Source organism: Hylaeus anthracinus, unplaced genomic scaffold, assembly GCF_026225885.1.
Source record: "Hylaeus anthracinus isolate JK02 unplaced genomic scaffold, UHH_iyHylAnth1.0_haploid 27453, whole genome shotgun sequence".
NCBI lineage: Eukaryota > Metazoa > Arthropoda > Insecta > Hymenoptera > Colletidae > Hylaeus > Hylaeus anthracinus.
The window spans coordinates 1-59,454 of NW_026535243.1; the positions used below are offsets into that span (position 1 = coordinate 1).

The 59,454-nt window shown below is 45.2% G+C and overlaps 1 protein-coding gene across 2 annotated transcripts; it reads right to left on the reverse strand.

Moving 5' to 3' along the window:
• Positions 1-25,705, reverse strand: LOC128893410 (homeobox protein Hmx-like). 2 transcript variants are annotated; one of them, XM_054154321.1, is made up of 4 exons: positions 23,942-25,705; positions 8,710-9,056; positions 2,008-2,744; positions 1-119 (listed from the first exon to the last, which is right to left on the reverse strand). In XM_054154321.1, exons 1-4 carry the CDS (start codon positions 24,523-24,525, stop codon positions 108-110), a joined length of 1,680 nt encoding a protein of 559 aa, XP_054010296.1. In that variant the 5' UTR covers positions 24,526-25,705; the 3' UTR covers positions 1-107. The 2 variants fall into 2 exon arrangements, with proteins under 2 accessions (XP_054010296.1, XP_054010295.1); XM_054154320.1 differs by lacking the exon at positions 1-119 and having other exon boundaries at positions 1,698-2,744.
• Positions 25,706-59,454: the final 33,749 nt, after the last annotated feature.

Genomic DNA, 59,454 nt, shown 5'->3' on the forward strand with positions numbered 1-59,454 from the left:
AAAACTTTTTGTGTTTCGTTCTCTTTCTCGTTTTCGTTTTCGTTTTTCGCTTTTGCAACGTCCCCGATTTACAAGTGACACGTCCACTTCGATCGTAGAAATAATCTTCACGCACGAATCTAAAAAAACAAAAAACACAGAAAATAGAAAATAAATAGAGGAGGTGTTTTTTTTTTTTAGAGAGAGAATTTAGGACAGTGCCGTGCTTGTCCCGCGGCTCTTCGACAAAATATTCTTCGGAATCGTTCCACGAGCGGTTTCTTATCGACGAGTGATAGACTAGATACAATACTTATATTACAACGTTTCCTTCGACTTGCCGGAAGTCGACGGTCGCGTGGGATCGCGGCAAGGCCCAAACCTCGCTGGAGAACGCACGTCTCTCTGCCACATTCCGCGAACGTGGCCAAATTAATGCGATACTATAGAAAAATTACGACTTTTTTCATTGACTGTTCGATTATTTCATCAATGTACATTGTAACGATCGTATTAATTTATTGGATGGCGTTGAATAAAATGCTCGCTAATAAACAAAAATTACTCGCGTTGAGCAGCTTTTGAGCATGAATCGTTTTGCAGTGTTTTCCTAGTAAAAACAGTTGTAAAATTCACGAGTTGATTTCTTGTTTTTGATTCTAGAAACAATTGTAAATAAAATTAGTAGTCTCTTTGTTTCAAGAATCAAGAACAGAAAAACAGTTTCTGAATGTTGGTAATTCACTATAGGCTATTCAAGATAAGTTCCTGCAATCGGGGTCAAAGTTTCTTTAAATTTGATTGTCGATCGTATTAATTTGTCCACGTCGGTGAAACCACGATGTGAAAAACACGGAATTTTCAAACGTGAAATTGAAAGATTTGACGCGACGAACCTGGAGAATCGGATCGGCAGATGGGCCTGGGGTTGGACGAATTTTTGATACCTTTACTCGTAGAGTTCTTTCGAATCAAAATTGATTTTAATTCGTTTTCCTCAACGAGTTTCCTCATTTTATATAAATAGTAATCGAAGAAGAAATTGTATACTTCTGATCTTTCTTAATTTTGTAAATTCTGTATAAAATCTTTGAGATTCTTGGAAATTCTGTAGGATTGCTATTTTTTAAAAGCCTTGAGAATTTGAAGAACTCTAGTTTTAATTACTTCTTTCATCTACTTACGGTTGTAATCCATTGAAGTATGATACACTCTACTCGAAGTTAAAAAAGCTGGTCGCTGAAGGCCATTTCCACAAGTACGAATGACGTCACACGGTATCACTTTTTGTGCAACATAGCTACCCTTAGATTTCCATAGATACAATGAACCTTCGACTTTCATTTATTTTAATTACAATATAATTCTTGATGAACTTGTTTGACTCACGTTTGAAACGATAAATTTTATATACAAAATCGACGCACTGTTCTGTTTCAATCACATTCGAATTTAAAAGTGAAACGTTAACATCTCCTGCTTGTCTCTAAATGACCTTCAACGAGCACATTATATGGCGTCAAGTATCATTTTTTTAAATTCTCTTTACGAAAATAAAATCATGCAACCATTATTATTAGCTTCGGTGAAACTCTAAAGCGTTATCTACGAAATTGTTCGCAACCAAAGATGAACAAAGGTCAAGATGGAGGATACACATCGAAATTAACAAAAATCTTCATCGACACCTGCCGACCTTCCCTAGAAAACTGCTACTAAACATCCCCGCGATTCTCCATCGAGTAAGGTTTCGAAAAATGTCTACCCCAAAGCAACCGAAAAAAGACAACCCGATCGAACCAACCCAATCGTCCAGTGAGCATCCCCGACGGTCCAAGAACGTCAAATGCCAGTGTTTCAACCTGACAACGCGATCGTGGCGATTCGCGAGAGAGACATCGTGCTGTCAGCGACGGTTGGTTGCGGCGGGCCGACGGTCTCGTGAGCCGGACGGTGTTATTGCGAGGAGGATTGGGGTGGTTGTCCGTTAGGCGGCGGGGGCGGGGGGGGCGGCGGTTGTGGGTGTACCTGGTGGGGCAGGAGTGTGTGCGCCTGCACGTGACCCGGATGATGATGGTGGTGCTGATGGTGATGGGAGTAGAAGATCGGCTGCGCGGTGGTAGGGGGGCAGGAGGTGCCGACGCCGACGCCGACGCCGACCGAGTGGGAGAGCGCCGACGTCGCGACCGACGCTGGCGCAGCGGCCGTCGGCGGTGCGGCCACCGACACCGAGACACCGCCTGACGCCCCGGTGCCGGCTGACGCCTCGTGATACAATATCGGCACCCTGACCAGTCTCTGCGCGGCGTGCGCCATGTTTGCCGCCTCCAGCTCGGCGGCCAGCTGCCTCTTCCACTTGTTACGACGATTCTGGAACCAGATCTTCACTTGGGTTTCCGTCAACCGCAACGACGCCGCCAGACCGGCGCGTTCCGACGACGACAGGTAGCGTTTCATGTCGAACGTGCTCTCCAGCTGGAACACCTGCGACCTGGAGAACACCGTGCGCGTCTTCTTCTTGCGTTTCATGCTGCTCGAGTCGCGTCCGTCCACCCCGACCTGGACGCTGTTCGGATTCCCGCCACCGTTGCCGCCGTTCCCCGTGCCACCGCCGCCGTGCAGGCCCGTCGAGTTCGTTGATTCACCCTCCCCGTCGGCGTCCTGGCAGTCGTCCTGCTCCCCGAGGTCGTCGTGGCCCTCGTCGCCGGATGACGGACTCCGTGTCCGGTGCAGACGGTCCTCCCCGTTCTCGTCGTCCAGGTCGTCTGCGCAGAACAATAATCGAGTCGTTGAGAATTTTAGCGAGACTGATTCGTAGCGATCGGTCGTTTTTGGGGGGATGAGAGGGATAATGAAAACTTATGCTCTTACTATCACAGCGACTTTGAAGACAAATACGACGAGTTATAGTTCAAGGCTACCTAATGGCTGAGAACACTTCAAGATCAAACAATCTTGTTCTTTTAATTCAATTACATATCTTCGTTTATCTTCCACCAGAGACTTCTAAGACATGCGCAGACAAGTACAGTTCAAGGTTACCCAGGGTCATCGAAAATAATTTTGTTTCCAAAAGACAGGTGTAATATTTCAGAAGGTATCATCTTCCCACTTCTAATGTAAGTGTTCGCCAATGGGCACCAGTGTGACCTTGAATAACGATCTTGATGTGGAAAGAGTGACGCGAATGAACCAATTTTCGCGTAAAGCAAGCGCAGCTTAATGGCCGAGACCGTAGAAATTTATATCACGCCCGGTAGCAATACTATCCATTTGGCTCTCTGCATTTGCCACAATGACAATAAACTACCGATCATCGGCTGGATTCGAAGCGTATGTTTCCATTATCGCGTACGCGCGCGCGTGCCGACAAATTGAAGCGTTAATCGATATCGATGAGCAGTCTTCCGCCACCGCAGCTACTAAAAACGAACGCATTATCGTCCTCTCGAGCGACTTCGTATCGGTTCTCGTGTATTTCGAACGATAAAAGCTTAAGTGCTTTCTACGTTTCACGTGAACGGCGCACAGGCGAGTTGTTTCGATATTTTACTCGCGGAAAACACGCCCAATCGCACGGAGAACAATAAGGTCGTTTATATTTGCCCTACCGAACTTGGACTTTAACTAATAATCTGTTTCGATGTAGTTTGGCAATTATTGGTAACGAAAGTTGTTCAACCTAGAGGGGTTAATAATATGTTGGCAACAGTTTCTTGGTGAGTGGTAGCGTAGAGGAGATTTGGGGGTTAATTTTGTTGTTTTAGGTGGGATGACTAATTCTTTATGGAAGAATTCGATGAAGGAATTCTGAGAGGAATTCTGAGAGTAAAAGTATTGAAGCATGTTTATCGTAGAAGTAATAGTTTCTGAGATATAGAGAGTTGTTCGATAAGTGTCGCAAGCCTGTGTTCAGTAACTATCGCGTGGTTACTCCTGCTACTTACAAAACTGGTGCTTTGGGAACCTCTCCACTGACCATATCGAGCTATTAATGAATCATGATACTGTTTTGCCCTGCGATACTTATCGAAGATTCACCGCATTTGGTGCACTAAGATATTTCTAAACTGCTAAGATTGAATAACGATTCTGTAAATATCTCAGGACGTAGAGACTGTAATGGTTTCTTGAACATGAAGGTTGAGCATAATCCTCGAGTTTACAGGCTACCCTAACAGATGTATTGCTACACTAATAATCTGCAACCTAAGCAAATATTGACCTTCAGGAAATGGAAACTACTTAATCGTATTTGCGTTGCGTCAGGCACCGACGAAATAAGGCCAACGTAACTTCTTCTAGACGCATAATGCTCGAACTTCAGAATAAAGTGCATCTTCCAGAATTTACTGAAAAGAAACTATTCAATGAATCGTTTTAAAACTCTTACCAAATATTAATCGAAGAACATTTATCGTGGGGACGGCTATGGTATCGATAGTTTTTTCATGAAATATGCAGTAACAATTGCTAATACAACAATTGCATCGACTGAACGAATTTAAACGATATTACAGCAGAGGCAAGTGGTGAGCCAACAGAGCCATGATTTCGCAAATCGCGCTATTTATTTGGTGTTCGTGATTGTTGCAGATCGTTTGCCGCACCAAATGCGTTAATTAACCGGTCCTTTAAAGCGTTCCTCGTGGTCGCGGATAGGATCGACGACGAGATCCCTCTCTCGATATTGTCGATGAATAAACTCGCTCCAGCGGCGCGGATTCGATTAATCACAGGGCTATTCATCTCCGGCAGCGTTGCATTTAACATGTAGTCGATTGATAGTCTCCTAATTAATATTCTATTTATCCACTTTGACGTAATTGCTTCGGATCGCGCGCGTTCGCGCGAAACTTTTTCATCGATCGGATGGAATATTCGACATTTCCCCTTCCCCCCCCCCCCTCCCGCCCTGGTACTTCGCGCCTTTCGCGCGATTTCGCTAATCCCTTGTAAAATTCACGGTTTCGCTAATTAATGTTAATTTAAAACGCATGTCGGCCAACAGTTCCGATTGCAACGATATTGTCTGCGAAATTCTCGAAATACTCGCCATTGCAAGTTACAATTTTATGGTTTATAATTACAGTTTTCGTTATTCAAGTAATTCGAGGGTTAGAAGCATCTATTCTTATTCGTTTTAATATGAATAATTCGAATGACTTGGTAAAATGAGGATTTGGCGTTTCAACTGATCCTTTTCTGGATAAGTTCGTATAAAATAAAAATCGACCGATTGGACTCAGGTGCAAACTCCCAGCGTGCGACTACTACATATTCTATATAATCTAACAAACACAGTTTCAGATTGCTTTGAAAGATCTCGAATGACAACTTTTCCCAGATTCGTCGAGTTCGATTTACCCTGTCTACAAAATAAACAAAAAATTGATCGTTCGCAACATTTATCCACCAATTATTCCGTTATACCAAAAATTCTGACCAATGGTGAGCCAACCTCATTAAAAATAGGTTACTTAATTTTTTTAAAATTTAGCTCACTAAATCAGAATTCCTCCCAGGGTGAGGTCTAGTTCCGTCTATCTAATATTCGGCCATCGTCTTCTCGTGTAGCAGTCAACTAGCAGTCAGCCAAGTATTTTGGTGAAGTGGCAAGAGTAAAACGATCGGTGGGTAAGGCGATCGACGTTCGTTTGTCGTGGTGGAAGCCGTGGAAGCCATACTGCTCGCCGTCCACGCTCGCGTTTATACACTTACGTATAACGTGTACAGACCCTCGCCTTGCCTTTTTCTCTCCGTTCCGTTCTCTGCTCTTTTACGATCCTCGTCTTGCGACGTTCCATCATCGCCACCTCCCTCAATCTCATCCGAAAACATCCCTCGTTTGGTTTGCCCCGACACGCCGCAAAATCAAACAGGCCGGATCGCTTTCACGACTTCCACCTAAGTCGTTGTTTTGTCTCTTTCAATCGGTAGTTTACCTTTGGAAGCTTTTTCGTTTACGAGGAAATATTTTCGGAGGGGTAGAAGACCGCGTTTGCCCTCTTTGTTTAGGGATGAAGAACTCCTTGATGGCTGATGAAAATATTTGGGAATATTTCCTAATGATAGGGAAGGCGTGATTTAAATGTTGTATATTTATATTACAAGTACATGTTTTGAGAAATATTTCTGCAAATTGAAAAAGAAAAATGGTAGTCTGTAAGAGAATATAATTCTTGTAGCATGTATACTAAATAAAAGAATGTACATACATGTATCTAAATAAAAGAATCGATGTTTGTAACTGTAAATTGAAGATAAATATATCTTTTGAGTGACAGAATGTCTGCAAGGTTGATCACAGAGTGGGAGATAGTCAAGTGTTAGAGTGGGGGAAGCTTTGTGTGCGACCTTGAGTGGCCAATTCAGTCTGTCTCGACTCAAGCTTGCATCTTCGAATTGCTCTGAATAGAAGGCCTTATATTAAAGGAATTTTGTAGCAATTTGAAACAACAACAGCCTAATTTCAATATCTTATTTCTTCTTCTTTTTATTATTATTATTATTATTATTATCATTAGTACTTTCTTATGTATATCTTAACTCATACAGTCCATAACATTACTATATTCATTATTATTTTTAACATTTTAATTTCTTTAAGTAGCTGCTACCGTAATTCGAAGAAGAAATGATATTCGATCCGGTATTTGTTTGCGCATAGTTAATCGAAGTAATTATAACAACGAACCAATCACGTTAATCGTTTGGTGTTTGGATTCATTGCTCGTCGATAGGTACACCAGCACCCAGCCTCGTCTATCTAGTGTATATAGAATATTGTATTCAACCGCGCGATTTTCGGTAACCCGCCGCTCTCCACGGGAATGTTTATGGATCTATTGTGCTCGACTAGCTTAAATATATGATCCTACAATGAGACGTGATTACACGCATACCGAGGACAACGTACAATCCAATCGAGGCATTGGCACAAAAAGAGAGCGAAGATGAATTCTTCTTTAACCCGTTCACTGCCAACCACGAGATGTCTCGTAGTTCAAATTGATTGCAATTACTCGAGGGATAAGTTTATAGCCTTTTGAGCCACGATATTGCAAGAGAAGATCGTAAATTTTCTTTTCAAAACAACGAATTTAATAGTTTGTATTAAATCTTGACGCCCAAGGGAAAACGCTTTAAATTTGCCTGGCAGTGAATTGGCTAATTTGAGCTTGAAATGAAATGAAACTTGCGAATTACTTCATTTTAATTACGATTTAAGGCCTATTTTTCGTCTGCGTCAATATTGTAGAGAATTGTACTCGAGTTGTGAACAGAAATCGTTAAGTTGGACACAAAATAAACAGAAAATGGATATTTTGAATGATAAATTATAATGCCGATGTTTCAGACAATTTAACTTCAAGTTCTCTTCGAGTAATATATCAGAAGTCTATTCTCAAACGCTAAAACGTCCGATAGATCGAATATGTTGTTATCTTCGTCGATCCAGAGGTCTCGACAATTCCATATACCATGAAACACGGTGTAAACTGTGTATCGGCACCCCGGAGGGTTGATAAAAACCCAATCCAATGTAACTAAACCATCGAGTAACCCGGGAATGCTACAACAATAGAATCGCGATTGAAAACAAAATTCGAAAACCAGGAGCCTGGATCAGTGGTGGGATTCAGAGATGTTTTGATGGATCATTCGTGATCGCAGTAAATCTTTCAAATTTAAGGGGAAGGAGAATATTCTACAATTTAAAGCGAAGTAACAAATTGAGATTGATCACTTGGTGAGAAACAAAGCTACGAGGTAAAACGAACGAGGAAGTATGTATTTATTGCATAAGGTCCCTTTTTCTTTTATCGTGAGTAGGCAGGTTTAATCTTTTTTGTCTTTGCAAATAAATACACTCTAATGCTAGGAATTGGTGTTAATAAACACTAGTGTTGAGAATAATTGGTCTCGATTCCCTTCTCATAGATAAATAGAGTTGGTAGAGGACTTAAGCACGAGTCCCTCACTACCGCTTTTCTGTTAATTCACAATTAAAATGATTGTTCACCGCCACAGAAATTGTCACTGTTGACTTCTCTCGAGGTAGTTGGACTGGTATCAGAAATCCTGAAGTATATATTAGAGGGATCGAAAAGTAATCAAAATGTCTTCGACTTGGAAAAATTGTTCAATGAAAAATCGAAGGACTTTATTAAAAGGGAAATCGAGCAACTGCCTTTACGCAGGCAAAAAGTGTCAGAAAATGATGGAAATTAGTTTATTGATTAGTATTTAAGATTTCTTTAATAAATAAATGTTGATAAAATTTTGAATACCTTTCGGTCTCCCTAATAGATACTCGTATACATTTTCTCAGCTGTTTAACCATGCATGCGAAAAACAACTAGAGATTTACTCCAAATCTCAGCTGAGAAAAGAATTGACAGTGATTAGAGGTAGTACCAGACCTAACCCTCAACTATAATCTCACAGCAAATCCTACTGTAATTTTAAATGTGTATTAACACTTAGATCCTCAACTGATTCCTATACCTTGTTAGAGTCAAATTAAAAGTTCTTACCAGAGCTAAACTGTTTCAGCTTCCATTTCCCAAAATTTCGTAATTTTTCAATAAATTAGCCTCTAAAATCGTCAGAAAATTCCTAGCCATTGCATACATATAACCCTCCCAAACAATAACTCGATGGTTTCGAACCGCGGCTCTACCTTAACGGGAATTCAATTCGATTGGTTTCATCCCTGCAACTCACCCCTTTGCGGGAAGGAAGCGGAAGCAGGACTGACGCGGCTCAGCGAGCCCACCACGTCGCTCGGCGACGGATGCTCGAGCGTCTGCAGGCCATGTGTCGGCCTCCATGGAAACGGCCAACCGGCGCCGCTGGGGAGGACGCCGCGGATGCCGTCGGCGTCGACGATGTCCGATTGGCCGGTGACCTGCACAGCGTTGCTCAGCGCCGACGACGCGGCCGCCAGCCGCGAGTGATGCTGATGCTGTTGTTGCTGGTGAAGGTGCTGCAGCGTCGACGGGAAAAACACCCCACCCACGCCTATTCCCACTGGGTAGCGTCCTGCTATCAGTGACGACATCAGGCCCAATCTGAAAGAATACGTGCTCTGTCAGTTTCGTGTGTTCATTGACGCAGGTCGATGCAACTTTAAGAATTAAACACAGGCTTTTTGAATTTGGCACTTTCTGAGGAAAGAAGGGAAATGGTGAAATTCTTGGAGCATAGACACTGTATAATATTGTAGTAATGGGAAAATATGGAGCAGAGGGTTGAAGACATGATCGACAGGTGATGTATTGGTTCCTTGTATTGCCAAGTTTGAAAATGGTACGAGAGTTATTTGAATAATGAAGCCGGAAGTGTTATTTCCTTTTAAGCTCTAATTTCTGTTATTTATGTGATTATTATACTGACATCTGCCTGTAGTGTCTACCCGGAAACATTCACCAATTGATATGGATTTAGTGTAGTTTGTAATATTTACGCGAAACGTCTACTATTTGATAGATTTATTTAAAAACAAAAAAAATGAATTTACAATTCCAATAAATTAATCAAGAAACAACATCGCCGAAAGTGCAGGAGGAAACAGCTGATTCGAGCAGAGCTAAAGCTCCAAGTTCGATCGCCTCGCATGGTTTTACAGATCTACGAAACGGCGCTCCGGTCGTATTTTTCGCGAGTTTTCTGGGCCGTTCGTAGCGCGGGAGTCGTAAAAGTGAAACCGTTAGCGAAAATGTTTGGCTGGAAGCCGTTTAAAGCCTCGCTCTAAATAAAACACCGCTAAAAAACTTGGATTAAAACAGTGGCCACGTTTTTTTTACCAGCGGCGGAACGTTTTCAATGCGAGGCAAGCCCATCGAGTTTACAACTCGAACGGTGACCATGTCCGAGGCGTCGGGCTCGATTCACCCGAACCTGTCTTCTATCCCTCGAAAAACCAGGCGAATGTTTCCCCAAACCCATTTTATCCAGTCCACAGCCGCGCAGAAGTGAATTCGCCCATTCTCCGTCTCTTTCTCCAGAGATCGTTTCGCGAACGTTACACAGGCGTGCCTGCACTTTTCGGCCCTCCTCCTGCCCTTCGTCGCTCTCCACCAGGAAGCCATTAATATACCCCCGGGCTACTTGGCCCTCGAGCTCAAAAGGAATTTCGAGAGTTATGCCTATTAAGAGCGACGCTTGCGTCGCAACAATGACACCCGAGCCCCGCTCGTTTAGCCTCATTATTAAGAGCGAAAATCCGCTTATGGCTGCAGACTCTGCTCCTCGAATCGTACCTGCGCCGCGTGAAACTCTCCTCGAGTCGTACCTGCGAGCGTACGACACGCGCATTGGGTGAACGGAAACGCTCAGCGAGACGCTCTCTTGTAAACGGTGTGGAGAATTCCTAGCGAAGCCTCTGGTAAGGGGGTTGTTAGAGTTGTAATCGATGGCTTGGTGTTTGGAGGGTTTGGAGTGCTTCGACAAGTGTATTCAGAAATGGATTCGGGAGTTCGAGTGGCTGCGAATTGGAGTGTGCAGATAGAGTTGTTTGATATGGGCGTGGAGACCTTATAAGAGACGTACAATTAGCAAATTTCTGTAATAATTCTCAGATAAGAGAAGTTTGATGATACGCTGGTGTGGATAGTAAGTGTGAGAATGCATGTTTGTGATTGTAGCCCTTGGATGCAGCTCTAGCAGATGGAGCTTGTGATAGTGTGTAATGCAAGGTATCTTTGTAGTTAAAATTCTCAAGCAAATGTATTTCGATATTTTTCTGTCAATATTAAATTCATACAGTTGGATATCCTTGTTATAACAGTTAGAGCTTGTGAGAGTGTTTAGAGCAAGGAATCTTTGTAGTCGAAATTCTCAAGCAAATATATTTCGATATTTTTCTGTCAACATTAGATTCATACAGTTGAAGATCTGATGTTATAGCAGTTAGAGCTTGTGAGAGTGTTTAGAGCAAAGTACCTCGAATCAGAATTTTCAGACAAGCGTGCCCTAGTGTCACTTTCCTACAAATAGAGTCGATCAAACTATCAAAATCAACATCTATGACTAGAATCTTTCGCAATAATCATCTAGAGTTTGCGACTGTGTTTAGAGCTAACGACTTAAAATGCCTAAACAAGTGTACATCCCACTCTACTCCACCTAACTAAAACAAAATCAGAAATCAAGCCCTCCACAAAACACAGACTTGCATCTAGATTCCCCAATCGCATCACAACCCCTAAAACTCACCCCTCCACAGCTCGTGCCACTCCTCTCCATCACAGTTCGCCAAACAGAGCCTCCCGGCGTGTACACGCTCTCAGACTTCCCGATTACAGGCGCAACCATAAACACTCCTCCGTTCGCCCCAGCCCTAAATGACTCTCGATCACACCACGGACGCAAACGGTCCTCTTCGCCCTCGCTACCAGACCTCGCGCAGTATCCGCAGTGGTCTCGTCGTCCCGTATCCGCCCCCTGGAGACCCCAGCGTCGCGTCCTCGCGCCAGAACTCTCAATTATAGCGGCCATTTTAACGGGTCGCCCGTTACAGCTGCTCAACGGCCGTGTAACGATCGTTACTCCTGATCAGCGCGGTAAGTGCAGCTGCGACCGCTTGACGCCGCGTCGCGACGGAGCAACTTAACGCGAGCGCCGATTTGCGGCGACGATTTAGTCCGGGTGAAATGTAGGTAGGTAGGTAGCCGAGTTTCCGCACAGGGCGATACCGAAAGGTGGTAGTCAGAAGCTGAGGCTTCGGAAGCCATACTAACTCCCCCGTGTTCCTGGCTACGCTTCCCTTCGCAGTCATGCTCCGCGTCGAGCGATCCGATCGCCTGCTCAACGCACTTTCCTATTGCACATGCTCGGCAACGATCGTCGACGATTCCTCGCGGGGGCTTGTCGGTCGAGCCGACCGAGCTGGCACATCGATTACCGCTGGGATGCCTTAATCGCTGCGAGCTGTGTTCGGAGACACCAATCTGGTATCGATTGGCCAACCTCGGACGTTGTTGGAATTTTTAATTGACCGGCGCGGTCGTTAGGCGTTGGAAGGTGTAGGATTTGGGTGGAGATCTAGGGAGGTAGAGCAGGCAGTGGGAGGGAGCTTGTACTTTAGGGACTTTGGTTTGGGTTTTGATTGGTGAGCTTCGATTTTGATTGGACATGTTGTAACTGTCGGGAATTTTAACTCTGCATATTTTTTTCTGGTATCTATCCGAAACTCGAGATACTTTCTTAGCATTCTATCGCCACGAATGCTAAGCTTAGATCGACTTCGAGAATGAGATCTCTAATTTGAGATTTGAGAATCAGACTTTGCCACACTGACAATCATTTTATTGACACTTCGAGTCACAAAGAAATGAAATCTAAACAAACATTATTGCTGGTTGATTTGCTCTCGTCCTCGCTCGTCTTCTACCTCTCCAGTGGAAAGGGTTAAGAATGACTGTGGCCTTCTGGTAATTTCCCTAAATCACAGGCTTCCCAAATTTCTCGTGACACGGATTCGGACCACTTTGGCTCAAGAAACACCCCCTAAGTCCATTGATTATCGATGCTCGACAAGGTTCGTTTAATCGATGACAGGAGGGGACGTGATTGAACTGAGAGACACCCTATCGGAAAAGACAAGCCTGGTTCAATGTCCTGATTGGAATAAGAAAACAGAAAATTATTAAACATCATCGTTCGCGTGTTTCCCGAGATGTATCGCACAAAGCTTCATCAAAATTAAGGGGATGAAGGAGTTAGATGCTCGGCGTAACTGAACGGTAGCCACAGAAAATAGAGAACCACTGCACCGGGACATCGAAGACTTGAAAATCCGTAATCAGTCTACAAACGAAAGAAGATCGGAAAACAAACCCGAGCTGTCCGCGCAGAAAGGGATATCGCTAAGAAGATCTTCATCCCTTACAAACAACCTTCCCAACAGAACGTCTAAAAGCTCCTCTCGATCCTCCGAAAACTATCAATCGTTCTCCTAATGCGTGACGCTGTTACTTTAAATTACTCCTCGCATTATTTTATATTCCAACCAGCTCAATTAAACCGTAAGAAAGGATTTTTCTTTCCTTCCTGTAATTTCGCTTAAAATTGAAAAAGAAATTGCGTGTGTAATCCTTTGCCTGCCAGAGAGCGATATATCGCTGCTCGAAGCAGTAAGTGTTAGAACTCGTTAAAAAATCAATTTTGCTTTACGAAAATAACCTCGTTATCTAATGTACGTAGATTTATCTGTGCACTTCAATTTTACTTCAAATACCGTAATACGCATATAACGACTGAGAAGTCGGTGTCTTCTTTAGTCTGCCTATTTATACCGAAATATACCGTTTCTGTTCACAATCATGCATCTTTGCTTAAAATTCTCTGGCGTTTCTCGGATATGTATGAAAGTTTCCTCTGGCGCTTAAAGGGTCAATTTGAAAACTGGCTGGCACAACGTTTCGAGAACTAGAAGCATAACAGAAAAGGAATTTATATAAGATACCATTAATGCGTAGATAAGAACGTTTCCCATCTCCAGCATCGATAATCGCGCGCTGTCGGAGGGTGGTCGCGCAAGAAGAGGCCTCGTCGCCAGAACAAGAAAGAGGAAACGCAAAAGAGGAGTAGCGCCCCGAAGGCATCAGCCACACAGATGCCCCAGGAAAGATAAAAGAAATCTGACAACCGCCTGTTTGTAAGCATTCAGCTGTAGGGGGGAGGGAGAGGTCTTTTCTAAGGAGCAGGTATAAACACCCAAACACTACGGTCGTTCGAGGAGCGTGCTCCACCTTTTTCTGCCTAATTCTTGCGCGGCTTACGTCTTCTTAGGTAGCCAGCGGACTGAATGGCCGCGGGGAGAGAGGCCATTGCTTTCTTCTCCCCTTTTCCGCGGGCGCAATCTTCTCGCTCTGGCCTCTTCCTCGCTCGATCGATTCCACCTCGAGAGGACCTACTCTCGACTTCCATCGATCTCGGCTGCCACCGATACTTTCGCTTTTTTTCACTCGCTCGCTCAGGAAAAGGAGTTTAGATGGCATTATTCGGCGAACGTTTGGCTCGTGACGCAGAAAAATGTGCTTCGAGAGATTTCAGTGACTTGTGAGCCATGGTAGTTAGGTTGTTGACGCTGTTTGCAGAGGGGTTTAAGAAGGATATCTTCAACAATGGAGTTAGAGGTTCTCCCGATGAAGAATACGGTGTTTTAGGAAGTTTGAGTGAGTTGAGGATAGTCGACCATCGAAATATGCAGGGTTTAACTCGGTTTGAACTTGTCTGAAGGAACAGATCATTGAAACTATTCTATGAAATGTATAATAATCCAATTTCTCTTGGAACAAGGTGATATTCTTCGTTATAGTTGCTCTGAATACCGGTGTTCTTAAGCTCTGACAAGTTTGAGACAGTTTGAAACCACAGGTCGTTGATACAGTTCCACGAAATCGCTAACAATCCTCATCTATTAAAATTGAAGTCCCATTCCTCGCTGTAGCCAGCTTGGTGGCCTCAAGTATCGAAGTCCCTCGAGTTTGAGGCAGTTGATTGCAGTATGCCCGCATTTCTTTCAACATCCGTAGTATGTAAGATTTTTTTAAAAGTGGAGTCGATCAATTTGCGCAGCGAACGACTCACATGCAAGAAAAATTAAAGAGTTCGAGATGCATAAGGTACATTTCGTATTTAACCGACAATGTAGCGTCGACTACGACTAAGCAGTGTGACTTCTCGAATGAAAGGGGGCGAAAGCGGACAGTGCAATTTCCTTGCCTCTGTCCACTTCAATTCGTAGGTGTCTCGCCAACACCTGAGCAATGTACAATACCCAATTCGCGATTTTCTCAGCTTGTTAGTCTCGATAGTGTCCACGAGAGAGGAAACTCGCTGATTACCGAGCGCGGAGGGACTCCCCTGCATAATCGGATACGGACGGCTTTGGCGGAACGCGACGGGCGACTACAGTCGAATCGAACGTCTAACCGACGACAACGTCGACGACGACGTGGCCGTGTATCGATTCACTCTCGCTGGTCAAGCACGGAGTCGGATTCCTTCGACGCTTGCCACGGCATCCTCGGGCAATTTGTCCGTTAAACTTTCTCTCTGCCTCCTCCCCCTAACCTCCTAATGCCACTGTACCCCGTTCAATGGGGGGATATTATCCCTTTTCCCGTATTGATTATTATTCCACCTTTCGCTTGGGTTGCTTGCGCGCGGTGAGTAAGTGCCATTCTCGAATATGAACTCTTTATGCCGTGGTTAACGATCGTGCTCGTAACACGATACGTTTTGTCGTGTACCGTTACACCGGGGGGCTCGGTCCCGAGCGCAGACTAGGAGGAGAAGTCGATTACGCACGATGGCGGGCAATCGGCCCTGGGTTAGGTTCGCGCGCTCCAAATTCGATTAGAACTCTCCATCGGAGAGTGATCCCCAATTTTCCGAAGGAAGGAGAGTCGAAAGGTAGTATACAATGGAGGTTCGTACCAGAGTCGGGCAAATTTTGTTTCGAATAAGATTCGATTCGTTATTCGAAGGTCCTCGATAACAAACGAATTTGTCACACCCGTCGGTTTATTCGTCGATCTATCCAAACGAAAATTTATTCAACTAAAATTCGTACTCGAATGCGTTCCCGTTCGAACGATCATTCCAACGATGTCAATTAAAAATTAAAATTTCCCAGACAGTTGATCATCGATAAAAATAGCGTATGCTCGGTATTGTTTCGTCGAACAAAGCAAAATAGCGAGTATCGTTTTGGCTTTAACACGCACACGGGCAGATCGTATTTTTATCGATTCGGCTAACAACGTTCACGGTTACGTACTGACTCGCGAGGTGTCATTACGATGACCCAACAATGAGTTATTGGCTTTCAAAGTACTCGGCTAAATCCGCTACTTGGCTTCGTTCCGCTCGCTGCCTGTTACAGGCCAAGTGGAGGATTTATGCTTGCGCCTACACAGAAGACAACTTCATTTCGCTGGATTTCAAGGAAACAACTTAATTGCTTTAGCGCGACGCTTGCGGGCTTTATAAACTCGACCAGGATACACTCGCGGATTAAACTCCGCCGAGCGACGGGGAATTAATTACGGAAACGTCGCAAAGATTTCTTCGCTTATTAAAAAGTTGTCGAGTTCGTTGTACGCTTTCAACCCTTACAAAACGCGCCACTCAAACGCTCCTGTCGCTGGCGATTTTCGAACCTACTTAATTGCAAATTGAATTAAGACACCCCCTCGAACATTGGCCATTATAAATGGAGTACTTCGCGAAAAACTTCGTCGAAAGTGTACGATCAAATTGTTTATACAAGGCGTTGTTCTTGAGAAAATCGGTGTTCAACATGCGCGAGGGGCACACATGCTGCAACACCAACTTCACGTATACCATCCACTTCAAGCTTGATTTCTTCGTGAACGAAGCTTCGCATCGAAAAGTCGTATTCCGCACTCCTTCTTCAGTTTTTAACGCAAAATTACCCTATATGAATCGTTTTTCGATCACTCGAGGCAGCGTTACGTAAAACTCAATAAAAGTAATATAAAAGAAAAATATCACTGTAGCTAACTTATTATAATCTTAACGAACACGTTGATTTTAAAGACGGTAAAATGGTCCACGTTAAAAATCGTCGAAAAGTTCTTTTCAAGGTGGTTTCGCCAGCCGTGAAGTTTTTGATTTGGGAGAAAGAATGGAGGCGTCACCAGCGTAAACGAGAGCAGTGGAGAAAACGACGAATCGAGGAGATATACGGAGCGAGCAAGGGGATCAGGGGAATCAAAGGGATCGAGAGAGAGAGAGGGAAACTGTGTTTCGACGCGATTATTATTCGTGGTCTATTCCCAGCTACCGTTCATTCCACATTTGTTTCCGACGTTGAACATCCATATCGCCCTCGAACGGGCGATCATACACAGTGGGCTTTATCGTACCTTCCTTTGAAACTTGGAGCGCGATCCCACGCTAATTAACGAATCATTCATCAGCGCTGTAATTAACGAGGCCGACTCTGTCGCGGATTATCCCGACCAGATCTTTTGCGCATAGACGTCATGCGCCTGCGGTAACGTTGCCTGAATATTGTTGCCCCGCTGCAAAGGGGCCCGCGCGACTTTTACTCGGCGCGAACAGAGAAAGAGCGACAGAGAGCCAAAAAGAAGCAAAAAGTGAAAAGAAAAATATTCTTACGATCCTGTATCTCGCGTTTCAATGCCGCCCGCGAGACTAGTTCTTTTTTTTTTTTCTTTTTAATGGAACGCCGTTACATTTGTTGCACCCCGTTTCCCGAGGATAAACACGCGGTAATTAGATTGGAACGCGGGAAAATATTGAAGATAAACGGGAGACGCGTTCTTGCTAGCGACGCGTTTACGCTAAGCAAAGGACTAAATTTATTTCGACGTAATTTGCTCGGCGTGTACATAATAAATGCGTAAGATGACTTACAAATTTCTTAAGAAATAGGATAAATTGCTTGGTGTAATGAGAATAAATGTACACGAGGTAGGTTGAATGTAACTATAAACGTGGTTTTAATTGCAAGAAAGGGATTCTTTGCGAAAACGAGCAACAAAAACTTGTTGGGTTGTCCAGAAAGTTCGTGACAATTTTTAAGAAAAATTCAAAGGCACGTTTGAATTTTGATATATATTTATCGAATTACATAGTCAGTTCCATAAGTATACGTACACTCTATATTTATCGAAGAAATTTGTCTAATTTAAATGATAGCCTTCATAATTCTAAATCGATTCTCCTTTATAAATATGTATATGAATAAACATCCAACATATATATATATATATATTTACAACTACAATTTGAACATGTAGAGGGTTCTAATACTTATGGGACTGACTTTAGGTACCATTTTGTTCCATAATCTTTCCACTTTTTAAGAAATGTATACATGTTATTCGTTTTCAACCATTTCGATATATTGAAACATGTACCATCTACCAAAAATCGACGTGAACTTTCCAGACAACACGATATAATAAAGTTTCTTTGCAGGATCTTTCAGTATTGAGAAAATCTATTTTAAAACATGCGTGGGGCACCGTCTACTTTCTTCCTGTCTAATCTCGGTTTCTTTGAAGACGATGAGTCACGGGGGAAAATTTTATCTCACGCTTTCGATTCAATTCTTAACTCAAATTCGTTTAATTAAATATGACTTAATTTAAACGATCTTAAATTATCGTATCTCGTGTTTCAGTACCACCATCGATAATTTCACCATCGACTTTCGTAATAAAGTGACATTACATTCGGCGCTCTAAGTTCCCGGAATAAACACGTGATAATTTAATTGGATCGTGGGAAAATGTTGAAGATAAACGGGATACGCGTTCCTGTTAGCTAGGTGGCATTCTGATTAATTCATGGAGTCCTGCGCTCACGTCTCTCTTCCGGAATATTATCAATATTAATACGGGCTTTGTCGTGTTCCCTTTTAAACCTGATAGCGTCCAGTCTGGCGAGGCGACGGACAATTATTCAACTCCGACCAGTTGAATTATTTGGCCCTATAAAGTTTCTTCGAGACCGCAAGCTTCGCCGGTTGTGCCGATAATCGAAGATTGAAATTTATTGGACCGCTCCTGGTAAGTTCTACTCGTTAACTTTTCGTTAAGCATCTTTTTCTTTGCGAGAGAACCTATTTGGGAGAGTATAAAAGCAGCCCGATGATACTTTTGGCGTTTGAAGTGTCAGAAAGTCGAAGAATTCGAAAATGTCTCTCGGACTTATAGAAAAATGTTATGTTTTAGTTGATTGGCGTTAAGATGAACATGCGAGTGTGATAAAAAGAATAAATAATCGTGAATTTCGTAAAAATGAAAGTAGCTTTAATAAGACAGCTAGAGTTAGAAGCAATGTTCTATGATATTAAAACACTCGCTACCGGCAGATATTTTACATTTCTGATACCTATATATTTACATTTCTAAACATATAGTGTATAAAATAAAAAGATTTTAATAATTTTGTCATAACCAGTAGAATTTCAAGTAACGTGAATTCACGTCGGTGATCGGGAATGTGTTAAACCGAGGATTCTTGGCAGCACTGTTTGAGACCCGACCTAAATGGACTCGTGGGCCCCAAAAGTGGTATACGTAGACATCGCGAGCACGATCTACTAAACAGTCGCTATCCAAGTGATCCGTCTAAACTAGGCTACTTGATCCTCTCCAATTTCCTCTCACCCCAAGCACCACCGAATTTAGCCATCGTTAAATCCACGTGGCAGCAAATTACCGAACATTAACGTTAACGGTTTCCACTCCGCGCAGCGCATTTCAACCGTACTCCTCTCTCCGCGCAAAGCAGTTTACAGCCACGGTATCGCGACTTGAGCTTAACGCGCTTCCGCGAGCGAAGCGTGGCCGTCGTCCCGTCGTAGAACGAACGGATGCGAGGTAAATTCGTAGAGCGTCTAATTCGGATAATATTCTACACGGGAATCCTTTCCGCTGAAATCTCTTCTCCCTGGGAAATGCTATTACCGTATCAGTTTAGGGGCGGAACGGAAGGGGTGAGAGTGGGGAGGGGTTGGCGTTAAGCGTCGAGACGGCGGAGAAGATTTCGCGGTGCAAGCTTTTCGTGTACTTAGCCGACCTTGGCAAGACCAAGACTCCTGGCTGGATGCCGTATGCACCAATTTAATAATAAATCGAACCTAGAAGTTGCTCGCTTCCTCCTCGCGGAAGACGTAAGGGGGCGCGCCGAAATGGGCGGGATAGGTGCCCGTTTCTCTCGGGAGCCTTAGGCTCCTTAACTTTGACTACGCTGGTGTTTCATCCGCTGATGTATTATGCACCCGCTGCCTAATTGATTCTTTTCTACTTTCCGCGGTTCCCCCCTGATACTCGATCTTCCCCGAAACAGGTCCCGAACCTCGCAACCTTCTTAGATTCGGAGATTCTCGCTTCCTCTGCATAGATTTTCAAGTATTTTTCGAACGCAAGAAGAAGAAATCGATACATCGCTTGCCAATGTGTAAATGTTATTTATACGAATTCTTAAGGTACGTCTCTTACATGATTGGTAGACCTATGGATATAGCATGTCACAATTATCACAACATCCTGTGTTTTAAAAATTATTAACGGAAAAATTGAACGTCCTAAGATACTAGATCGATTGACATTTAGTATTCCAAGAAAGCTACTTAGAAACAATAATATTTTCTATACTGATTCATGCCGTACCTCAGAATGTGCGACGGCTAACAACCTTAACATGTCTGTTAATATTTTTCATGAATCAACTTCGGCGTTAAAACATTCATTTGCAGCAATTTTGCGTGTGCGTAATCTAGTCAAATATGGTACATAATGATACGCCGTGCTTGCCTCCATTTCTTTGATTTTTATTCTTTTTTTTCGTACTGTATTCGATATCAAGGGCATATTGCCAGTAAATAAAGCAATATTATTATTATTATTGATATTTGCAGCCGTTACAGTAAAGCTACTTCGAAGGTTTCTATTGTCGTTTCCATCAACGCACACGTATCACCCGCCGTCCCTCGGTGTCTCCATGCGCACATTCAATTTTTCAAAATGCAAACGCTCGCAATTTGGATTGTCCCGTCCCCCCGGTGCCACCTACGTTTCCAATACCTCACGTCGTTTAATCTCCCAGCGCAATGGCCGACAAAAACCGCGAATTCCCCCTAAAATGCCTATTTTCCAGCCCCTTCTGGCATCCTACCAAATCCGTGGAACGGAGTGTCCCGTGTTCCCCGCGCTCGAACAACGCGCGATCGCGTCTCGACGATGAACGACAGAATCGTCATCGCGAATCCGAAGCGACAGCAATCGTGATCGCTCGACGAGAGCCACCCCCGCGTGACGGGGCCACTGCGGTACCCCAACGAAAACCTTTTCCCTGTTCGTCGAGCGCGACGGAGTAATGGTGCATGCGAGTGGAACTTAATCAAATGGTAAACGGGTGGAAAACAAGCAATCGGAGGCATCGAGCCGGCAGCAGCGAGCAGCCGGTTGCAGCGGTGGTAGTCGTCAATCGGAAGGGGGGTGTAAATCTGATAAAATCATCTCGAACCCCTCCCCGTCGCGGCCCCTCGTGGCACGGCGCTCGTGTTCCTCGCGGATACACTCGATACAGAGCCGAGCTCTAAGTAACGTAAGTAATGTAAGAGGGTGGTTGTTGCTACGGTTGTTATTAAATGAGACAGCCTAATAGGCCCATTACGGACCCCTCCGGTCCATTCCCACATAATATAATCCTCACCGCACGCGCGCGCTGCTCCCTGCTACTATATCAACCCCCGACAAACCCCCTAAACCCCCTTGGTCTCTGCTTCGTCGTGTATCTTGATCCGAGAGCACTCACGCCCACGAAAATTTCATCTGTGGTCCACGCGCGACGCGCGGCTCCGCTTGGCAGCCTGTGTTCTTCTAATTTTGGACCGCCAATCCGACGGAAGGTGACTTTCTCATGGCGCGGCAGAGGTGTGTTGCTTGAAAAGGATATTTTGCGTCGAGAGACGGAGACTTGGGGGTGAGCTCTTGGGAGTTTGAGCTTGTCGAGCAAAGGTTTGGATCTCGTTTGACGACGTTGGTCGTAGAAAGATGGACGTCGTTCAGACAGCGAGATTCTCTGGGATAAACAGAACGAATCGCGACCTATAGATATTTTACGTTTCTAATTCTAATATCGGGTACTGATGAAAACGATACAATTCTGTATCGTTAGGGCGAAGATAAAAATGACAAATGATGTTTTGAAATATCGATGTTGTAAATATGTAGTGCACAAAGTGAACAGATTTTCATAATTTTTTTATAAGTAGAAACAAAATTTGTAGCGAGCTGAATTCACGTCAGTGGTCGCGAATCTGTTAAGAGGTATTACTTGGGGTAGGTGCGAGCTGTAAGAAGGCTGAGTCTCGAGGAGTTTGAGTTGGTTGAGAATGGGTGTTGACGTTATGAACGGATTTAAAGGGTGAAGGGGTTCAAGAATAACATTTCCAACGGGGAAGACGGTCCTCTAGGGCAAAGAAAAGGACTTTAGGTATTGTTTGATGAAGTTTAATGTATGATGTCAAAATATTGCTACTAAAGAAGTTTGAGTCGGTTAATCGTGATCCGTAGGCTGTGGTTGTTAATGTTATTCGTGAAAAGGTATGATCTTCAATAATGAAGAGAAGAATGGTCTCTAAGCTAACTACGAGGAATTTATGTGGCATCGTTTGATGGATGGTTGATTTATAAGATTGAAGTTAAAGGGTTTCAGTTAGTTGATAGTTCAGGTGTTTGGTGACATTAACCCAAGTGTCTAAGACTCACCACTTCAAGGACAGAAAACAAAGTCTTTTTAACGAAGAAAGATGAATCTGTATTGATCTGTAGTTCTTTGAGTCAGTCAAGTCCCATTCACGAGCATTGGATATTTGAACCGTTCGCTGCGCAAATCGATTTACGATCGACCTAACTCCACTTTTTAAAAAATCTTAAATTTAAGTGTCAGAGCCCTTGGTGTAGTCATAACTTTCTGTATTCATGATAACTTTCTGTATTCATGATAACTTTCCTGAATATTAAAGATTAACACCATTAATCGACAAAATTTTTGTAGCCATCGAATAATAAATAATTTATTTCAGAAGCCATTTCATTGCATTTCTCGACTGTTCTTTTTTTATGGAGTTAATCGATTTGTGCAATGAACGACTCATTTGTCCACAATCTTCTTTCTACCGTTCGTAATAAAATTAGAAACGGTTGAACATAGTTTGATCTCGTACCATTCGAGCAAACACGTTCGCCCGCGTGAAATGTCTGGAAGTTCAAGTGCAGGTTCACGCTTCAGGATCGTCATCGATGACCGTCGATTGCTCATGATGGAGTGCGATAACAGACGGGATAGTTATTATTAACTGCGCGTCCGGCACCCATTGCAGTGCAGATTTAACATTGATGGCGCCCGCTAATTCCTTATTAGTAAACATTGATAGCTCCGTTCAGTGGTATTGACGCGTTAATGCGACATGTTAGTTGCACCAAACTAAACTATGCCATGAATCATTGCAAGCAGCAAATACTCCGTTCCAACTGCATTAAATTGGATCATCGTGCGAACCTTTAATTATTCTTCGTAATCCAAGCGGAGGCATGCAGGAAAAACAATTTTTCATAAAAGAAATCATAACTGAAACAAGGCACTGTGACGCTGTGAAGGAACGTACGATGTTTACATTAACATTAAACCTACCATGACCGGTCAAATGAACGTTTTCAAATTTTTGTGTAGAGTTCTTCTACGCAATACATGAATTATATACAATTGTTTCATGCATCATTCAGTTTATTACCACGTGAAATATTAGTGTTGACAGAGTAAATTATGTGATGGGTACACGTCTGTGAATTTCGGGACCGTCGGAAGGCTAACGCGTGACGCCGAAGTTGCGTACGTCTGTTTATTTTACGGATGATTTCAGTTTTAAACTGTTGGCATTTAGAAGCTATACGTGCCTAGTTTGGTAATCTAGGTACCAGAAAATCTGTTTATACAGGTATTTGTTATAGTTTCTTTCACCGAGGCATTTGAAGAATTTATCTCTTCGTGTCCTATTTCCAAATGTTTATGGATGTCTCCTTGTATGCTCCTGAAGGGTTAAATCGAAGGGCTCTACTCGTGCGACGCCTAGTTTGGAGCAACAGTTCCTAAACGAGATTGAATGAACAAATCGACCGCAGTATTTAGTTCAAACGTAGCTCCCTGCTCTTTAAATCTCAGCCTACGATATGAAACATTGCCCGCCTCGAGCACTATCAAGAATCCGGTTGAGATAACCGAACTACCCAAAAAACCTGTCAACTAACAGCCCCCTAGACCAAATTATCGTCCTCTGACCAGACACCTAATCTATTTTCCTGACCAGCGAAAAACAGTGCAACGAACACGATTCACCACTTAGCATAACAAGAAGCAGATGAACATAAAGCAAACGTACCTCGACAGCATAGCCAAGTCCGCCGACGCTTGGTGTCCCAGGAGCGGATTCGCAGCGGCGTCGTTCGGAGGCGAGAATGTCGTTGCTGGGCTGGTAGCACTGGTAGTACACCCGATACCGATACTGGCCGTATTGTTCCTAGTCTCTAACCCGTGGCCCACCGTAGAAGTGCCCCTTTGGCTCGAGTACCTCAGAGGCGTCGGCGAGGACAGTCCTCTTCCAGGGCTGTCGCAGGTCGAACCGATCCGCTGGGAGTTTTGCGTTTGCGGCAGCGGTGAGGCTCTGTCCACGTCCGAGGACTGCCTCTCGCCGGACACGGTGGACGTCGAGTCGACTGGCGGCGATTCAGGCCTGCCGAGGATGCTGGAGATGCTGAAGGACGTGTACTGAGGATTACACGGGGGCCTGAGTGCCGGCTTGCCGACGTCGAAGCTGAACGAGTGATGATTGTTCAACCCGCAACCGGGCTTGCCGTTCTTCTCTTGAAGGAGCAGCTCCGCTGGCGTCGAGCTACTTCTCGATCCCTCCAGCTCCAGGTCCTCCTCGGACACCACAGACACCTCGATCTCCGTTTCGCCCGACATCGTCGACGCGCGTCCAGCGAGCCAAGGTCCGGGAATCCCCGTGCACGGCACGATCGTCTCCAGTCCCTCGACCGTCCCGTCACCGGTCACACGCGACTCGTCACCTCTTCCACTTAGCACGATCGTCCCGTCGCCCGTGTCACCCTCCCGTCAGAAGCTCGCCGCCGGCTCCGTCGACGTTCCGACGGCCCAGCAGAGTCTGTCCGACACGCGGAGCGGTTCCAGTCCTTCGCGTCGCATATCAGTCCAACCGTGTCGGCGCTGATTCTCCGTTCTATCTAATGTGCACCTCGCGTCGCCTCCGTCGGCCGGAAGTCCCTCGTCGTCGTGGATCGGAGACGGATCGCTCGATCGCGCGACATTCGTAAGCGATACCCTGGACGACAGGATGATAGGAGACAAGACACTTTGGAGGGCCCACCCTTCTCAGAACTCACCCGCTCTGACCACCCCTCTCGTCCTTCAATCTATCCACCCCTTCCCACCTACGTGCATGTGTGCGTGCGTGTCAGCACCTCCTATCGCCGCCCACCGGTCCGACACCGTAGCTTCGCTCCTCTCCTCGGCTCTCCTTCCCCTCTCGGTGCTCTGTTCGCGAAAACGTTGCTGTGGCGTGTAAAACCGCGAAGAGTAACAACCGAGTCACTTCCTCGAGTCACTTTCTCTGGCCGTTGATCGTTAATCACTCGTCCACTCGCTTCCACCGGGGATCTCGCCGTTTCTGTCCGCGATTCGGATCCACCGAGTCTCCGGGAATGTCGTCGTGCGTCTTCCGCTTTCCGGCTGGACGCGGGTACGCGCGGTACGGCGGGCACACTCGCTGGCGGTTAGCTCGCGACGTTGTAGCGGAGCAACGCGAGAAAACGATTCACCCACGAGCGCGCACCGAACACTCTGCGATCGCGTTTCGTGGCGAGTGATGGACTGCGGATGGGCCGCTGTGCTCGCACTAAGGGTAGGAAAACGCCGTAGAAACCACAGGTCACACGAACGAGGGCCTTGCTTGAACATTCGCGCACGCAGCCGGAGAGCACGGAGACAGGGGGCAGGCGGCGGTAACTCCGAGTGGTGTGGGCAAGGGGGTACGTCGCGGGTGGGAAAGAGACGGCGTAAAGATCGAGACTGCGCGGAGGAGAAGGACGGAACGACGGAGTCACGCTTCGAGAGTCACGGGGTGGTAGTTGCGCGTCGGATAGATAGACTACCGAAGGACGGACGAAACGGGCCGAAGGGTAGCGGCGGAAGGGAGAGGCACGAAACGGGACGGAGACGGAAGGGTGGCCCCGCGCGCGCTGGAGGGGTAGGCGAGGGACGGCTATAAGCTGGAAGTTGCCAGAAGGGGTGTCGTTGTTGGAGGGGCGACGGGCGGGGCGGAGCAAATGGCTCTCCGAGGGGGATGGATCTCGCGATTTCTCATAGGGTGGTGGCGCGATCGATGACTCGTGGCAGAGTGTATCCGGCACGGGGGTAGCCGTAGGTGCGGGCCAATCGCGTGAGCCGCGGAGTCCTTAACTCGAAAGATACTCGCCCTCGACGATCCTGCGGATCGCGGAATGGGGGTGGTTGCGGTGGTTTAGCGAGGCTACCTACCGTACCCCGAGTCCGGGGGCGCGGAGAGGGGGTGTGCGGAGAGTGGAAGGGGCGGGGGGGGGGGGGATAACACACAACTCCGCTGGTGGTGCCCGTGCCTGGCCGTGTTACTTATCCATTATAACACTCCAAGATCTTGATTTAAGCCTGCAGCCAGCGGTGAGCTTTTAACCAATTAGCCTTTATAGCCTACCCCCCTCGACGCGCCCCCCCCTCCTGCGTCCTCGCCCCTCGTTTCCAGTCGTCGTTTCCCCTCTACCCCTCGCGTTTCAGCTTCGCGGCAGTCTATTTCTCTCTCCCTCGAGCTCGTTCCCTCTGGCTTGCTACCCCGTGGCACGATGGTAGTTGCCGTACCACCTATATCCGTATTCTATACTAACGTCCTCGCCGCAGTCGCGCGATGTACCCACCTAATCTACTGGTTCTCTCCCTTCCACCTCGTTCCCCCGTACCTCTCTATCTGGTTACCCGCTATCCCGGTAGCTCCCTCTTTTTCCACCCATCCGGCCCACCTTTCTCGCTCTCTATAACCACATGCATTATGCGCGTCGGTGTATCAGAGCCGCGTATTCGCGCGTACAAATACCCCGAGCACGTAGCCGGCCGCGAGGGGGGAGAATGGGGGGCAGAGTTTCTCGTACCGAGTCGGGAACCCCCGAGTCGTACAATCTCCCCGTCCGTCACTCGCCTACCCGTGGAATCCTTGAGCGAGCTTAAATACGGCGTCGGGTGACGGAAATTAAGAGTGGAGCCCGCGACTGGCTTTTCCTTTTTCTTTCGGGGGCTGCTCTTTGTTCGGCGATGGCTCGTCGATCTTTTCGAGGCTCGGTTGGAGGAGGTGGTCCGCGGAACACTTTGGGTGTCGGATTCTTAAATGATTTTATCGAGCAATTCGGGTAGAGGCGAGTACTGTGCCGGAGGTGCAGGATGAGGGGTAGTTTTAGACGGAGTTCTGATTTCCGATCGGAGTTGATGCTGGTGTTTTTTCTGAAAATAAAGAATGCATTGGTTACTGAGGCTTCTTGAGCTAGGTTTTTTAGTTGTAGGAATGATTTCATGATGAGAAGTTTAGGTTTTATGCGATGGTCTTGAAGCTTCTTGAGGGGTAACTTTGAGGGTGATGAAACCACGTGTTGGAGTTAGAGGAATTGCGCCAGGGAGAAGGATATGGAAATTGATGGAAGCAAAGGAACAACGAGAAAAGAATTATAATGTAATAACGTAACAGAAGACCTGTTCGGAACCAACAAAAATATACAAGGTGTTTGTTCCAGATTTGTTTTCAGCCAAACTTTGTCAGCAAGTTCTACACACAAATCTAAGAAAAAGATGTTATATGAACATATGCTCTTAAATGTCTTATTAAGGACTTATAACTAATAATACAAAATGATAATGAACCTGTATTTTGTCGACACAGCGTACGAACATTTCATATAACACTTTTTTCTTACTTTTGCCTGTAGAACACGCTGGCAAAGTTTGACTTAGAAAACCACCCTGTATGTCATAATATCAAGTTGCGTATAATAACATCGTCCATCACCGAAGAGGATCACAAATGATCGAACCGTCTCCAATAAAATACTTGAAAAAAGCCACCTAATTCTCATGCAATGAGCAGCCATCGAATCTATCGACACTACTAATTCCACGCTTATAAAATAACGTTGTCGTTAGCCAGCGATAAAGATTCGCCATTCAGAGCGGTGTTCTCCGCGTCCCACCCGGGCGTCTCTTCAATGGGGCGATCACTGGATCCTTGATTCACCAGACGCGGCTAACGAGTCCGAGAGGGGCTCCTTTAACGATCCTTTCAGAGTCAAGTTGACAAAACGCGGGAGGTGCGTGGCATAATGGGCCGGGTCTGGCTGGTCCGCTCGCGGATCCAAACCGGAAGGCCACAAAAGCGCCTCAAAGCGACTGGATTTCGCGTCGGGCAGGGACTGAAAGAGGGGCCGAGGGGGTCGGTGGAGGAAGTAACGCGAAAGTAGGAAAATGATTACACGGCCAGCGGCGTAGGCGAGCGGTAAAAGGGTCAAACGCGCGCGTTCTGCTCACGGAGAACGCCAGCCCAGGAGGATGAAACGCGACAAAAGCGTACCACCCGTGTCCCTGTCCCTCTGTCAGCCCTTCCAGGTAACGAGAAACCGTTGACCAGCCCCAAGAAACGCGAAACGAATCCGCAGAGCGGCGGGATAGGCAATCGTTCGAAAATTTTTATCGAGAAACTACGAGGGACAGTGCTCGTCCACTGTACAGAACTCAAGTTTATAGTGGATTATTTAATTAGTAACTGTTATATTATACTCATCGCTTGTTTTATCATTATGCTATATCATTTTCTGTTTCGAAAATGTCTAGTCGTCCGTCATATCTACATATGTACATAGTAAATAGTTATTTCTTGACGTGTTCTTCACATATGTTTTAAAGGTTATAAATAAAAATTAATTTGGTTTTAGAGAAGTTTTTTTAGCGAGTAATACCCCTGTTCGATAAATGCGTTTTTAAGTGAAAAATGGCCCAAAAATATGGCAAGGTCGGATCCGACCCAACCCCAGTAAATGTGTGATCAGAAACCACCGCAGGAGAGGAGGGTTAATTTACACGAGAGAGAGGGCTCGCTAACGAATAATCGCAACACACTACAAACAAACCTTTCGCGCTACAAATTTTTGCAAACTTCTCTTGAAACGTTACCTCGGCTCAGTAAAAATTTAAGCAACACCCATCCACCGGTTCGGTTGATAAAAATTCCCAAAGCAGCGCAAGTTTTCCAAACATACATTTATTTACAACGAAAACAAAATTCCCTTTCGATTAGAATTCCAAAAGCAACGCGTTTTCGACAGCGAGACCGCGGAATGCGAAATCGGTAGCCGCTTAAGAGATTTCGCGGGAGGGTGCACGACGGCTGCGTCGATTCCTAGGACGTCTCCCTGCCCCCCGTACGTCTCCGGAACACTTTTTCGTGCCTACGCGCAATACTAGGGACGTGGCCACGGTCGAGCCTTGTGTTGTCCGTATTTTACTTTGTGCTCGGTGCGTAAGAGGATTATATCCTCCGCGTGGACGAAGAACAGTCCACGGGAGGGGGGGACTGCGACAGAGACGGTCTCGCAGGAACGATCTCGGTAAGGATCGACGGAGAAAGAGAGAGAGAACAACTTGATGGGGGGGGGGGGGTAAGAAGATACTGGAAGAAGACAGAAACGGCGGCAGGGTGAAAAGGGAGGTAAGTGGTGGGTATGCTTCACTTTTCACGGGGGCGCCATTGTTCCCTATTATCCGGCGTGATTAGTCGATGATGCAGGTAAGCTACCGCGGGGGGTCCCCATTATACTGCTGAGAGAACTACTCGCTCATCCGCGAACTGCGTGAGTTCCGTCGGAATATTGCGACCATCCTGCGAGCAGCTCTCCGTCTCCCTTCGCCTACCCTCGTTCCCCGTCGTTTCATCCCTGTTCGACGCAAGGAATCCCTGTCGGAGAGATCGGTATTTCTGAGTGGTCCGGTGCGGTCCCATCTCCCTTCCTCCTTCGTCGTCCTGCTCCTTCCTTCCACGTGGAGGCGCGCCCTGCATCTAACCGGCTGTCGACGAATCGGTTGCCGCCGACCTGCTGTGAAATTTATACTCTTACACAGGGCCGCAACAATGATCGTCGGCCGTTTTTGCACGGCCGATTTGTATTATCGTTTACCGAGGGCCGCCCTTTATCCACCGTGAACGCGAATCTGCTTTGCCGAGTAATTAGACCGTGGCCCGTCTCTCTTTCACCGTTCGACACACCTGGACGATCGATTTCAAGTCGATTTCGCCAGCTCGAACCGTTTGGAGAACATACACAGTTTTTTTTAGGACACCTCGAGATGGGAATACGTACGTTAACGAGTATAGAGGGACAGTTTTGGTCATGGGAGCTGCGACTCCATGCGCGCGTGTGTGTTTATAGGTGTGTTTGGAAGAGAGGGGGCTGAATATGAAAATTCTTCATGGGAAGGGAAATCGAAAAGTTCCTTACCATTTTGGAATCTGTGGTTTCGTTTAGGAGATGCGACGAGTCCGTTGTTAAGGGTTGCGAAAGATAGTATACTTAAATAGTCAAATAATCATGAGTTTAACATTAAACCTACCACGACCGGTACAAATGACTGTTTTAAGATTGTTGTATACAGTTTTTATATGCTTCTTATGAATTGTGTGCAATGGTTTCATTCATTATTCAATCTAGTTTCACTTAAAATATTTTTGCATTTCGTTAGACAAAGTGTCTCTAACAAATTTGTTCCATCGCAATAGTTATAAACGAACCTGGGTAAATTTAGTGTTAATATGTAATCCACAATGAAAACACCTCCATCTGTAATAAATCGTCATGTTTGCATAGGAAGATCCTCGACTCCTCAAGCATCCAAGTACTGTCCCAATATTCAACTACTTTAATACTAAATCGAGTGACAAATTCGTCAAACATTTGAATCGCAAAAATTCTCGAAGATCATCACTAAAAAAAAAGTCTCTGATATTTAATCTTCGATTGCCAGTCCGCGAATCGTAGATCGAATCGATCTAGCCAACGTCCGTTTAATTTCCTTCGACCACGAATGGTCGGATGTCCGCAGAAAAATTTCGCGGCTTTCACGGGAAATTGTATAGCCATGGCGAGTTCCTCTTTCCGGTGGATTCTGGCTTCGGCTTCGATCGGTCTTCGCATGAAAATTAGTCTCGGCGCAAGTGGCACGGGACGAAGGCACGGGTGTTAGGGGTGGATCGGGAGGGGGAGTGATGACGAAGACAGGGGAGACAAAGCGTCCACGAAAATGAGCCCCGGGTTCTTTTAATTCGCGTTTACTGTGAACGGCGTCAAGTAATTAGTCGCTTACTCCGGCGAGTTTAATGTAAGGTATTAAAGCCGCCAGCCAACCAGCTCACCCGAGGCTTTTCTTCTCGCTGCCTTGTTCCAGCGACCTTCGGGGGCTCCTCGTTTACCTTCGTCGCCATTATGTCCCTCCCTTTCCTCTAGTTTTAAGCTGTGACCGCCCGTTAATCGCTTGTTATCTAACTGCTCCTCCGATTCTTCTTTCTCCACCGTTTTCTCCACCTCTTTTCTTCCCTACTCTCTCCGATTTTTCTTTTTTCTTTTCTCTCCTTCTTTTTTTACCTGTCAGCTGTATCCCTCGTTAAATAGGTATTATGTCACGGTTGTTGAGCTGATCGATCTTTCTCTCGGGCTCGGCCTGCCTTTCCTCCGACGCGCGTTTGTTGTCCGCATTGTGCCGCGGCGCGGGGGTGTCGTGTTATGAGTGTTCGATCACGCGATTAAGGCTCCCGGTTCGAACAGCGTAATGGATTTTGTTTGGATGAGACGGAACGGTGCGTAAATTGCCTTCGAAGGGAATCGTTGAGATCGCCGGCTATGGAAACGAAAATGCGAGGACCGGGGAGGGACTGAAATTTTAGGCAAATGTTCATCAGTTTTCTCCTTTCAATATCAGGGGTATATATTTTATATTGTATCTAGTGTGTTAAATGGAGATCTGATAAATGAAGTCTGAATACTTGAAGTTTCGATAAAAAAAGCTTCTTTTACGAACATTTTTTCATGTTAACCGTTTGCCCTGCGATTTACTGTGGGACCATAATCAGGTATAAAATTCCTTGTGCCCTTTCATGCGACGTGTCTGACTCGTGTTTTTCATGTTCGACTCAAATTCGGTACCACGAGTCTCACACGGTGTCATAGGTTGAAGTGTTAAACTATAGAGCTCTAGAAACAGTACAACTTTCATTTGAAACATTTTTCAATACCGCCTAAAGTTTAGGAGTTAAGTAAATGTTGTCTAAGTATCGCGTGGATATCCTTACCTACTCTTGAAACTGTTGGCACAGTTTTATTATTTCTATACCACGAGAAGATAGTATCACTCTATCTTTTCAATTCTTTTTGAAAGGGACAATAAAAATCTAATTTGTTGCAAACAAAGTTTCTTCAGAAGCATTAGTCTCGACACAATTCTCGACAGTAATAGGGAGACAGAAAAGTAATCAAAATGTCTTCGACTTGGAAATATTTTTCAATGAATAATCGAAGGACTTTTTTTAAAAAGAGAATCGAACAACTGCTTTTACGCTGGCAAAAAGCGTTAGAAAATGATGGAAATTATTTTGTTGATTAGTATTTAAGATTTCTTTGATACATAAATGTTGATGACAATTTTGATTACTATTCGGCCCCCCTAACAGTATTCCTCGTATCGATAATAAATAAGTTTCAGCAACAGACCAGCAGCATAAGACTGAAACTTATCGCTCTTTATCGATAAAATTATGTCAATCAGACGAACTATCACGAATAGAGGTGATTGAGAGATGCTTCTCGGTGGGGGTGCGCGTTACGGGGTGGCAGTCAAAGCAGGATAAATTAAAACTCGTGACGATGATACAACGAGAGGGGTGGACGCTATGTTGCGGTCAATAATGGCGCTTTCACGTTTTGACTGGCGACGCGGGAATGCGATCTAAATTTCAGGGACGTGCGTCGGGGGCAGTGTTAATGGACGAGGGCGAGTGTATCCCCTAAGGACAATCGTGCCGGTCAAATTAGGTAACTTTCGTAAATAGCCTCGGTATAGTTCTCCGGCCAGGGAGGATGGCGGAGAATTAAGGGTTGCCCGAGCTTGCGTTTTTCTCTTCCAGGTAGGTGTCTCTTCGGGATTCGGGGAATTGGAATAACTGCGCTGTTTCCCATCGGAGGGAAGCTAAGATTTTGTGGAAGTGGTCTTTAATAGCAAAACTACCACGGTCAACGCATACGTACATACAGTCAGTCCCCATAAATATGCGTGCCCTCTGTGTTTATTGATAGAAATTGTCTAAATTAAATGATAAGTTTGATGTTTTCAAATAAATTTTTCATTATTATTATTAATATGTATATACAATGAAAATTGTTTTACACGACTGAATTCACACGAAATTATAATTTAATATTATTTACAGAGACTCAACACTCACGAATGGATTAAACTGCATATATATGTATAAATGTAAAATTCACCTATAATGAAACATTGTATTCAAAACCGTGGAACTTATTATTTAATGTAGACAAACTTCTTTAATAAACATAGAGGGTATGAATGCTTATGAGACTGACTGTACATACCTTTGTAATTAAAGGAATGAAGCGCAAGCTAGATGGTCGATCAAATTAATTCTCTATTAAAATAATTATTGTCCAAAATTACAGTAGAAGCATTATTAATAATTGATAGTAATATTCTGTTAAACAATCACGCCGCTTCCAAACGTTAGTTTCATACCTTCCTGAATTTTCAGTCTCTGTAAATAATATTAAATTATAATTTTGTGTAAATTCAGTCGTGTAAAATAATTTTCCCGATAAACTAACACATAGGTGTGTTAATCCTTTGCACTTCGCATTTTCTGATTTCAGTACATTTTTGTCCCGAGTCACTCGACATCGGATCGCAAAGGGTCAATTAATAGCGAGGAAAGATCACGTCTCTATGCTTGGACATTATTGTCAGGTCTTGATAAACTGGTCAGACGATGAACTCATCTCGTGCAACGTATTACGTTACAAACAGGAACAGAAATCTTTGTTTCGGAATAACCGCGCGCCCATAAACCATTGCATTTTCATCCCTTTCAGCGTCAAGTTCTCATGCGTTCTAACAAATGCGATCGCTACACGGACAAATGTACTCCTTCAAAGGACCGAAAGCATAAATGAAAAGTGATTTTTACTCTATCACGACCCCTTCTTCGGGCCACGTCGCGAAACGGATGACCAAACAAACGCGAACAAACGGAGAAAAAAATAGCTCGTTGTTATTACACCCGGGCAAATAACGCGGCCCTGGGTATTGTCGGTCCGGGACGGGTTGCATTATGATTATTTTAATAAACATCCAGTTGGTCCTGGGTTCGATGGAGCAAGTATTTAACTAAAAATACGCGGACGGTTCGTTTATGAGCGTGCAATTAAGTAAACAATACATTGCGCGGTATAGGCTCGCAGGCTCGTTACGTGGGCGGCGATGCGAATATAATGTTGATACAGAATAAGCAAAAATCGTGGAAAACGCTGCGGAACGGAAAATGATATCGCGATCGTTTCGCGTAAAAAGCGCCACTCCGCCCTCCCTCTTCCCTCGCCCCTCCCCTCGCCCCACCCCTCGATCGCCCACGCTCTTTTCCCATTAAAATGCTCGACGTTCGATTCATTTTAACAACAACAAACATCCCCTAGGCTCTTTCCTTGTTCGACGTTATAAAACGGGACGCGAAACCATTCGCGATCTGGCGTACGGGATGTATGTATCTCACAATTAATTAAAAAGCCCTTCGAGCGAAAAAACCCTCAGCGGTAAAAAGGCAAACGAACGCGTCGGTGTTTCGAAAAAGCTCAATCTTCGATATTCGTTTCGATACAGGAAGCGGAATGGGGTTGCTTGCTGTAAACATTACGGCCGGTATCCATAATGGGAACGCGAGAGCATTCCCTAAAACCAATAAAAAACGCGAAGCTGAAAGCAACACAAGTTTTCCGGCGCCAGTGTTTCCCGGGATTGATCCGTTTCGTTCAAGATGATTTTCTGTTTCAAAACGCGCAAAAACCAACCCCGCCCCACCCCCGCGGCCCTCGCGGCTGTTTGATGTACGCGCATTATCCCGGGCGTCTGTTTACCATAATTTATACGGAAAACAATCGACGTAGCGCGACGGAATTGTATTGCTCGATATCGATTCAGCGGTAATCGAACGTTTAAGCGAGCGTTTAGCTAAATTGTGTTCGATGGCTGATGAAGAAACATGTTTTTATTCGAGTGTTAACTTTGTAGTATTGTCGGCGGGCCATTGCTTGAGAGTTTACGTACCGTTGAGGAAACTGGTAATTCGAGACAATAGCGATGATATTGTTTGTGCGGATTCAATTGAAAAGTATGGAACGCGAAACGAAGATACTATTATTACGTCACTTCAAATTGTATTCCTGGTTACGAAAAACTTATGAAAATCTTTTTATCTTGTGCGCTACATATTTATAACATTGATATTTCGAGACATATTTTGTAATTTTTATCATCCGCCAGTCGCGAATGTGTTAAAATATTATGAACTGGATCAATTTTTATTTATCTCTAGAGAATTTATGGACGCTGAACAGGACGATGAAAAATAACAGAAGCTGATCGGTGCAGGTCTTCTATAAAAATAGGGGAAATTATTTAATAACTCTGAGCTTCTCGTGGACTCATTCAATTTTGTTTCATACGATCGAAAATGGTTAGGTATACCTTGCAATCTAACAACAGCTTCTTAAGAATTTGAATTTTTCTTACCACCGGAAAATTAAGAGCCGCCCCTTACAACCCTACCAGTTGGTTACACATTTGTTCCTTTTTTTCTTTTCAATTTTCCATCACGAATACAAAATTCCCATCAACTTCCTCCCTCGACGTGTTTGTACAAACTCACGGATCCTAAAATTAAAGACAATGGACACTCGATGAAATAAAAATCAATGGGCGGTGTTTGAACGAGGATTATTTTACTGCCAGGCGAACGGCGGGACGCAATGCCGAGGCAGGAATCGAGACAAAGGGTTAAATCACCTCAAAAATCGTCTCCAGCGAATTAACTGCAGCCACGGTTGCCGCGACTCTGGAGTTGCCTACACGCTCCCTCGCATTCCCAGTCGCCCATTGTCTTTTTCTGCACACATTTTCCAGGTGTATTTTCGATGGTTCTTGAGCCGGACCCGGCTGAAGCCGGAAAAATTCCTCGGACTGCGCCGTTTGGGATACGGGAGCCCACGAAAAGTCGTAGTTTCGACCCGCGAGACTTGAGGCTTCGACGCACACCCCTGCTCGGATGCGTTTCCCTCTCGTTGTTTCTGTTTGTACTCGCACATACACGATCGCACTGTCTGTGTGCTGCATGAATTTTATTTCATCTTCAAGAAATATAGGAGATATATGTGCAAATACACGGAGAGTTTTAATAATAACATTTTCATTTCGTGTTGCATATATTTTAACCCATTCACTGCCAACTACGAATCTCGTAGTTCGAATTAATTGCAATTAGTCAAGGGATTAGTTTATAGCCTTGAGTCACGAATTATTGCAAAAGAAGATCGTAAATTTTCTTTTTAAAACTACAAAATCGATATCACTTTTTATTATCAAAATAATAATAACTTAGATCACACATCTGTATTAAATTTCTACCCTTAAATTTGCCTGGCAGTAAACGGGTTAAAGTAAATTTGTATTATGAATAGAATTGGAATCTCTGTCTCAGAAGGAATTAAATAATATAAACCCTTTTTGTTTTTATTGTGTCGTTGCGGAGTTCTTATGTAACGCAAGTAAAATATACTGCCCTAACCTTTCGACCAATTATCAACCCACCTCAGAGATACAATCAGAAATTATAGAACAGTACAAAAGTATAACAACGCACAAACTTGTTTCCAAGCAAGAATTTCAATTCATCTTCCGACTCCATTTTTCCAAACATTGAAAAGGCTTCATCAATCTATTACACGCGGTGATTCATAGCCTCAAACTGGTAGTCAATTTTCCTAAATGGTTGGAACATCGAAAAACCTTCGAGTTTTAATTAGTCCCGCGATTCGAATGTTGGAACAAACTCCACACGCAAGTCTAAACCCTCCCTTTCCTCCATCCCTTGCGGCTTGTGAAACGGTCAACCGTTACCAGCACCATTTCGCATTAATCCACGCGAACCGCGGTGGTACAACGTGGCCTTTCGAACAACGGCGTAGACGACGAGCAAAGGGTGGTCCCCCGACGGATTTTGCGTTTCGGGCCGTTTCTGGCAAACCGAGCAAGAAACAGGGAGGGACCGAGGGGGTGAGTGGTGGCGACTTTCTTTGGGAATGGCTGAAATGGAGTCTTGCGCTCGCGATGATTACGCGCCGCGAAAGAAAGAAAGAGTGGAACAAAGAGGAGGCATGAAAGGAAGGAGGAGACAGGTAGTGCCAGGGACGCGGGGGTGGAACGAGGAGAGAGATTCTCATACTCCGTCGCGACTGGGTCTCCGTGATATTGCCGCCCGACTAAATGAAACCGCACGTGAAAAAAACGCCAGGCAAGAGAAAGGTGCAAGAGCGCTTCGTCGACGCTCCAGCGAATCGTCGTCCCGACGCCTACTCGTTCGATTTTCTCCGCGAGCCCGACGACCACCCCTTCCGCCGCCGCCACTGGCGCCCCTAGCATTCGCGATTCGGAAAATTCCAACCGGAGGTTTTGGGACGCGTTCCTATAACACGTGAATTCGCGGGGATCGACGTTTGCGTTTATCGCTGATTGGATTCGGAGGCCAGTCTGATCACTTCGACTCTTACACAAGGGCTTCTTCAACTTTTTTGTTTGTTTGCCATCATCTATTTTGTAGATGAAAAATTATTAATATACTTCTGCTTCAGTTCTTATAGAATTTATGGATGTCGCAAATTAATATTTTTCTGTTATGAATCGATCGAGTCCTGTGAACGATCATTTGGGAACAGATCATTCGTAATGGCATAATTAGTCAGGTTTATATATATATAATAATTATTATTATTCATATACAAATATAAAATAATAAAAAAATTAGAGTCTGTTTCTGAAGTATATTTGGAAATCTCAGAATATTGTACGTGTACACATGAGTACATGTTTGTGATTGTTTCGAAATATCAGAATATAATGTGTTTGGAATAAATTAATGTTTACCAAAAAACTACAACAAGCAATACTCGTTAATTACGTGAATTTGGGAAATTCTAGATTTCGTATAACATTTTGTGAGTGTTATTTCGGAGATCGTCGTTGTTTTGGAAGATACAGGGTGATCTTTCAACGCTGGAATTATTCCGCAAGAACGCCCTATTGTAAAAGAGCAACGTAAAAATGTCTTTCCGAATAACTCCCTTCTGGATCGAGTTTCAGATCCCTCGATCGTATCTCCTGAAGGGGTGGTTTGCGACTACATTACTCGGCTATGGTTGAATACGCATGAATGTAATCTGTGTGCCTTGTTACGGAAAGAAACTCGACATCCGTTCAGAAAGCTAATCGCAAACCTGAAATCTTACAAAGAGCGCGGTTGCGAGGGCAGTTTTGAAGATACCAGAGTTATTAGTCATTACGATTCATAAAACGATTTAGAAGAACTATTCGTACTTCTATTAATCGTCCAACATTTATTTGTTTGGAATTATATTCTCTATGCTTTTTACTGCACAAATATTAATATTAGAATGATGTACATTTAATGTATAGCTAAGAACAATTTTTATTATACACGAATATTCTATGAAGCTTATCCTGCATTTTATTCTCCACCTCAAAGACATAAAAAAATGTTTAGAGTCCTTATCAGAGAAGCTACAGAAAAAGAGTATCAAACTTCCCTGCGTTCCTAGAATTTAATATTCTCCAAGATTTATCCAAAACATTTTCTGAAATTTCCACAAACAACATGTACACCACAAAAAGGAAACAAGAGGTGCGATTTCATTTTAAATTGCCTCATAATTTTATTTAAATTCTCACAACGCCATAAATCATCCCTGTTCGCTTTAAGAGGTGTTCTTTTTACTAAATAAAATATGTATAAAAAAAAAAGCAGGAGAATTTCAACACGTTTCATCATTTCTATTTACCACTCCAGAGGGTGAAAAGGCCCCGCGATCAAATTTTCTCTCTTTGCGCGCGACAGAGGAGGCCGCGCGCGTCGGATTCCCGCGCTGGATAAAGACATTCGTTGGAACAGCTCCCGTTGGCGAACAGGCTGCTCTCCATTCTCTGGTCGTCCGAGCGCGGTTGACCGTTGCCAAAGGACCGTTCATCGCTGGAAACGAAAACGGCGAATCGTCGAACGGGGGAACCAGCCGCACAAGCTCGCCTCCGTAATGCGGGCTTTCCACATGCAAGGATTATCGTCGCCAGCAGTGCGCCAGTTAAATGACGCCAACGTCGGAGGCCAGTTTACATTTTCACGGTTTTTAACGATATTCGAATCGATTCTATCAAGGTCTGGACGTTCATGGATCGCTTTAGCGCGTGGGGAGCAGGTGAACTAGTGGCGCCCCTGGCTGGCGTGCTCGCCGTGCGCTGAAATTATCGTGGTGTCTAATTTTCACGTGGAATCCATTCAAAGTGATGTTAAGAATTCTTCTCTTCATTTATAGATATCCCAAGTGTATCAACTAAAAGCACACTTTATTGAATACTCCCAGCGCCATTTTCAGGAGGATACCGGGCCCCAAACTGCGGGACCATTCTGGACAACCCGTTAATTTACCATCGCGATCCCGATAAACTTCTCCTCGGAGGCACCTGGTCCACGAGCTATCTCCTCTTCCTCGCGCAGAGGATTACTGACGCCAAGTCAAGTGGCGCCAGTCGAATCGACGCCGTTTCTGGCGCCAATAATGTTTGCATGTGGGAAGCCAGCATAACACAAGAGACGAGGACGAGGACAAACGCGGAGCGAGACCGACAGAGGGACAGAAGGGGGTGAGTCCGCGCGCCGTGGGCGCGGGAGCGGGTCGTGTGGCGAGCAGGAGGGAGAACCAGGAGGGCGCTGGGGGGCCTAGGTTGACGGGAGGGGGAGGAGGAGGAGGATGGGGGAGGAGAGGGGGGGGCGGGGCGCGATCGATCGGATGGCTCTGGTTGCCTCCGGTTCAAAGAAAAGCCGGCGCGCGGAATCGGGTGCGGTAGGTAAAGCGTGTATACGCGCGACATCCGGCTAATCAGAAAATGTAGGAGCGCGGGAGACTAATAGAGAGTGAAAAGGCATCAGGATAAACAAACAGCGGGGCCGAGTGGGAGGTTTGGGGGGGGTGGGGTGGAGGATCGAGAAGAGGGGCCGCGAGTAACAGGCCACTGGTCTCTCGCGGTGCAAGAGGAAAGGTCTTCCGCTCGTCCTCTCTTCATCTGCCTTCCCCCCCCCCCTCCGCCCTCTCGCCCCCCCTTTCTCGGCGGAGAAACGGCCAGGAGGAACGGATGGGAATGCGGAAGAATCGCGCGGCGGAGGGAGGCGGTGGTTTGGGGGTAAGACGAGAGAGAAACCTGGAGGGAAAAACGGAGACACGGTGGAAGACGAAAACGCGCGAGGGTGGAGGAGGAAATTACAGCAACGGAGCGAGAGGGTGTGCAGACGACGGAGGCAGAGAAAGACGATAGAGACGAGGGTACGAGGAACGAAGAGGGACGAGGGCGAGATAGGGCTATTAGGGTTGGGTATAGGCGCCGCCCCGGCTATTAGAGGGTTGTTTCGCCCTCCCCCCTACCACGACGCTGAAACGCCGCGGTGCACGCATACACGCGTGTGTGTTAGCGTCGTCGGCCATCCTCCCCCCCCCCCCCTCCTCTGATCTCTCCGCCACGGTAGTCGTCTGTTTCTCCTGTACGAGAGGGTTGCCTCCTCCTCGACGTGTGATCGCGCGCGCACACACGGGCCGGTCCACGTGTCCCGGGGCTCACGGTCGCTTGTACACTTACACGCGTGGTCGAGTCGGGTTTCCACGGCAACGGGGCGCGCTCGCGGGTAGTAGATGCCTTTAATAAGTATCTTCTGGCGGAGATGGACCCAGCTGGCGCGTGTGTGCGGGGTTACGGCCGCTCGGACCGGATACGACACGTACGAGCACCACCTTCTCGCGGCGGTGAAGGGCGGTTGGTGCGTTAAACCATCGTACCCTCCCACCCCTTCCGTCGCTGGTCCGCGGCTCTGTGTCCTGATCCTCGGAGGCTCCCTTTTTCTACCATTTAGTCGCCGCGATCCGCTGGGGTAATAGATGGCGGTGGCAGAAATGCGTTGTACATCATCTATAGGGGGGCCCCACCAAAATAGAATGGTCTTTTCGGGGGGCTCGTGAAGAAAAGAGTAGAGAGTTGTTTTGGAATTTTTTTTCGTATCTTTTATGGTGTTTGTTTGGGATGTTGGATATTTTCTTACTTTTGTTGGCGTGAACTATGGGGGTGAAGCAATATGGCACCCTTTGGGACTACTTTTTTAATAAATCGGCACACGCGGAAAATAGTGTGATATTGTAACTGGAAGGATGTCTACACGTGTATAAAATTGTTATCATGCTGAACGATTTACGAGTTATGGCGGAATTAATATTTAGAAAACCGTACACACAATTTATGAAATGAATAGAATATTGAAAACTCGGATCAAATTCTCGGTTACGAAAGTATACCTAACTTTATAGATGTATAGATCAAACAAACCCAAAAGATATCAAAATATCCACCTTTACTGATACATTTACACCCGCATACAAAACAACCCCCGAAATATCTAAAAATCAGACACCAAGAACAAACTCATAAAAATGTCTACCCTTAGAGATTCATTTACACCAACCCGCGACACCACCCTCAAAGTACCTAAGTCTGAAAGAAAAAAAACAAATTAAAAGAACACCCACCCCCGCTGATTTATTCACGCGTACAGACTGGAACTCGTAACGCAGATAAGAATTTGCCCACCTACGTCGAGTAGCTGGCGCGGTTGCTCGTGTGCCGGGCACTAATACCGCGACGGGGTGAAGGGGGGTGGTGGAACGGTGCGCAGTTGGCGGTGTACAGACGAGCAGATTTCGAGGGAGGGTTGGGAGCGGGGACGGTGATACATCGGTATGCATTTCAGCCGCTGGAAAAGAGGGAAAGAGGACGCAGGGAAAAAGGGCGGAGAGGATCGAGAAAGTAGGGGTAACCCTGTGGAAGGAGGCAGTTGGAGGGGTGAGAAACCGGGACAGAAACGAGGGTTGGCGGGGCCGGGAGGCAGGGAGGGTTGGTGGTGGCGGTAGCAGAACGACGCCGGCGACAGCTCGTCTAAATGCTAATAGCTTTATCGACTGGATCTCAAAGTCCCCGAGTTTCGATTCTTGCTCCGCCTTCTCTCGCGTCGCGCAATCCACGTTCCCGTCCGCGTTTCCACGCTCTTTGTACGCACACCGAGGATAGAGACGCGGTGATCATCCCCGTCACATCCCCCGGCTTCCCCGTTCCGGCACCTTGCCGTTCCACCCTTTGCTCTTTTCCACCCTTTGTTCGACTGGTGTTACCGGCGGTATCACCGATTTTTTGGATGAACATTGTTTCGACTTTTCGCGATGTCTTCTGACATCGTTTTATTAGCTTATTCTGGCGGAACGGTATCCACGGGGGAGGTGTATAGATTAACTGCACGGCGTTATAGATAATGTAAGCCTCGTTATCAGAAGTATAAATGTATTAGTAGAGTTTGTTATAGCGGGGGAGAATTTAAACAAGGTGAATAGGTTGGCTGGTTTGCACTGTAGATAATGTAAGCTGCGTTATCATTGATATGAATATATTGATAAGAGAGAGTTGGAACAGGATGCACAGGTTAATTGTTTCATATTACGGATTGCGCGAGCTATATTATCATATCGTATATGAATGTGTAAATAAATGTATGGGGGGTTTATTCTCTAATTTCTATATTTAGTTTTGTTCATTCTTTGTATACGCAGATACATAGTGGTATCATCATCCCTCTCTCCCATTGCAGCACCTTGCCCTCCTACCCTTTGCTCTTTTCCTCCCTTTGTTCAGTTGGCGTTACCGGTGTATCAGCGAATTTTTGGACGAACATGGCCCCTGCAGGCCGTGTTTGTTCCCTTGGTTTCACAGGCCTTCCGGGTCGCCGCGCCATTGCTGTGTTTTCATGCTTTTCTTTTAACCCCCTTCCTATTTATTCTTAGGAAACCGCTAAACTGTACGAGCAAGGAGAAAAGTAGCGTGGTCATCATATATACATTTGTTCAAACCTTTATATCCAAGTGTGGCCCTATCAAATGTGATTTTAATGCAATAGTATATTTACATACATAAATAACCCTCTATAACTCTACATGTATTCTGATGTAAAATTCCCAGTATCTATATTTATGATCAATCTAATAATAATAAATCTAAAACTAATCAATCTGTAAATCGTGGTTTTAAATCAAGGAAAGGCCTAGGTATAATCTGTTTGCAATTGCTCATACCAAGGCGTATGCACCTTTGAATTTATACCAGTATTACAAGTGTTTATCAGTGGTTCGGTAGCGGAAGGATTACGGAATGCTAAGACGAACTCTTTTTTTAAAATTATTTTATTATTAGCAATTAGTGATGCGCACGAGACGAAACGAGGCGGGATTTCTACGATCTCGATATCGATCTCAAATTTTCGACAATTTCGAATATATGATCACGATCTCGATCTCGACGAGATATCGAAGAGAATTTGATATAATCTTGATCTCGCCCAAATCTCGATATGAATCTCATGCTGAATCTCGATATCGATTTCGAATGTTACAAGTAATCTCGTCTCGTGCGCATCACTGTTAGCGATACTCTTACCACAATTATTGACAGTAAATTATTTCGACAGTAAACCAATCGAATTAAACTGATTTGTCCTGTTGCAAGCAAAGTATCGGTCTCCTGCGAGTATTAACCCGAACGCGCTAAAGTAGCATTAAAATTCGAGGTCAGCAAGGAACCCAAAGGAAAGAAAACGCGGTCCATTTTCGAGGAATCGCATTACGGGTGGCTCGCGGGGTCGTTTCTCCCCCGGCGTCCCTGAAATACGCTCGATGTGTTATGTTATCGGTAGCAATGGCTACGTCCGCCAGCAAAGGGCAGGAATACTTTGAGCAGCGGCAGGTCTTTGATCAGAATCTATCAAAAGGATTGGTTGCTCCATTGTGGCCCGCCTTCCGCGTCGGTATTACTTGCTATTGCGATCAGAACGCGGCGGCGGTGGCGTTTCCCTGCCTACGAATATTAACGTTCCGCGGGATGCAGCCCTGGTCACAATGCCGCAGCCAATCTCTCTGATAGTAGCACCGAGAAACCTTTCCCGATCCGATATCAGGCTAACTAGTTATCGGTACTCGGGTTTCTGCCTTAACTCGCTTCTACTTTGCATGCCGAGCGCGCGCTAGCGTGCTTGTTTCGCCCCCTGATTCTACGGGGCGAAGCGTCGCGACCAAGTCAAAGCAGAAAATTGCAAACTGTCCCGCTCCTAACGAGCCCCGCTGCTCGGATGCACTTATCGCAATTGCATTCTCCCGCTACCGTGTGCTCAACCCACGGTTGCGCGCTCGAGAACCGCCAGCGGACTTGAAGACAAGTTTGGTATCGAAAGCAGGTTTAAAAACAGCTGAAATTGGGTAGCTTTAGACTGTATCTTGTTTTCGTATAAGCAACACGTATAAGTAAGTGATACGTTATTTGGTTCTGACACAGAGATGCCAGATTCGGGCCGCGAATCACCGTTTCGACGATGGCGGTCTATGTTTCTATCCCCACTACTTACGCGCGCAAACCTACGACAGCGCGTACGTGAATCGGACACGTTCGGAAAGATAAAATAAGATCTTTAGATTTAGACTAGCAGGGATAATACCAAGGAGCCGTGGCCGGTACTAGACCAACCAGGAGTCTAAAAAATTCCATGTTCCTGCGGAAAAGAATATGTAGGAGAAACCAGGAGGATTATCGATACACGCATCAAAGAACATGAGAGATGCACTCGATTAGGTTTGACGTGACACCTCCTGTGCTCACCATTAGAGGGACATAGCTTGTACCACGCATTTCTCACAAGTACTTCTCGCCTAACATTCATATACAGTAGTGATACAGAAATAATACAGAGTTCTAACTCCAAAACTACCGAATGCAAAATTTCAAATATGGAAATTGCATGGTAAAATGGGACTCATGTTTCAGCGAGAAGGAATTTTTGTTAACTTTGTTATTTAACGAGATATGATGGTCAAGTTTCGTTTTTCAAATGGAACTATATATTTCTTTTTATACCATGCGATAACACTTTTCGAGACGAATTCATTAAACTTTAATGTATTTATCAGATTTTTATTAGTTTTCAAACTATATCGCTTCAAAGTATATGTCATTCCCGACCGACGTATAAGGCACTGGTCTGCTAGGTAGCCTTACTAACGAGTCTACTAAATACCAGGCCCAGGACGAAACGCTCCCTTCCATTCCCCTCCCCTTTCGCTCACCCTTCACAGGCACCGCCACCACAGATTATACACCACACAATCTGCAATAGCTGAGCATTCGATGGAAACCGATCATCACATACAATATAACAAAACGGACGGACTAGTTAATTCTTACTGCTTTCGGATCTACTTCGCAAGCATCTTATTGAACAGACGTTTCGATCCTTAACACTCACAACCCTCCTCGGCGTTTAAGAATGGTCCTCGATCATATTCAATCAAAAAGTATCCTACGGTATTGTCCTCAACTCACACTCTTAACGATCGCTAGGAAACTGAAAGCAAAGAATCGATGACCTTTTGCGGTTTGACCGTTTTGTATAGTGTATGTATGTACATCGAAAGCTCGCGGAGTGAAATATCCACGGACTCCACGATACGATCGGAAGTCGTAATGGAAACATCTGTCGGTAATGTGGTTACCATTAGGCAATTAAAACGGCGAGGATGTATTAAAGCAATTTCAGCGAGGTGCAGATAATCGTCGCGTGACAGCCTGAAAGCCCGCGTTCGTATTCTTCGGGGGAATTCTGTTCGAGCCTTTCATCTCGAATATTAACGTTCTAGCTTTGGAAAACGGAATTTTTTTTTTTTTTACCCTCCCCCACATAAAGGAATTTCATGACTGACGTATTGTCGGCCACTCCGCGAGCATCACTCTGTATCATTTGGTACGGTAACCCTTTTGCACTCGGTGCCTTTTTCAGATGCAAAATATTATATTGGACAGAATTGTATGGAGGATATATACAGAACACGCGATTGTCGTAGCACATCGCCAGAAGTATTTTGATCTACGATCCACTGGAATCCGAAATTTTATGGTTAGGACTGTGTAGATTACTTAGAAAATTAGAGGAAATTTGTTTACATTAGGATTGTTCTATTGATCTATTGTTGTGTTTTTTTATGAAGTCTTATTGATTTTTGTATGAAATAGATATCATTCTAGTAATGTAGAAATAATAATGACATTCTGTACTTCATGTTTTAACTTTAATTTTATTTACTTAGGTACGTGTACTTTCATACGCGAGGAGGAAAGCCATTTAAAACGTTAACAGTCATGAATGTCCAAGAGGGTTAATAAAAATATAGAATTTATTCTCAGATGCTCCCCGGTATTAATAATACTTGTTATTGATCCCCAAAAATATAGTCAAAAAAGTGAATTTAATAAATTATTCTTAATATCAGCAAAAAAGGAACAAGCTCCTCATCCAATTAATTAAATCATCGATAGAACACGAAACAAAAGAAATATAAAATGAACATTTATACGAATAATTCTAAAATTAATTAAAATATTTGCTACATAGGAAATGATAAGAATAAGAGAGCGAAAATAACAAAATTATGCCTGTATCCTACACAAGCACAGTGCCGGAACCGACCACCAGAAACGGAGGTATCGCTTTTTCGATAATAACACAAACAAATCACAATCTCCCCCAATTAATTCGTTCAGATGAATCCCCGAGCATAGACGCGCTGCCTGCGTTTCAGAATCCCCACCCTCGGCCCGAATTAGGGAAGTTGTTACCGATCGCGTGGCGCGGTACCAGCGAGGTTCTCATCGGTACAGAAATGGTCGCGTGGCCACGAGGGTACTTCTAATTACCGATAATAGCGGTAAGGAGAACGTCCAAAGTGTGAGAGGTTGGGCGAACAGAGACGGTGGTAGGCGAGCAAAGGGGACGAAGCGAGGGTCGGACGGAGACGGAGCGACGCGACGGCACGGGGGTGGTTTCGATGGGCCCCATCGAAGAACCCTTCAGTTATTCGAAACAACAAAGACCCGCCGGCACCCTCTCTACCGTATCCGCTTCCCCAGCAATCATTTACTCTTGCTGGAGGCCATCGCTCGTCACAATGGCCAAGTTATCCATCCACTCCGGCTACTTGCCCGGGAAACGACCACCGCCCGAGGCTGGCACTCGTCTTCTCCATCGCCTCCGCTCGGTTTTCCACGCCACCGACAGAGAAGAAAACAAACACACACCTACAACAGCCACCTACACCTCCGGTGTACTTTGCCGGCCAGAAGCGTACGCGGACGGCGACGTTCGTCGTTCCTCCTCCGAGTTACTTTGCGCCGCCGAGATTGTTCCGTGTACACCCCGACGCTAAGCGTCCCCCCGATCCCGATGCTCCTCCACCGCTTCTAACGATCCTCTCGCGCTGACGTCTTTTTTTTTCTCGTGTTCCCTCCCCCCTTCGCCGCTATTCAGCTTGCGAGCGCGATCTGCTACTGTCTTCACCGAGCCATGGGTTTTGTCCTAGTGGAGATCGTCGCGGGTTGCAGCGAGCTCTGTAGGATCTTTGCGGGGGGTTTTTGTGGGGTTGATTAAGGTGGCAGCTGGAGCTGGCTAGGATCGAATATTTACGAAATGGGTTAGAAAGATTCCCGTGTGTAGGACTCTGGATGAAAGGAAGTGTTCGTTTTAAAAGAGAAGAGTTAGTTTAATAAAGTACAAGGGTCGTCACAATAATGAGTTTTGGGCAGCCACGCTAGCGTTGAAACAATATGCAATCTGTAACGCAGTGCAGTATCATGCGAAGAATGTATAGGGTGCTCCATTACGATTCTATTACATGTGTGAGGATCTTTGGGGGAGGTTTTCTTGACACTGGGAGTTTTAAAGGAGATTTTGTGGAGATGACTGGGGATGAGTATTTAAGAAGTGTAGTAGAAGACTTAACCTGGTTTTGGGGGAATTCAAGTACTGTCTCGTTTGAGCTATGGCGGTGACTGTAGGAGTTGGATCTGCTAGCAAGCGTGGATGCAATAATTATTTGAACAGGTGAAGGTGGTAAACATTGAACTCACTTGGACCTGTAGACCTGAAACTATACTTGAGAACCTACCCTCTTTCTCCCCCAGGTCCTTCCTAGATACAAATATTTCTACCATCATCCCAACCCTACGTTGATTCATAATTCCATCACGTAGTTGCATTTACTATTATTTCGTATTATCAATTTCAAAATACAAAATACGCAGTAGTATATGCATTAATCATTCATAAGGTTTGTTAAATGCGAAACAGACTAGATAACACAAAAGTATTTAAGATTCCTCCCTTGTGTTTGTTTCCATAATATAAAACGAATCGCGCCTTACAGGACAAACCTGGCTTATTTCATAAAAAAGACAACATTTCCAGAAATTAGAACAAAGTGAACCCCTCAAAGCCCCAGCCCCCTTTACCTCAACATCCCTAGCAATCTACCTTCCGAACCATTTTCGCCCAATATTCCCACCTTCGAGTATAATTCTTTGCCGACCCCCTGACCGCTCTGGGTGTCCAATCATGCCAGAGCCGTAGTTATCCAACCCCTTAAAATGTATCTGCCTTGAGATGAATCGGACCATGCTCAAACGGCCGGTTCGATCATTCCAGCGAGACTCGCGCCTCCGCGAAGCTGGATGGAAGAGGTCGCGTGTAAATAACACAAGTTCTTCAAGCGCGTATTTGCTTTTTCCAGCGATTCAAGGCGGCTAGGGGAACAATGGGTGGCGCGTCGGAAACGACAGGGATGAAAAATGAAACGTCGCGGCGTCGCAACGCGAACTGATTACCCCGTCGCCGACCGCGCAAAACATTTTTATGCGCATTTGTACGGATTATTTATTCGCGTCGGCGGACGTTCGTTAAACACGGAACATGTCACCGAGGGGCAGGTATCAGGGGGCGGGGGAGGTGAGGATGGTTGTGGCGGCGGTGGTGGCAGCTTTCCTGAAACCCGATGCCAACTTTGCGCGTCGTTAGTTTCCGCGACAACTGTTCGCTGTTTACGCATAACACAGAGTCGCGGCGCTTATGGCTTTGTTCTATTCCGCGCCCGTCTACGCGGCGCCGATGTTAGAAACCTTATACGCTTCCAAAGCTTCTTGAAACTGACGAGTTACACCGGGTGGGAGTCCTTTGCCCGATATGAAGCCGAGGGACATTTCTATCGTGTATCGATCTGGCTTGCTCCAATCTCTTACCGACACTTTCGAGCGAATATCTCGAGTAGACGTTGCGATAGAGGGGTTGGAGCGTATACAGACGATTCTTCATGAAAAAAGGAGAGGAAAGTGTAGGGTGTGATTTTTTGAAGGAGCTTTAGTTTTTAGGGAAATCGAGTTTGAAGACGCGTGGGGCACACGCGCGTTGGAGAGTTCAAGATGGATTGTCTTGGAAACTAAGGGTGGCTTTTGGTCTATCTTGTAGCGAGGAATCGTGGAGAAATGTTTTAAGCCTCTGAATAAACAACGAATCCCTGTAATATCGATTAAAAGAAACATTTTGGGTGAGTCCTGGAGGATGTTTTCTTAACGTTCAGTTCTAATATTAATATTAATGGAACTAGTAAGAAGCGCGAAATGCAAAATAATGTTCATTATACAGGAGAGGGTTAAAGCATCCCCGAAGTGCAACATTAATCCATCGCGAAGCTGTTGAAACATTATAAATAGGGATCGTTGTCATCATTCAAAGATGTTGAATTTTTAAATAAGTGTCAGGATTATACACCGGTGATATTTCCTCCATATATTCGCCACGTGAAATTTTCGGACGGATATTGTCGAAATAAATTTTGCTTGATACACCGCGTTATCACATATCAGCAAAATGCGACGCATAGTTAATGACCGAAATAGAGAACGAAGGAAACGAATGTCGAAAATATTTTCACAGCCGAATCCGACCGTGGCCAGACAGATTAAACAGAAACAAACCAAAAAGAAACACTATTCATTTATCATCCCCTAAATCTCGACGGATTCGTATCGCGAAATATTTTTAATTTGGGGTTGAATTTTCTAAAGGCATGCAACATTAAAAGAGGGAGGGGTTGGAGTGTACGATACAACGTGGGTGTTAAGGAAGAATTTCCAAGGAGGAATGTGTGAGTAACATATAAATGATTCATGACTGATGTCGATTCGTGACGACTGATATCGAGGATGATTAAGTAACGATTGATGATCGACGATTGTACAGAGAAGCTAGTTTCACGATTGACAATGTTTGACGTCGATCGAGATGGATTAGGAAAGCTTCATGTCCGTACAACAAAATAAATTACACGAATTGCATGAAATCGATAATTGCATATTCATTCGAGGTTAAGTTCGCCGAACGCAGATAGAAAAATTCCATCGACCCGAAGATTACGGAAAATCGCGTTGGCGCAACCGACGTTCGAATCGCGGCGGTGATCAAAACGAGCTCGATAGCGGCCAACCGCATCGCACAACTGCGGAATTACGAATTCCACGGCGTTTAATCGCGGCGGGGAGGAACGAAAAATCGATCGGGAAAGCTCGTCCGTGAAAATCGCCCGATTTGGAAATTATCGCGCGTGCGCACGCGATCATCTCCGCCGCGCTCCCCCCCCCCCCCCCCCGCCCTCGCCGTAATGATCGTAAATGTTTTAAGTGTATAAAGGGTCTCGCTTCAATATCGTTTAAGTCGGCCCATAGTACTAAAGTGCAGTTTACCGCTGCAGACTGGCGCTGCTGTGTTGCATAGAGAGGTCAGTTTCACGCTGAAGCTAACCGCTCTCTCTGCCCTGGTATATCGCTCCGACCGTTGTACGTGTGGTTTCGGCCGTTCTTGTTGCCAACTAACCCAGACCGACGTATAAACTGCGTTTCAGCTTTATACGGCCACCGTCTAATAAGTGCGCCCCGTAAAGGAGTGAAAAGAGAACCGAGCCAGCGCTTACCCGCGGCGAATAGTTCGGACGAGAAACGCCTCAACCCTCTCGAGTGGAATGTTTTTTATCCGTTGAATCGCGTTACGCCCTCGAAATTCTAATCGAGATCTAGCAACGGTAAGGTGGTATAGTTGACCAGGGAAATTCAAGACTACTCCTCGAATTCGATCGGGGACAATCTTCGGAAAGATTCCGTCATTATTGGAAAGTTACGCGAGGGTGGTGACATGAAATAGATGAGGAGTTTTGAAAATTAATTGCGCTGGAGCTATAGTAACAGAGAGTTAGTAAGCGCTAGGTGAAGCGGAGGATATGGAACGCCGAGATTGCGTTTTGACTTCACTTAGGGCACCTCTTTGGGAAGCTTCCATCTTCATTGAGAAGGGGTGGTACCACGAAGACGTAAATTAGTTGAAAGTTCTCAAGAATTGATTGTTGTTGAAATGTATGTTCAAAAATTTAGACTTCAGAGACATGAATATATGCATTGCTCGTAGAGTGAGAAAATATTTTTAATTTTTATGCAAAGTCGATTTTTAGAAAGCTTCCACCTTTATTGAGATGGGGGGTGGTACCACGAAGACGTAAATTAGTTGCAAGTTTTCAAGAATTAATTGCTGTGGAAGTGCATGCTCAAAAAATTTAGACTTTAGAGACATGAATATATGCGTTGCTCGTAGAGTGAGAAAATATTTTTAGTTTTTATGCAAAATCCTTTTGTATCTTCTACTAAGATTGGTTACGTCGCACCTTCTGTTAACAATTTCATATTCCTTCGTAAATATGTAATACTTTTAAAATAAGTCCTTTTTTATAGTTTCCTTTTCTGTGTAAAATTTTGCTCCAGAGAATGCTTCTTTTTTTCTTTTGCTTCCGGTTGGGTCGTCGAGGTGGCTGCAAGGGGTGTTTCTAGATAAGAGGGTGGAATCGCCTACGAAGGTGGATGCTAAATTTTTAAACAATAGTCTCCCTGGACCGATATTCTCTTTCCAGGGATGCTCGGATTCAGGGGTTGGCAATCTTCCTCTAACAGGAGAAATTCGCCAATTGATACCCTCTTGGAAAGTCTGGAGTTTCGCAGGAATAAAGTACAGGTGAACCTAATCACGTAGGGATACTCTTCCATTAAGCGATCGCAAGGGAGGCAAGAGGAATCGTTAAAAATTTATTGAATATTCTTAAACTGCGATGAAAATTAATTTGAGTCTATATCTGAATGGAAATATTCGAAGCGATGAGGGATGCAAAACCTGAGGATTTAGGCATTTGTAGTATCATTGTTTAAACTTACTTTTAAACTTTGACAAAAATTAGTTTTGAGTGGATAACCGTCTAGAAAAATTAGAAGCGACGAGGGATGCAAAACCTGAGAAGTTAGAAATTTGTATTACCATTCCTTAGGCTTACTTTTAAACTTTGATAAAAATTAGTTTGAGTGGATAACTGACTAGAAATATTAGAAGCGATGAGGGATGCAAAACCTAAGGATTCAGAAATTTCTAGTACCATCGTGCTTAGACTAACTTTTCGCCACAGTTCTACATCCAAGCAACACTGCTGCCTTCTATCATCCATAACATTAAAAAAAAAGTATCGAATAATAAAAGATCCAAAGATCTAAAATAATCTAAAATACCCTTGCTTCCCCCCCAAAAATACTCCCCCAAGACCTCCATCCCATCGTTTCTCGTCACTGACTCCCAATCATCTCCAGAATTCGATCACAACTCTTCGTCAAAGGAAAACAAGCCAAAGCGCAGGGAAACCGCGCGTCATCGTTCGATAGAGATCTCTTTTTTGATCGATTGCCGCGGCGTCACGTCGACGATCGTCTGGCGTCTGCGTCGAAAAAGCCGTCGGACCGCGTAACACGCCGCTGGATATATCGGGAGGATACCCACCGGCGGACCATTAAAAGGACGAAAAGAAGTCCCAGAAGGGATATTGTACCGGGCTTTACGCCGGGTTACAGATAGATGGATGGATGCTGTCGCACCTACGACACCCACGGCTCCCGTGGTGGTTTTGCTTCGGTGAGCCCACATGTCGTCGACAACGACGCCCCGAGAAGAGATGGGACCACGAGTCGCGCCCCAAATGGACCATACTGCAAATGTATAGAGACGGCCTAATAGGAAGCAACCCGAACGCCAAGTGGTTTCCCGTCGGGGGACAGACGAAACGGGGGACCTGGGGCTCGGCTATCTGTCGGCATTTATCATCGATTAAATTGTAAACGCCGCTGGCCGTGTAAGTACACAAGGGGTGGGAGGACGGGTGGGTGGGGGGTTGCATCCGTGTGCGTTCGGAATGGACTTTCGAGTAAATGGCCCGGCGCAGTTCGTACTTTGTAAATCGTCCGCGAAATCGCGCGGTAATGCATCTCCAATTTACGATACGGTTCCCTTTGGCGAACCTTTTTGGTGAAAGCCTGAAAACATTTTATCGCTGCTTTAAAATATGTTTCAAAATGCTTCCACGCGACGTTTGTTTCGTGATTATTGGTCTGCTTGAATGTATAAGGGGGGAAGAATATTTTTAAATTCGAGGGTTTAATGACACCCTTTGTTGGGTGCTGGAGAATTACTCAAATTAACCCATTCATTGCCAACTACGAGGGATAAGTTTATAGCCGTTTGAGACACAAATTGTGGCAAAAGAAGATCGTAAATTTTCTTTTTAAAACTACAAGTTTATTATCACTTTTTATTATGAAAATAATAACTCAGATTACACGTCTGTAAATGTATTTTGTTATTAAATCTGGGTGTCCAAAGCAAAACGCTTCAAATTTTCCTGGCAGTGAATGGATTAATAGTGTTCTTTATTCAATGCATTATTTTTAATATTTTTATTTTTGTTCTTCAGGGAGAATGAAGAAGACTGCCCCTGCATGAAAGTACTTGGCCAGTTTTAATATTGGTCAGAGTTTCCTGTCCCATAAACTAATGATTAACAGTGATGCAATTATGAAAACATACTTAATAAGCAACGAAACGTATTTTTGTTCCGTTGTAAAAAGTACAAAGGGAGCAATTTTGATTGCCACGTTAGTGTAGGACGGCCGAGTGTCTGACCGTAACGACTCATTCTATTGCGCGCTCAAAACGTGAAATTCGTGGCGGGTCACACTATTGCAACGTGTTTCTTGATAAGTCTAGATTTAAATTTCATATATCCATGTATTCTACTAGTTTTCATTATGGTATTCAATCAATCATATAAGTCTATAATTTAATATCATTTTTTATTATCAAAGTAATAACGCTTTTTGGCGTTAGTGAACGTTTCGCATATTCAATTGGGACTATTATGCGTCGATAAGACAATTTAGGATACGTGAAGCGCGAATAATCGCTTGAAGCGGATTGAAAAAAGCTGAAGAATGGAAGTATCTATAGAACAGAATAAACATTTTAATCGGGAAAGATCTTTTGTCGCCAGCTAGGAGATTCTGTTATTCGAGGAGATGGAAACTTGACTTTGGAAGGTTTGCAAAAAGGATAAACGTAGTGCTTAACTGCAAGAGAATATCTTAGACGGTAAATCTGGAATACAGAGACAGGAATCAGAGTACAAAGAGTAAATCGAAATAAATTACTTAGTCTCTGTCTTCCATTTATCATGAATTAAAGACTCGAGGTCTCTACAGTTAGTTTGTACCTTTTTAAACTAAATATAGTTGCGAGTGAGCATTAAAGATATGAAAATAAACAGTGAAGTAATCGAGACAGATAAACTACGCAGTCCCAAAAAGGCAATGAAAAATCTTACCATTTAAACCTATAACGTCAACATTTTTCCTCCGCCGTGAACGAGGCCCAAGCTTTTCCTTCCAAACGCTCGATTTAAAATCGTTCGAAATAGGCGGAAAATATTCGTTCAAATTGGTATAATTGTCACGTGACAGCCGACGATAGGCGAATCCGACGGTCATATTTCCGTGCACGGATTCCGGCACACGTGAAATATTTTACCGCGCGATAATTGTCGACGCGGCGGTCAGTTTAACGTTTCCGACCAATCGTCGCTAACAAGATCACTCTACAATGTTTCACGTTTAAAAAAATAAAAATAAAAAGGGGAAACGGTACCGCAACGGTTACACGTACACTCGTTTGACGGTTTGTAAATAGTACAGCGGGGGGAGGGGGGGGGGGGAGGTAACCGTAAATGTCTGATGAAACCAAAAAATAAACTAATAAAAAAAAAAAAAGCAAAACAACAGAAAAACACGTACACGCTAACGGGAGAGTTGATAGCAATTTTTATATGCGAGCGGGGAAAACAACGTATTTTCCATAGATTCCCGCGGAATACCGATAATAAAAGTTGGCCACGTCGTTGTCCTGCGATCGACGTTCAAACGTTCCGTGACTTCAGCCAAGAATTCCGAAATGAGAAAAAGGAAGGATAAAAAAAAAAGAGAGGGGGAGGGGCGGCGAACGAGGGAATCGTCGATAGCGTGGCCCAGAATGGAGAAAAACGCACGCTTCGAAGATCACCCCGGTCAGGCTGGTCGATCCACGCCACCGAGGCTGTAATTTTTATTTACTGCGGCGTTTATTTACGGAAGCTCGTCGACGCGCGGCTGAAACAGAGAGCCAGGAGAGATATCCGTCCGTTGATGGCCGGTGATTTTGCCGTGGTGGGATCAGCCGCGGTGTAAAGCAGGGAAAGATATCGGGGTGACTGGCGAAGGCACGCTGGGAACGAACGGGAACGCGACGTATCCGTCGTATCGACTCTATTTATGGCGCTACTTGTCACCGCGCTGGCTTTTGGTCGCTGAAAATTTCCCTGGGAAATGTTTTCCCGCTGCAGAATGGAAAGCCGCGCGGGATAGAAGTTCGATAGATTGGAGGAACTCCGGGGGAAACGAGCAGCGAGAGGCTACATTGTACCTGTATCGACATAAACACCGCCGGTGCTCCCGTTCCGCGGAATGCTTTGAGACGCTCCGTCGCCTTCGTTCCCGACGAAAAACGTTCCCGATTTTTCAACGCTACCCTTGATCCGCCCTCAAAACGGACCACGGAAGATCTATGGCTGATCGAATGCGGGGATTCGTTTTGTAAATATACGGGGTGTTCCGTAACTGGTGGTACAAGCGAGTACGGCGTGATTCTGCGTGAAAAATTGAATCGAAAATTTAGAATAAAATGTTGTCATACGACGCTTTATTTTCGAAAAAGAAAAGTTTGAAAATTGGTCGAGGACGTGTGTACTTGATTTAGCTTCAGTTCGACGGGTTTTACCATCTTACTGTTCCGAGTAGAAGAGTGCTTCCCTATACAAACATTGTCAATATTATGATATCTCTTACATCGATTTTACTTTCTTCTCATGCTTTATGATCTACGATGGAATCCGTCGAGCTTAAGCTGGCCCAAGTGCACGCGTACTCGACAAATTTTCAAACTTATTTTTTTCGAAAATAAAGCGTCATATGTCAACATGATATTCTACATTTTATTCTAAATTTCGATTCAATTTTTCCAGTAGAATCACCCTCTCGTTTGTACCACCACTTACGAGACACCCTGTATATTCTCGAGCAGGTATTCGAGGCTATTCGGTGATTTTGAAGATGACATGTGCGATTTATACGAGCGTTGGCATTTCTTTTAGATTTTCTTTTAGATTTTCGTGGACACTATACGCGATTCTTCATAAAAAAGATGAGTCGAGAATGTGGAATGGAGACTTTCGATACGGGGCTTCGTTTTCGCGAGGACAGAGATTGAAAATCGCGCGGGGCGCGCGCCAAATTCGAAATCGATTCTTTGGGAAACTATGGATGGTGCATCAAAGTTTATTCGACGTTTTGGGTTTATTTCTTCGAGGGGTTCTGTCTCCTATAAAATTTTCTCGTAGATCGCGTTAGAATATATAAAAATGGCTCTACTTTACTTCTCGTTCAAGGTTTATCTACAAACACAGACGACTTCCGTTTCGATTCCTTCTCGAATTGCCAAGCTATCCACGCTACGGATAACGTGGATGAAAAATTCACCTCGACCGCGACAATATGGCGGTGTTCGGTGGAAATTCGCCGGAATCCCAGGGATAGAGGCGGCCAAACGAGCAGGGAGGAACGTCATCTCGCGATTCGACCCCCCTTTTACCCTAGCTCGGTCGTCCTCGTGGTCGTCAGTCGGTCGTCGAAATGGAAGTCCTCGGGAGCCATATCGTCGGTGAGCCAACAGATTGGAGCTTGCCGCCTTAATGCTTCTGGCTGCCTGGGCGAACTCGGGGGCGGGGTGACAGGGCAAACAAATTTATAGGTCTCTTATCCGAAAGATACACGGGATTATCCCCCGGGTCGCGCGCACTGCGGCTGGTGGTAGACGCCAGGACTGTGGGGTAGTCGCGGGGGAGTCGGGTCGCCCGTATGGGGATAGGGTGAGAGAGGGGGAAGTCGACTCTCGAGCCGGAGCTCGAAGAATCGTAAAAAGTTTATATAACTCGGCTGAAGGAGCAAGATATTCAGCGGTCGGGGGTGGGGGGAGGGGGAGGGGGTACGATGCTGGAATGGGAGGAAATAGCGTCGGGGGTTGGCCGTCGCCGTCGTCGTGATTCCGTGGAGGGGTGGCGAGAAGGAAGGAAAGATAGTTACCAGAAGGCAGCCGGCGGAGTTTGTACGAGGGTGGCGCTGAAGCGTTTCAGAAAGAACGGGAAGGAAGGTGGCCGAGAATGGGGGAGGGCCTGATTTGGGAAGGAGAAACGAAGATTATCGGGTTTGGCGGCGGAGAGGTCCGGGTGAGGGCGACTCAGAGAGGAGGACAGGGTAAAAGCGGCGCGTAAAGAGAATAAAACCGCGGGAGGAGACCGAGAGGGAGACGGAGGCAAGGGTCGATTCATTCTAATTCGGTTGTGAAGGCTACAGCTTGTCCAACAGCTCTGTAGCATCTGTGGGGTGGCTGCTGGCTGCCACTGTTGCTGCCAATGTGGCCGGTGTACTCACTGTTCCTCCTCCTCTCTGCGTTGTCCTCCCTTTTTCTCGCCTCGCTCTCCGCCTCCCTGTCCGTCTCTCCTCGTCCCCAGCTACCGGTCTATCTGTCTCCAGCGCCGTTGACTTCTCACCCCTTCGGGGAGGAAATATTTTTCAGGAAATTTCCCCAGCCAGGATGAATACGCCCGGCAATGATACTTGCACGCGACACGTCCCGCGGACTTTCCCGACCAGACACATCGGCGGAGCGTCCCTGTCGCTTCAATTAGCGCAACGCGAATGAGGATTTCTGGCGAGGATGTCCCCTTCGACGAGATTCTTCCCGTCGCGATGGCGGTGTCGGCGCGTTTTTTTTTTCCAGCGGTTCGCCGACGAGTATCGACTTTCGGCCCCTGGCGTCCGAAAAACCGCAGTGTTTTGCAACCGAGAAACGACAACGTTCCGTTTCAAGCCTCCATTTTTCATTGTGGATCTATTTTGGACTACGATGGGTATTAAATAACCTTCGGTATGCTTTCCGATCCTCCGAAACATCGGGACTGTTTAATATTTCGAAAATTTGACGAACAAGGGTAAAAGTTATCGAAAAAAAAAAACAGAAAAGAAAGGTAGTATTAAATGTTGGTCTACGAGCGTCCGTTTTTGAGATAATCGATTTTAAAGTGCGCGAGTCTTCGGAGCACGGCTGCGATAGTAAGCGCGCCCCGTCGCGCATTCAAGCTCGATTTTCCCGAAAAACGAAGCCTTCCATGAAGAAACTTTCCCGCGTACTCTCGACGTAGTTTTTCACACAGAATCCTTTTCTGTCGAGCTTCGATCCCTGTCGGGCACAATGCGGTCCGTGCGTCCCAATAATGAACGCAAACTCGCTATTGAGATTCAATCGCGACTCGAGGCGCGTTCTACTGCGTGAATTATTTGTCCCGACCCGACAGTGGGTACGTTCCCCGATCGTAAGCAGAAACGTCGGGAGGCCGAATAGAGGCGCGCGTTTTCCTTTTCTCGGCGCATCGATCCGTCGTCGATGAGAAAGCTAATTGCACGTGAAAACGGTGCGCCTTTAATGCGTTCACTTTGCCGTCCTGCGTGTGCACTTCTAGCGACGCACTGCACCAATTCGAAACCACCCCTTTTGCCCCTGACCGTTCCCACCCCTCGTCACGCCGATTCATTAATACGGTCCTCTGGAGACCGACGAGGAGAGCCTCGTGCGCTAAACGACCTCATTAGGAGGCACGCCAAATGCATTTGTTGTTCCCGTTCGTGATTTTCCGTGATACTGGTCCCTTGTTATGCAACTCTATACGGTTTCCCGTTGTCCCGTTTCATTCTTCTATTATCGGGAGACATCGCCTATTCACGACGGTATTGCGCGGAACGGGAAAATTCTCGTATAATAGAAACTTTTTCAATGATAAAGAAAAGAATGCCGGAGCCAATTTGCGAGACTAAGAAGCGCGACCGAGAGCCGTCGAGCAGGGAGGGAGGATGGGGGAGGGAGGTTGGAGGAAGGGGGGCGGTAGCTTGGAGAAAACGGGGCGGGAACAGAGG

Excerpts from the sequence above, each read along its gene's own strand:
- LOC128893410 (XM_054154320.1), bottom strand. The coding sequence starts at position 24,525 with ATGTCGGGCGAAACGGAGATCGAGGTGTCTGTGGTGTCCGAGGAGGAC. Across the intron at positions 9,057-23,941 it reads GACTTGGCTATGCTGTCGAG|ATTGGGCCTGATGTCGTCAC; the intron begins GTACGTTTGCTT and ends GTATTCTTTCAG. Across the intron at positions 2,745-8,709 it reads CGCTTCCTTCCCGCAAAGGG|ACGACCTGGACGACGAGAAC; the intron begins GTGAGTTGCAGG and ends TGTTCTGCGCAG.